General features: G+C 44.1%; 1 protein-coding gene across 1 annotated transcript; it reads right to left on the minus strand.

Moving 5' to 3' along the window:
• Positions 1-32,785: 32,785 nt before the first annotated feature.
• ARPC5 (actin related protein 2/3 complex subunit 5) lies at positions 32,786-56,836 on the minus strand. Its single transcript, XM_073593369.1, has 4 exons — positions 56,567-56,836; positions 50,705-50,776; positions 40,630-40,806; positions 32,786-35,617 (listed from the first exon to the last, which is right to left on the minus strand). Exons 1-4 carry the CDS (start codon positions 56,705-56,707, stop codon positions 35,555-35,557), a joined length of 453 nt encoding a protein of 150 aa, XP_073449470.1. The 5' UTR covers positions 56,708-56,836; the 3' UTR covers positions 32,786-35,554.
• Between the last annotated feature and the right edge of the window lie 10,445 nt (positions 56,837-67,281).

A 67,281-nucleotide genomic window follows, 5' to 3' on the forward strand; every position in this document is an offset into this window, starting at 1 on the left:
GACCCCCATATACTATCTAATAAATGTTTTAACCCCTTGATTGCCCCCTAGTTAACCCTTTCACCAGTGATCACCATATAACTGTTACGGGTGACGCTGGTTAGTTCGTTTATTTTTATAGTGTCAGGGCACCCACCGTTTATTACCAAATAAAGGTTTAGCCCCCTAATCGCCCGGCGGTGATATGCGTCGCCCCAGGCAGCGTCAGATTAGCGCCAGTAACACCCACGCACGCAGTATACGCCTCCCTTAGTGTTATAGTATCTGAACGGATCAATATCTGATCCGATCAGATCTATACTAGCGTCCCCAGCAGTTTAGGGTTCCCAAAAATGCAGTGTTAGCGGAATCAGCCCAGATACCTGCTAGCACCTGCGTTTTGCCCCTCCGCCCGGCCCAGCCCAGCCCACTCAAGTGCAGTATCGATCGATCACTGTCACTTACAAAACACTAAAAGCATAACGGCAGCGTTCGCAGAGTCAGGCTTGATCCCTGCGATCGCTAACAGTTTTTTTGTTAGTGTTTTGGTGAACTGGCAAGCACCAGCGCCAAGCAGCGTCAGATTAGCACCAGTACCGCTAACACCCACGCACGCACCGTACACCTCCCTTAGTGGTATAGTATCTGAACGGATCAATACCTGATCCGATCAGATCTTTACTAGCGTCCCCAGCAGTTTAGGGTTCCCAAAAACGCAGTGTTAGCTGAATCAGCCCAGATACCTGCTAGCACCTGCGTTTTGCCCCTCCACCCGGCCCAGCCCACCCAAGTGCAGTATCGATCGATCACTGTCACTTACAAAACACTAAACACATAACTGCAGCGTTCGCAGAGTCAGGCCTGATCCCTGCGATCGCTAACAGTTTTTTTGGTAGCGTTTTGGTGAACTGGCAAGCACCAGCGGCCTAGTACACCCCGGTCGTAGTCAAACCAGCACTGCAGTAACACTTGGTGACGTGGCGAGTCCCATAAGTGCAGTTCAAGCTGGTGAGGTGGCAAGCACAAGTAGTGTCCCGCTGCCACCAAGAAGACAAACACAGGCCCGTCGTGCCCATAATGCCCTTCCTGCTGCATTCGCCAATCCAAATTGGGAACCCACCACTTCTGCAGCGCCCGTACTTCCCCCATTCACATCCCCAACCAAATGCAGTCGGCTGCATGGGAGGAATTTTTTTTTCTTCCCGAGTACCCCTACCCAATGAACCCCCCCAAAAAAGATGTTGTGTCTGCAGCAAGCGCGGATATAGGCGTGACACCCACTATTATTGTCCCTCCTGTCCTAACAATCCTGGTCTTTGCATTGGTGAATGTTTTGAACGCTACCATTCACTAGTTGCGTATTAGCGTAGGGTACAGCATTGCACAGACTAGGCACACTTTCACAGGGTCTCCCAAGATGCCATCGCATTTTGAGAGACCCGAACCTGGAACCGGTTACAGTTATAAAAGTTACAGTTACAAAAAAAAGTGTAAAAAAAAAAAAACACAAAAAAAATATAAAATAAAAAAAAATAGTTGTCGTTTCATTGTTCTCTCTCTCTCTCTCTCTCTTGTTCTGCTCTTTTTTACTGTATTCTATTCTGCAATGTTTTATTGTTATTATGTTTTATCATGCTTGCTTTTCAGGTATGCAATTTTTTATACTTTACCGTTTACTTTGTTTTATTGTTAACCATTTTTTTGTCTTCAGGTACACCATTCACGACTTTGAGTGGTTATACCAGAATGATGCCTGCAGGTTTAGGTATCATCTTGGTATCATTCTTTTCAGCCAGCGGTCGGATTCATGTAAAAGCAATCCTAGCGGCTAATTAGCCTCTAGACTGCTTTTACAGTCTTCCGTGTTTTTCTCTGGCTCTCCTGTCTCAACAGGGAACCTGAGAATGCAGCCGGTGATTCAGCCAGCTGACCATAGAGCTGATCAGAGACCAGAGTGGCTCCAAACATCTCTATGGCCTAAGAAACCGGAAGCTACAAGCATTTCATGCCAGATGTAAACAGTGCCATTGGGAAATTGGGGAAGCATTTTATCACACCGATCTTGGTGTGGTCAGATGCTTTGAGGGCAGAGGAGATATCTAGGGTCTAATAGACCCCAATTTTATCAAAAAAGAGTACCTGTCACTACCTATTGCTATCATAGGGGATATTTACATTCCCTGGGATAACAATAAAAATGATTAAAGAAAATAAAAATGAAAGGAACAGTTTAAAAATAAGAGAGAAAAGCAAAAAAATAATGAAAAAAAAAAAAAAAAAAAAAAAGCACCCCTGTCCCCCCCGCTCTCGCGCGAACGCAAGCGTCGGTCTGGCGTCAAATGTAAACAGCAATTGCACCATGCTTGTGAGGTATCACCGCAAAGGTCAGATCGAGGGTAGTAATTTTAGCAGTAGACCTCCTCTGTAAATCTAAAGTGGTAACCTGTAAAGGCTTTAAAGGCTTTTAAAAATGTATTTATTTTGTTGCCACTGCACGTTTGTGCGCAATTTTAAAGCATGTCATGTTTGGTATCCATGTACTCGGCCTAAGATCATCTTTTTTATTTCATCAAACATTTGGGCAATATAGTGTGTTTTAGTGCATTTAAATTTAAAAAAGTGTGTTTTTTCCCCAAAAAATGCGTTTGAAAAATCGCTGCGCAAATACTGTGTGAAAAAAAAAAATGAAACACCCGCCATTTTAATCTGTAGGGCATTTGCTTTAAAAAAATATATAATGTTTGGGGGTTCAAAGTAATTTTCTTGCAAAAAAAAATAATTTTTTCATGTAACCAAAAAGTGTCAGAAAGGGCTTTGTCTTCAAGTGGTTAGAAGAGTGGGTGATGTGTGACATAAGCTTCTAAATGTTGTGCATAAAATGCCAGGACAGTTCAAAACCCCCCCAAATGACCCCATTTTGGAAAGTAGACACCCCAAGCTATTTGCTGAGAGGCATGTCGAGTCCATGGAATATTTTATATTGTGACACAAGCTGCGGGAAAAAGACACATTTTTTTTTTTTTTGCACAAAGTTGTCACTAAATGATATATTGCTCAAACATGCCATGGGAATATGTGAAATGACACCCCAAAATACATTCTGTTGCTTCTCCTGAGTACGGGGATACCACATGTGAGACTTTTTTGGGAGCCTAGCCGCGCACCAGACCCCGAAAAACAAGCACCGCTTTCAGGCTAAGGGCGTAAATTTTTGATTTCACTCTTCACTGCCTATCACAGTTTCGGAGGCCATGGAATGCCCAGGTGGTACAACCCCCCCCCCCCCCCCCCAAATGACCCTATTTTGGAAAGTAGACACCCCAAGCTATTTGCTGAGAGGTATAGTGAGTATTTTGCAGACCTCACTTTTTGTCACAAAGTTTTGAAAATTGAAAAAAGAAAAAAAAATGTTTTTTTCTTGTCTGTCTTAATTTTCAAAAACAAATGAGAGCTGCAAAATACTCACCATGCCTCTCAGCAAATAGCTTGGGGTGTCTACTTTCCAAAATGGGGTCATTTGGGGGGGGTTTGTGCCACCTGGGCATTCCATTGCCTCCGAAACTGTGATAGGCAGTGAAGAGTGAAATCAAAAATTTACACCCTTAGAAATCCTGAAGGCAGTGATTGGTTTTCAGGGCCCCGTATGCGGTTAGGCTCCCAAAAAGTCCCACACATGTGGTATCCCCATACTCAGGAGAAGCAGCTAAATGTATTTTGGGGTGCAATTCCACATATGCCCATGGCCTGTGTGAGCAATATATCATTTAGTGACAACTTTGTGCAAAAAGAAAAAAAAAAAAGTGTCACTTTCCCGCAACTTGTGTCAAAATATAAAATATTCCATGGACTCAACATGCCTCTCAGCAAATAGCTTGGGGTGTCTACTTTCCAAAATGGGGTCATTTGGGGGGTTGTGCCATCTTGGCATTTTATGGCCTTCAAAACTGTGATAGGTAGTGAGGAGTGAAATAAAAAATTTACGCCCTTAGAAATCCTGAAGGCGGTGATTGGTTTTCGGGGCCCCGTACGCGGCTAGGCTCCCAAAAAGTCCAACACATGTGGTATCCCTGTACTCAGGAGAAGCAGCCGAATGTATTTTGGGGTGCAATTCCACATATGCCCATGGCCTGTGTGAGCAATATATCATTTAGTGACAACTTTTTGTAATTTTTTTTTTTTTTGTCATTATTCAATCACTTGGGACAAAAAAAATTAACATTCAATGGGCTCAACATGCCTCTTAGCAATTTCCTTGGGGTGTCTACTTTCCAAAATGGGGTCATTTGGGGGGGGGGGGGGGTTGTACTGCCCTGCCATTTTAGCACCTCAAGAAATGACATAGGCAGTCATAAACTAAAAGCTGTGTAAATTACAGAAAATGTACACTAGTTTGTAGACGCTATAACTTTTGCGCAAACCAATAAATATACGCTTATTGACATTTTTTTTACCAAAGACATGTGGCCGAATAAATTTTGGCCTAAATGTATGACTAAAATTGAGTTTATTGGATTTTTTTTATAACAAGAAGTAGAAAATGTCATTGTTTTTCAAAATTTTCGGTCTTTTTCCGTTTATAGTGCAAAAAATAAAAACCGCAGAGGTGATCAGATAACATCAAAAGAAAGCTTTATTTGTTAGAAGAAAAGGAAGCAAATTTCATTTGGGTACAGCATTGCATGACCGCGCAATTAGCAGTTAAAGCGACGCAGTGCCAAATTGTAAAAAGTGCTCTGGTCAGGAAGGGGGTAAATCCTTCCGGGGCTGAAGTGGTTAAACAGTGCATTGAGGTCAGCTTATAAATTGGAGACATCCTGTAAGGACATTATTCCACTGCATAGCTTGGTGTCATCTGCAAAGACAGAAATGGTACTTTTAATCACAGACCCTATATCATTTATAAAGCTATTAAAAAGTAAGGGTCCCATTTCGAACAGATGGTTAAAAGGAATTGACTCCATGATGCGAGATTTGATCTGGAAGAAGAAGATAGCCAGGATTAGTTTAACCACTCTACAATATGGAAAGTATAGGGGGGGGCTGGCAGTACCTCACCTTAGAATGTACTTCCTAGCCTCACAGCTTCAGCAGCTGGCGGGGTTTTCAAATGCAGAGGCCGGGCGTGACGTCATAACATCATGCCCGGCCTCCGAACGATCATAGAGACTCCAGGGACCATCTGGCCCTTCGGAAATCTCTATGGTCAACAGCTGCCAGCAGTCAGTTCCTTGTCCGGTTCGCTGATGGCAGGGGCGAGTCAGTCAGGAGAAGCACCGGACACCCCCGCCACCTATAAGAACAATCAAGCAGCTGAACAGCCACTATGATTTTTCTTATGGTGCAGGGAATCAGCTCTAAAAGTATGCCAATCTACAATAATCTATAAAAAGTAAATTTTCTCACCTTGAGTAAGGTGGGAAGCACAGAGTCAGAGATGGCCCTATCTTTTAGGACCTGGGGTTCAGCAGTCATGGTGTTAAAGCCATCCACTAAGAAGCAAAGTGGAACACGGCCTTGTGACAGGAAGTTCGGCCTGTTTGAAAAAGGCCAAGGCTTGTCTGCCAGGAGTCTGTGTATATCTGTTAACCAAGTTATCTTGTGCCAATTTTGAGGGAATGAGGATCACTGGAATAATTTCTTCACCAGTCTGAACAGGGACCAAAGAATCACTAGGGCAGTCCTTGCAAGAGCCGGGGATGCCTGGGCCTGGAGACAAACCTGTCTCTTTTTTTGTTTAATTTGGAGGACATGATGTTCACATCTGGTTTTCCCTAGCAGGTGCATCAGGAGATCAACACTCCCAACAGTGTCTGTTCTAAAGGAACTTCAACCAGCCATTTCTCATTTGCAGTGCGGATGGCAGAAGAGGTGTTAAAGTGACACTAAAGCTTCAGATTTTTTGCTTTAAAAATAATAAACATGTAATACTACCTGCTCTGTGCAATGATATTGCACAGAGCAGCCCAGATCCTCCTCATCTCTGGTCCCCTGCCAGGGCTCCTGGCTCCTTCCCCTTTGCCGATAGCCCCCAGAGCAAGCTGCTTGTGTTCATGTGTTCACTTCCTAGCCGCCTCGGTGTGTCATTCATTCTGTGCATGAAGGTAAATAACTTAGCAGCCCTCCCTAATACCTACTTGAGCCCCATCTCAATCCAGTGATGTGCACGTGAGGAGCAGTTCTCCCATGTCTCTTCCTCCTTATTGTCTGAGACAGACGCAGGAGCCATTGGCTCCTGCTACTGTCAATCACAGCCAGTGAGCCGATGAGGATAGAGCGGGGGTAGGGCCGAGCTGTTCTCCATGTGTAAATGGACACACAGCAGTGGCTTAGGAGCGAGCCTGCTCAGGTGCCCCCATAGCAAGCTTCTTGCTATGGGGGCACTCGGCAAGAGGGAGGGGCCAAGACCGCCGGCGGGGGACCCGAGAAGAGGATGGGGGCTGCTCTGTGCAAAACCACTGCACAGAACAGGTAAGACACATAACAAACATGTAATGCCGCGTATGCACAAGCGGACTTTTCGACCGGACTGGTCCGATGGACCGAGTCTGGCAGATAATTCGACAGTGTGTGGGCTGCATCGGACCTGCAGCGGACTTTTTCGGTTGAAAATCTGACGGACTTTAGATTTGGAACAGGTTTCAAATCTTTACGGCGGAACTCTGCCGGACCCAGTTCCTATCGAAAAGTCCGTTCGTCTGTATGCTAGTCCGAGGGACGAAAACCGACGCTAGGGCAGCTATTGGCTACTGGCTATCAACTTCCTTATTTTAGTCCGGTCGTACGTCATCACGTACAAATCTGTCGGACTTTGGTGTGATCGTGTGTAGGCAAGTCTGTTTGTTCGGAAAGTCCGGCGGAAGTCCGCTGGATAGATCGTCGGACCAGTCCGGTCGAAAAGTCCGCTCCTGTGTACGCAGCATTATACTTACCTGCTCCGTGCAGTGGTTTTACACAGAGCAGCCCAGATCCTCCACATTGATACACACCTAATATTGAGTGAGACATTGGAGATCGGGATTGTAGATGTGATCTATTTCTAGCTTACTGAAGTTCTGTATACATATTCGATTATGTTATTGCAAGACTTCTAATCTTACATTGTATGATTTACAAATTAATGCCAATGAAATGGTTTATGAAGTGTGAATAAGATTTAGAAACAATAAGTGCCCCCCCCTTTTTTTTCTCTTCTCTCTTTTCCCCTCTTTTCTTTCTTCTTCTCCCCCTTAAATACAATAAAATCCTGGGGTGCACAGAATGCAGCTGGACCCATTTACATTAGACTTCCTCTCTATGTTCTTTTCCTTTCTATTCAAGGTTACCCCATACAAACTTGTTCCACCTTCAGTAGCTCCTTGCGAAAACAGGGGTTTTCTTCTGCTGTGTAGGGATTGCGCCCAAAAAGTCACTATAGTCAGGGCCGTCTGCTCATATCTGCATTATTTATACCATCTGTTGAATTATTTTGTATATACAGCTGCACACTGCGATGGCTGTTTAATGTACCTTTTTTATACATACCTCGCAGTGGCGCTCTGGTGTTCCAGATGTGAAAAACATTATGTAACCTGTCGCAATTTATGTGAAGTCTAGGTTTTATTGTGTCTGTTGTACGCCACAAAATTTTTTTTTTTTTTTTTTTTTAAACACAATATGTACAAAGTTTTTTTTATTAAGTGGGTCTCCAGGCAAAGGGATGAACTCACAGTAGGGATACATTTGTTAACCTATCAAAGAACTTGTAATTTTGCCCTGCCACCCTTATGATTTACACTTCCCTGCTGCATTAAACAGCAAGGAAGACCTCTCTACTACTTTCCTGATCACCTCCTTGCTAAATAGACATTGAATTAATAGGTTTATCTTTATCTAATGAGCATGTGAGGGGTGGAGAGGAGACACAAAAAGCTGCATTGCCAACTAAGGAAGTAAGTGTGTCACCTGTCTGAGTGTGCAGCATGCTAGAGGTGTATAAACTAATAAATTGTTGGTACACACTTACAAACCCTTAACAGGAGAAACAGTATTTAACGGTTTGCCATAAGATGTGCCTTATATATGTTCCATGCTTTCCCATGCAGGCAGTCCTATTCATGTCAATTGGGACGCAGCGGCTGCAGAACATAGCTGCTGCTCCCAATTTGACATCCTTGTTGGTGCAGGTCCCTGGACGCAAGTCTGTGTTCAGGAATCCCCACACAGCTATGTTATAATTATAAATAGGACTGCCTGTGAGGGAATACACGGAACACTTGTGCATCTTGGGCAGGGGAACACGGCCTTCGCACAGGCATATGCTTAAAGCAGAACTTCACCCACAAAGAGAAGTCCACTTTTTTGTAATTCTCCCCCCATCCTCAAATTTTTTTTTGGGGTGCGAGTACCTATTTCTTGCAAGTGCCTGCTCCCACTTCTGCTAAGATCACCTAGGCAATTCAAGTGGAAGTTTGCCCTCAGCCGCAACCTCCTAGAACACGTCACAGGTCCCAGGAGGCTGCGGGTCCATTCACAAAGTGCAGCATGACTTGCAAATGCGCTGTGGGATGATAGCTGTGAAGCCGCAGGGAGTCAAAGCTAGCTTCCCACATCTAAGATGGTGGCCCCAGGGACTCGAGAAGTGGCCTGGGTAAAGACAGAACTGGATCTCTAGACAAACGACTGTCCTTTTATTAAAAGTCAGCAGCTACAGTATTTGTAGCTACTGACTTTTAATTTATTATTACTGACTGAAGATCCTCTTTCCTTGTGAATGTGAATTAGGCATTATTGTGGCATATTCAGTTCTATTTAACCATTAACTAGTTACGGACCAGCTGCTGTGGTTGCACTGCGGGCAGGTTGGCTCCCCTGAGTGAATCACAGTCATTGTACATCGGGCGCATACATGGCGATCTGTGGGCGTGCGCGCCCATTTGCTAACGGTAGGGCCAACCAGTGGGTCCGGCGGATTCGATGTCCCCCAGCCACACATGATCGCTTTAGAGACAGGCAGAATGGGGATCTGTCAGTGTAAGCAAACAGATCCCCGTTCTGTCAGGGGAGTAGAGTGAGATCTGCTGTTCCTAGTGTTTAAGAACAGCAGTCTCTTTCCTCCTCCAGTCATACCAGCCCCCATACAGCTAGAAACACCTCCCTAGGGAACACTTAACCCCTTGATCGCCCCCTAGTGTCAACGCCTTCCCTGCCAGTGACATTTATACAGTAATTAGTGGCTATTTTTAGCTCAGATCGCTCTATAAATGTTAAATGGTCCCAAAAGTGCCCGATCGGTCTGCCGCAATGTCGCAGATCACCGCGCTATTACTAGTAAAAAAATAAATAATTTAACAAAAAATTTAATAAAAATGCCATAAATCTATCTCCTATTTTGTGGAGGCTATAACTTTTGCGCAAACCAATCAATATACGCTTATTGCGATCTTTTTTACCAGAAAAATGTAGCAGAATACATATAGCCTAAACTGATTAAGAAATTTGTTTTACATTTTTTTTTTGTTTATAGCGCAAAAAATAATAACTGAAGGTGATCAAATACCACCAAAAGAAAGCTCTATTTGTCGGAGAAAATAAGAAGAGTTATTACCTGTTAACTCACTTTCCAGGAATCTTCCAGGATGGCTTACAGAGAGATAAGCTCCTCCCACCTAGCACAGGAAACACATGATCCACATCATAAAAGACAGACCACAGGCAGTAGCCCCTCAGTGTTAATAAATAACCGAAGGCACAGATAAAACAATAAAAAACCTCCCATTAGTGCAACCAGTTTAGAATTACTATAAAATCAATAGATGATGCTGCGCTCTAAGTGAAACTCCATAAAAATATAAGTGCTGCGTGACTGATATAGAGTGCAAAAAAGAACTCAAATATTGCAATAAGTATGAAAACAAAAAAAAAAAAAAAAAACAGCGCAATCTACACAGTGTACAAGATGCTCATGAATAATTAATATCCACTGATATATTAAAAAGTACAAATAGTGCAAAGAAATAACATCTAAAATATACAATGAATGTCTTTCAATGTGCAAAAAAAGTGCCAAAAAATATATAAAACAGTGCTGTCATACACTGAAGAAAGTGCTAGTGTCAAAGGGACACTGGGTGCAAAAATGATGAGGTAGAATCCATAAACATAAATCTTCAAATGGTCACTGGTGAATAAAGTGCAAAAAACAAGGTGCTGGTTTTCAACTAACACAAGTGGTAATGTGCTAATGTGATAAATGGTGTTTTTTTCTTCGGTGTGGTTACACCTCAGAGTGAAGTGGCTACTTACCTTACTGCTGTAAGGTAACAGCATGAGACTAGCCAATGATAATCCGGGGTTACTGTAGTAAGTCACTCTCGGTATATCCTGTAGGTGGCGGTGTGATGTCCTGGTGAGTATTTATTACTGGGATAAATCTCCTTTGTATGGATCAAGTGGCAATGGAGATCCTCTCCGATGAGCACATCAAATCATATAAAGACAAAAAAGGGGGGATCCAATGGTGAAGTACAGTGGGGACAGAAAGTATTCAGACCCCCTTAAATTTTTTCACTCTTTGTTATATTGCAGCCATTTGCTAAAATCATTTAAGTTAATTTTTTTCCTCATTATTGTACACACAGCACTCCATATTGACAGAAAAACACTTTGACCTCATGATTCTCATTTGCTTTGACATGCACTGTGAGCTGTAAGGTCTTATATAGACAGGTGTGTAGCTTTCCTAATCAAGTCCATTCAGTATAATCAAACACAGCTGGACTCAAATGAAGGTGTAGAACCATCTCAAGGATGATCAGAAGAAATGGACAACACCTGAGTTAAATATATGAGTGTCACAGCAAAGGGTCTGAATACTTAGGACCATGTGATATTTCAGTTTTTCTTTAATAAATCTGCAAAAATGTCAACAATTCTGTGTTTTCTGTCAATATGGGGTGCTGTGTGTACATTGAGGAAAAAAATGAACTTAAATGCTTTTAGCAAATTGCTGCAAAATAACAAAGAGTGAAAAATTTAAGGGGGTTTGAATACTTTCGGCCCCCACTGTATGTAACACTAATCTTTATTTAGATCACAGCCAAGATGTGATACTCACATAAAAACACGTAAAAATGATTGAAACACAAACCGAGCAGCGAGCTTGCGGCCTGACGTCACTTCCGATGCCTGTGTATTCCGACGCATATCGTCATGGTCACGTGACTTCATCAGGGAATGATTACTGGCACTGGAAGTGTCTTTAAATAGGTTTAATATTGTATCCTAACAAGCGGTCATTTTTTTTTGTAGTCCTCTGGAAAAAAAAATAGCTTGGCAGCCATTTTCCAATGGATATTACTGAAAGGACCGCAACTGCGGCCATTTTCTTGTAGCCTGCAGTTAGTAGTTAATGGTACTAGTGCGATGAAATAAAATGACATAGCAAAAAAAGGGAATATATTAACTGGGATTAAAGCTGCTTAAAAGTCACTGATAAAACAGTTCAGATCGAATTTGATGTTCAAACCCCAGGGTGCAAAAGTGTCTAATATAACTGGCTAAGGGTCCTTACTTTATGGCTACCCAGCCATATGGTTCTATCCACCAAAATCTCAAATGGGTGGGGTCTTTCTTATGATGTGTGGCAAAATGTTTGGAAACACTGTGTTTATCGAATTCTTTCAAGATATTTTGTACATGTTCTTTAATGCGTAATTTCAGGGGTCTTTTTGTGTGTCCTATGTATTGCAGCCAACAGCTGCATTCCAAAGCATAAACCGCTTCCTCTGTGTTGCAACCGATAAAGTCATTAACCTCATAAGTATTGCCTGTACTGGTGGACGTGAACTGAAATTTTTTTTCAACCGGGCGTTTTGTTTTAGTACATGCAAAACAACGCCTACACGGAAAGAAGCCCTTTCCTGTAAAGAACGTGAAGCCCCTTGACGGCGGATCTGGAATACTTTTCACAATCTTGTCTCATATCGTTTTATAGACAAAATTAGGGTTGCGGGGTAAGAGCTCTTGCAGATGTTTATCCGTCAGCAATATGTGCCAATGCCGTTTGATAATTTTTTCAATCTTTTTGTATTGTACATTATAGTCCAAAATAATTGGTACGTTGTCTATCCTAGATCTTTTTTATTCTTATCTTCAATCAATTTGTTGCGGTCCATTTCTGCTACTTCTGATATTTTGTCTTTTATAAATTTATTATCGTAGCCTTTTTTGATGAATCTATATCCTATTTTATCTGCTTGAACTAAAAAAGCCAGTTGTGATGATGGCAGCTCTCTAATAGGAGGTAACTATTCTTGTCTACGTCTTTAAAATGTGTCTTTGAACCAAGTGCACCCTCTTGTACGATTTCCAAATCGAGAAATTTGATATTTCTATCATTATTGTTCAATTTTTCTAAGAAATATGCCAACTGTTTTTGTTCGCAGTTCCATAAAATGAAAATATCATCTATATAGCTTTTGTAGATGGCAAGGCCAGCTGGGGTATCTGTAAAAACAGTTTCATCTTCCCATTGGGCCATAAAGAGGCCTACTGCACTGGGTGCAAATTTGCTCCCATGGCAACTCCTGTTCTTTGATGGTAGTAATCACGATTATACCAGAAGTAACTATTCTTTAAGCAGAAATCAAGACATTTGACAAGATATTTCCTCTGGATACAGGGTAGTGTAGTATGTGTTCTAAGGCCCCATTTTGTAGCTTCACACGCTTCATGATGGAATATTATGGTGTAAAGTGAAGACACGTCCGCTGTAGCCATTATCCATGGACCTTCTTCTTTAGGTATTCCTTTTAAAATTTGTAACATTAGTTTCGTATCTCTAAGAGCCCTTTCACACTGGGGCGGTTTGCAGGCACTATTGCGCTAATAATATAATAGGCCCGGATTTACTCCCTTTGCCGCCCCAAGGCCGGGTCCTTCAATGCCGCCCCCCCCCACACACACAAACACATACACACACACCACCATTCTCGTCCTTTATCGATGACTGCTACAATAGATCAATTAAAAACATATCTCCACACACGAGAACACTGAAAATAACTGGCTTTAATTGTACAGACTGAAAATACTTCAGGGTAAGCGCGCGAGGGGTAAGGATTTTTCGCGGGCAATGGCTGGTGATAGTGCTTCAATCATCCCCGGCACCATGGTTGTTATGGTGTCAGGATGATTGAAACGCATTATTTCTATCATTACATTGTAATATAAAATGAAATAGTTCAACTCACCATAATGCAGAATCATTGGAAGCCCTGAGCGTGTCACCTGCCACCATCGCTTGTCACTTGCCACTATGCCTGCCACCAGATGGGGATGTCACTTGCCTCTATGCCTGCCACCAGATGAGGATGTCACTTGCCACGCTGCCTGCCACCAGATGGGGATGTCAGTTGCCACGCTGCCTGCCACCAGATGGGGATGTCACTTGCCACCATGCCTGCCACCAGATGGGGATGTCACTTGCCACTATGCCTGCCACCAGATGGGGATGTCACTTGCCTCTATGCCTCCCACCAAATGGAGATATCACTTGCCACTATGCCTGCCACCAGATGGAGATGTCACTTGCCACGCTGCCTGCCACCAGATGGGGAAGTCACCTGCCACCAGATGGGGATGTCACTTGCCACTATGCCTGCCACCAGATGGGGATGTCACTTGCCTCTATGCTGTTGTATTTTTTCCCCACAATTCTTTGCAAAATTGAGATTTTTTTTTTTTTTTTTTTTCCCCCACAAAATTGTCATTGTAATAGCTTATTTCTCTCACATGGCATGTGTATACCACAAATGACACCCCAAAATACATTCTGCTACTCCTCCTGAGTATTACGATACCACATGTGAGGGACTTTTTCACTGCCTGGCCACATACAGAGGCCCAACATGCATGGAGCACCATCAGGTGTTCTAGGAGCATAAATTACACATCACATTTCTCAACCACCTATTACACTTTTGAAGGCCCTGGAGCACCAGGACAATGGAAACACCCACAAAATGACCCCATTTTGGAAAGCTAACACCCCAACATATAATCTATGAGGCATAATGAGTCTTTTGAATGGTTTATTTTTTCCAGAAGTTTTTGGAAAATGTGGAAAAAAATGAAACCGCATTTTTTTTTTTTTTACACAAAGTTGTCCGTTTATAAGATATTTCCAACACATAGCATTTAGATAACAAAAATGACACCCCAAAATACATTCTGCTACTCCTCCTGAGTATTACGATACCACATGTGTGGGACTTTTTCACTGCCTGGCCACATACAGAGGCCCAACATGCATGAAGCACCATCAGGTGTTCTAGGAGCATAAATTACACATCACATTTCTCAACCACCTATTGCACTTTTGAAGGCCCTGGAGCACCAGGACAATGGAAACACCCACAAAATGACCCCATTTTGGAAAGCTAACACCCCAACGTATAATCTATGAGGCATAATGAGTCTTTTGAATGGTTTATTTTTTTCCAGAAGTTTTTGGAAAATATGGAAAAAAATGAAAACGCATTTTTTTTTACACAAAGTTGTCCGTTTATAAGATATTTCCAACACATAGCATTTAGATAGCAAAAATGACACCCCAAAATACATTCTGCTACTCCTCCTGAGTATTACGATACCACATGTGTGGGACTTTTTCACTGCCTGGCCACATACAGAGGCCAAACATGCAAGGAACACCGTCAGGTGTTCCAGGGACACATAGCATGCACATACCAAGAATTACACCCCAAAATACATTATGCTGAGCAAAGCGTAAACAAAAAAGATTACCTGTGGTTGTAGTAGCGCAGTTGTACACAGGAGGATAGCACTGGTCCAGGCAGCAGGCAGGGACTTGGTCAGCAGCGGCGAACACAATTGTCCAGGCAGCAGGCAGGGTTACTGTCCATATAAAGTCCAGGGTCAGTGCAGGCAGAGATATTGTCCGCAGTGCCAAAAATATTGGTCCTGGTAGTAGGCAGGTCCATGTGGTGTGGTCAGTGCAACAGGCAGAGGCGTGACGGCAGTAAGTCCTACAGGCAGAAGTAGGGCCTCGTTCAGGACAGAATGGGGACAGGGGTAGAGGCTTCTCCCACCCAAATCTCTTTGAAGCCTCCGAGTCTCCAGACCCTAATCTAGGATTGAGAAAACAAAATAAATTGTTTTCTTCATCCAGAAAAACAATTCTGGAGCCCCTCACATATGTGAGACCCCTGTGTTGAATCCCACTAGTCCAGTTGCAGGGTACAAGATCAGTCCAAGAGGCAGGCAAATATCATGGTCAAACAGTCCAAGGTCAGTTCCAGATCAGGCAGAGGTATGTACAGAATCGTTGGGCAGAAGCATGGTCGAATAACAGTCCAGGGTCAGTTCCAGATCAGGCAGAGGTATGTGCAGAATCGTTATGCAGAAGCGTGGTCAAATAACAAGCCAGGGTCAGTTACAGAGGAGGCAGTGGCATAAGGGGTGTGAGGGTAAATTGCAGGAACAGAGGCTTACGTTTACCATACTTCACTAATAATTTACTGAAGTATGGTAACGACGAAAACATTCACCTACGCAGAGGCCTGGTTCAGAAGGACATTGTGCACAATAATAAGATGTGTCTCTTCTGAATCCAACTCTGGTACACACCTTACATTTTTTTTGCCGTCGTTGGCCTGTTGGTTTGGGAGGGATCTTATCTGGAAAGTGGCATTCGGAGAGTCGACTTAGAACATCAGATCGGATATTTTCTGGGGGGCCGTTCGGGAATGTAAGGGCAGTGAAAACGTCCTCCTGGTAGCCAAGGAAGCGTTTGGGGTTTTGGGTGGAGTTACGATAAATGACATAAGAATTGTAGATGGCCAAATGAAAAAAATAAATTGCGACTTTCTTATACCAATGGTATGTCCGTCTTGTGGCAAGGTACGGTTCTAGCATCTGGTCATTCAAGTCGACTCCCCCCATAAACAAATTATAGTCAAAGATGCATTTAGGTTTCTGTATGGGGCCATTTCGTCTGGGGATTTCCATGAAGGTATCATCGTGGATTGAAGACAACATGTATACATCTCTTTTGTCTTTCCACTTCACTGCCAAAATCTCGTTGTTTCGTAGACTCGCCGTTTCTCCTTTTCTCAATTTTTTATTGACCAGACTTTGAGGAAAGCCCTTCCGGTTCTTTTTGATGGTACCACATGCAGGCGTCTTCATCCGATGCAGGTTGTGGAACAGGGGCAGAGATGTGTAGAAGTTATCTACGTACAGGTGGTAGCCTTTCTCCAGTAGGGGGTATGTGAGATCCCAAACAATTTTCCCGCTTGATCCCAAGTAGTCTGGGCAATTAGGGGGTTGCAGCTGGGTGTCCTTCCCTTCGTACACTTTGAAGGCATACAAGTAACCTGTGACTCGGTCACATAATTTGTATACCTTCACCCCATAGCGTGCCCTTTTACTGGGAATATATTGCTTCATCTTAAGCCTGCCACTAAACTTAAGAAGAGACTCATCCACACATATGTTTTTGTCTGGGGTAAACAGCAGGGGGAATAGTGCAGAAAAATCATTTAAAAGTGGCCGAATTTTGAAAAGTCTATCATAGTTTGGGTCATTTCGGGGAGGGCACTGGGTATTGTCGTTGAAATGAAGAAACCTCAATATCATGAGGTATCTGTTTCTGGGCATCACCTTGGAGTATATTGGCAGGTGTTGGAGGGGGTGGGTTGACCAATAGGACAGCAAAGTGTTTTTTTTCGTGAGTCCCATGTTAAATGTGAGCCCTAAAAAACCTTCAACTCCACCACCGTTAGGTCTCTCCATTCGTAGGGACGGGCATAGTAGGACGTTGGATTATTCGCAATGAATTGATGTGCATAAAGGTTGCACTGGGCCACAATACTTGACAGCATGTCCTCGGTAAAAAATAAATTAAAAAAATCTATTGGGGAAAAATTCTCCGTGTTCACCTGGACTCCTGGCTGGGCAGTGAAAGGGGGAATGTTGGCTTCTCCTGAATTAGGAGGAAGCCACAAGGGGTTCTGCAGGGCATAGGGAAGGCTGGCTTGGGTCCTTGGCCTTTCTTGCCGAGGCACTGCGGTGCTGATGGACGGGACTGCCGTGCTGGTGGACGGGACTGCCGTGCTGGTGGACGGGACTGCCGTGCTGGTAGATGCCACTGCCTCCCCACCAGAACGCCTTCGTTTGGCGGGCCGAATCTCTTCCTCCTCTGAGTCACTCAGTGTTTCACTACTGAGGACTGGCTCATAGTTTATGTCCGACTCGGAATCGGAAAGGGAATCTGAAAAAGAGAGCTCCCCGTTGCTCTCGTCGGCCTGGGACAGTATTTGGTATGCCTCCTCGGCGGAAAAGCTTCTTTTGGCCATGGTTGCTAAGCCTGCACTGATGAGGCGGCACTGATGAGCACAGATGGGCACTGAGGTGGCACAGAGGGGCACTGATGAGGTGGAACAGATGTGCACTGATGAGGTGGAACAGATGTGCACTAATGAGGTGGAACAGATGTGCAGATGTGCACTAATGAGGTGGCACAGGTGGGCACTGATGAGGCGGCACAGGTGGGCACTGATGAGGCGGCACAGGTGGGCACTGATGAGGCGGAACAGATGTGCACTGAGATTGCACAGATGTGCACTTATGAGGTGGCACAGCTGGGCACTGATGGGACGGCACAGATGGGGCGGCACAGATGGGGCGGCACAGATGGAGCGGCACAGATGGGCACTGATGAGGCGGCACAGATGTGCACTGAGGCAGCACAGATGTGCACTGATTGGCACAGGTGGGCACTGATGAGGTGGCACAGGTGGGCACTGATGAGGTGGCACAGGTGGTCACTGATTGTGCAGATGTGCAGCTGGACACTAATCACCGCTGGGCAGACAGGTGGACACCGATTGGCACAGGTGGGCACCGATTGGCACAGGTGGGCACCGATTGGCACTGTACTGATGCTGCACTGTATTGATGGGGCACTGTATTGATGGGGCACTGTGGGCACTGTAGGCACTGTAGGCACAGTAAATGTTAATCACAAACTCACAGAAGGCTGACAGATCTCTCTCTCCTCACACGCTGTCTCTGTGTGAGGAGAGAGAGCCGGCAATGAGAGATGATCTCAATTGTTTACATTTTAGATCATCTCTCATTGGAGGCAGCGATCGCGCTGTAAACGGCCGCTGTGATTGGCCGTTTACAGCGATCTGTGATTGGCTGTGTCCAAGGGACACGGCCAACACAGAATTTCCCCGTTGCGCGCTCGTGAGCGCGCACGGGGAGCGAGGAAAGGGGAGGCCGTCATATGACGGCCTCCCGGGAATTGACATCCGCGCTGAAGCCGTCATTCGGCTACGGCCGGATGTCAGGTGGTTAAAGATAATAAACAAAGATCTAGGGTAAACACCGTACCAATTATTTTGGACTATAATGTACAATACAAAAAGATTGAAAAAATTATCAAACGGCATTGGCACATATTGCTGACGGATAAAAATCTCCAAGAGCTCTTACCCCGCAACCCTAATTTTGTCTATAGACAAGATTGTGAAAAGTATTCCAGATCTGCCGTCAAGGGGCTTCACGTTCTTTACAGGAAATGGCTTCTTTCCGTGTAGGCGTTGTTTTGCATGTACTGAAACAAAACGCCTGGTTGAAAAAAAAATTTCAGTTCACGTCCACCAGTACAGGCAATACCTATGAGGTTAATGACTTAATCAGCTGCAACACAGAGGGAGCTGTTTATGCTTTGGAATGCAGCTGTGGGCTACACACAAAAAGACCCCTGAAAGTACGCATTAAAAAACATGTACAAAATATCTTGAAGGCCCCTTTCACACGAGGCGGACTCCATTTCTACGGAGCCCGCCTCGGTCCGCCGGGTCAGCGGGAGATCTGTCTGTTGATCTCCACTGAGCCAGCGGATGACAGGTCCCTCTCTGCTCACTGAGCGGGGAGGGGCTTGTCAGGCGCCGCTGCCGCCTATGGAGGGATCGGATGAAAACGGACAGCATGTCCATTTTCATCAGATCTCACCCGATCCGATAGCGACGGACCTGGACGTAGAGCCATCCGTCTGCTTTTAACAGATCGGACCGGGTCGGACGTCAGCGGACATGTCTCCGCTGACATCCGACGCTCCACAGACTAACATGCAGCGCCCGTTCAGGTCCGCCGTCAAAACTGACAGGCGGACCTGAACGGTCCAATCGTGTGAAAGGGGCCGAAAGGATTCGATAAACACAGTGTTTCCAAACATTTTGCCACACATTATAAGAAAGACCCCACCCATTTTTTTGGTGGATAGAAACATATAAAAAACATTGGCGGGATCGGAAAGATAATGTAACAGATTGTGATGTATGTGAAGGATACTGCCTTCCCGTTTTAGTAACCATGTTCTGCATTGCCTGTGTATCTGTCAAAAATTTATAAATAAAACGGTTATTGAAAAAAAAAAAATAAAAAAATAAAAACATTGGCAGGGTAGCCATAAAGTAAGGACCTTAAGCCAGTTGGAGTCCAAATGGATTTTTATATTAGACACTTTTGCACCCCGGGGTTTAAACATCAAATTCGATCTAAACTGTTTTATCAGTGACTTTTATATATTAATTTATATATTCCCTTTTTTTGCTATGTCATTTTATTTTGTCGCACTAGTACCACTTTAATTATATCTACAGTTGTTGGATAGGTCACTTGTAGCGTTTTCTCCTGACTTTGCTTGTAATTATATTGATTAGACATTAATCCTATTTAGTTGTATATATATTTTTATGCATATTGTTGTCTTATATACAGCTATTGACATCATTTCCAATGTCCCTCATATACATCTGTCCAATATTAGCTATATTCCCCTTTTTAAAAAATTTTTTTTTAGACATTTTTATAATTTCATTTTTAATGTGCGTCACTCGAGCAGCACGGAGCAGCCTTATTTTATTTTTTAATACATCACCCACCACATCGAGTTGAACTGTATGTCTTCTCACATTGTTTTACATATTGCAAGATCAGCCAGAAAACTGTGGCGCTTTGTTTACCAACTGTGGACTACAAGAAAATGTCCGCGGTTGTGGTCCGTTCGGTAACATCCATTGAAAAATGGCCGCAAAGCTATTTTTTCCATAGGACTAAAAGAAAATGGCCGCTCCTTAGGATACAATATTAAACCTATTTAAAGACACTTCCAGTGCCAGTAATCATCCCCTGATGAAGTCACGTGACGATACGCAGCTTAGGATTACATCATTAGTCTCATAAAAACAAGGGAGGGAACTGACGCCTCCTGGAAGATTCCTGGAAAGTGAGTTAATAGCTTTTTTTTTTTTCCCATTCATCTTCCAGGATGGCTTACAGAGAGGACAAAATAGAACTACCTGATCAAGGCGGGACCACTGCATTAAGCACCTTTCTCCTGACAGCCTGTTCCCGATTAGAGAACAGGCCCGGTCGGTAATGTTTCATGAAGGTTTGGAAGCTGGACCCAGATGCTGTTCTCCAGATCTGGGGAGGAGAAGGGCTGAGCTTTTCAGTCCAAGAAATGGCCCCTGCTCTGTCTGAATGAGCTTTGATGTTTTCCAGAGAAAACAACGATGATGCCTGGTAGGCTTCCATCATTGCATGTTTCAATCACCTTGATAGTAATATTTTGACGCCCACTTTTCTTAAATCTGGAATCCAGAACAGAACAAACTAGAGGTAGATCTCTAATCTATAGATCTCTTTAGCTCTCCTCCTACATAATCTTCATTCAATGAGATACCTATGGACATTTAGATAATAGGCCCTTGTATCTATCCAGTGGGATTTCTGCTCCAATAATATACATATATTCAAAATGCATATGCCCATGACTTTTCTCCCCTCTGAATGCTGGTACAACAGCTATGAGTGTTTAGAAAGGTTCATTTTTACCCAGTTCCTAACAACTTTATGAATGACAGGAGCTCTGCCCAAAGTTGGAAGTCTGACTTTATATGGCACATTGAGATGCTGGTGGTAAGTTATGCAGATCACTACTTCAGGAGACTGGGCCTGTAGTAGTAACAGAACATTTACATTGACTTGCTATAGCTGTTCTGTTAGGAAGGCGGAGTAAAAGAGATGTACTGATGTTTTTAACATATACAGGAGTGCTGAACTTAAACATACCCAGTCAGGTATAGGGGTCAGAGGCATAGCAAAATGGGATACCACATCTAGAGGCCATATTCCTGCCCATTAGTGCTGCCAGGAACGCATTACATGAAGGAGCTGTCTGCATCTAAAGCAAAATGGTCCCAGTCATACAAGTTTTATACTGCTGTACAAATCCTAAACCCTAGGAAAGATTATAGTGACCACACAACCCCAAATAAAGGGCTCAGTGATTTAAACCAGTGGTCATCAACCCTGTCCTCAGGGCCCACTAACAGTCCAGGTTTGCAAGATAACTGAAATACATCACAGGTGATATAATTTGCTGCTCAGTGATTGCAGTATTCTAGTCTGCATCTCCCCAAGGTAATACATAAAACCCGGCCAGTTAGTGGGCCCTGAGGACAGGATTGATGACCACTATAAAACGCTAAAGCTTTACAAATTCAGCTACGATGTTAAAGTGAATGTAAACCCAATTCATGAAATATGAGCTGGGCACATAACTGCAGTGTTTTCTTATCTCTCTTCAAAAGCACCAAGGCCAGTAGCTGTCTCCTGCTCCGTTCTTCTGTTAACTTCTGACAAGTTCTCATCAACTGAGACAAAAACAGCCTGAGTTTTGTGTTGGGGAGGATGCTATAAATAGATTAGCAGAGTGCTAAACTATTCAACAAACAGCTGAGCATAAGTCTACCTATGCGGAGAGGGGGTGTGTGTGCCTTTCCTCCAATCAGCTATCTTGGCTGTATGCCCAGACTACACTGAACAGTGCTGAACAGGAAGAGAAACTCTCCAACACAATCTGAACTTTCTAAAGAATATATAAAGCTGAAGACAGCAGATATGCAAGTAAAGCCCATGCAGGGAGATCTGCCCCATCTGAGGCCGTTCACCCCACTGGGCACCTGCGAGGGTCCACATCCACTCCAAGTCCTTCCTGAAGAAGGAAAACCAAAAATACAAGAATATAAGAGGGAACCTCCTCAGTTACTTTTCGAATTATTCTTAATTATTAGTCTCAGCAACCAGAGATTTTCTCTAAGCCATTTACACACCTGCAGTCTATGAACATTAATGCATTAAGACAACCTACTGGAGATTGTACGAGACAATGAAAAGGTCAGGTAAAAGCCTCCCAATTCATACAGCCACATATACAAATGAGGGCTAAAACTTCAAGCAGGTCATTAGAGCGATTAGGTTCAGTTTCTACTAGTGCGACACACCCGTTCCAATCCATGCAACTCAAAGTCACAGCAACCTAGAAAAGGTACCAGCACTACGCCGGTGCAACCTCTGATGCAATCCCGATCCAGAGCCTGTAAAGTTGGATCAAAACTGCACTCCAAATTCGCAATTCATACGCAATGTAGAGTCCATACATTAGATCACATATGAGGCATGAACCACAAAGGGTACCAAAAGAATATAACCCAAATAACACAAACATAAGCTCCAGTGTTGTGTATCTAAATACAGTACACAGAGTTATAACATACTTGGAGAAGTGAGAGGTCAGAGACGTAGTGTACTCGTCTAATAACCCACACAGCAATTCATACGCAATTTAATGCCAATGGCACAAAACCAACCATTTGTATAATCACGTCATAGATATAGCCTAGTCTCTGGCTGCCAATTATACATCTATTCAGTGGTGGAACCCAGGAAGCTCCAGGTAATAGACGTCTAGGTACATAACCTGGAATGCATAGCAGATACTGTTACCCCATATTAGGTACAGCTTCAGCTCCTAGACATAAACAAATATTTTATTTGGAATAGAAGTAAAAGTCCTCTCCTTAAACAACATATTTAAACAATGTTTCCTGGTGCATCATGGCAGCATACAGATGGGTTGTGACCCCGCCCCCCACAACCTGATAGGATTGGTTAACTATAAATCAAAGACAGACCCGGCTCACAGCATTCTCCTTTTTTTCCCTCACCTGATCAGGACTAAAATCGCTAGGTATCCCTTACAGTTTGTCACCATAGCCAGGTTCAGCCTCTCCTGGGTGGAAGTCCTCCTTCCTGTACAGTCTCTAAATGAGCCTATATGGTTGGAGCCCCATTCTGGTGGTGCAGGCTTCTCAAAGAAATCTTTAAACAAGCTTTGACGTAAGTGACAGTGTTTCCTTTTTCTTTCCATATGCTTTTTACTACTTTTCTCTGTGTTATGGGCGTTTGCCATTCCTAAGATGGCTGCAGCAGTGCAAGTACACTCTGAGCATGAGAGGCAGGAAGTGATGCGGCCTCTGTGTTTCCTGGCTAGAACTTTTCCAGGATGGTGATCTGAACATGCTCAGGCACGGATATCATCACTAATGGCAAATGTAAGTTCTAAATGGTTTTATGGCAACAAATGGTGGAGCTCTCTACTCATGCATGCTGGATGTTTATGTGGTCATTGTTTGCAGGTATGTTTTCCCTTTTTATGGCATTCACCTGTGTTTTTCCTATCTCCTTCTTAGTGTTGCTCTAGGATCATTGTTCTCTTTATGGCATTCAAAAATATCAGATAGTGCAGCGCTAAAATCCAAATAAAACATAAAGAAACATAAATTCAGTCCATAAAGGAGATTAATATCTTCAAGTGCGAGCGGACACCCGTAGGAAGAGAAGTGGTTCAGGCAGCCCTCCACCTAAGGATAAGATGGCCTCTCACCTGGGGGAGTGGACCCCCAAGCTTTGAAGATTGCCCAATAGAGACTTTTTTCCATGGTGTGCAGCAGGAAGGTGAGCAGGCTCCGGACCAGAGAGGAGCAACTAACAGAAGGCACACGTGGTGTGAAACGTTAGAACGATACAGCAGAAGTGTTTGGTTCCGGAGCCCGATGGTCCCATTGGAGTGTTTGTTACCTGTACTCTGACGGATGCTGCACCTTGTGTGACCACAATTTAAAGGCGATTTCTGACCCTCTGTAATTTAAAGGGTCCACTCCCCCAGGTGAGAGGCCATCTTATCCTTAGGTGGAGGGCTGCCTGAACCACTTCTCTTCCTACGGGTGTCCGCTCGCACTTGAAGATATTAATCTCCTTTATGGACTGAATTTATGTTTCTTTATGTTTTATTTGGATTTTAGCGCTGCACTATTTTATTGTTTTTAGGGATTTGTTTTTTGACCCTAGTGTTCAGCAGCTTAAGTACGTATCTGTACCATTTCGCGCTGCTTTATCATTTTTATCTTTATGGCATTCACCTGGGCTCTTCCTATCCCCTTTTCAATGCTTGCTCTGGGATCACTGTGTTGGGCTCAGTTTCCACTAGTGCGACTTGTCACTGCAAAAATCGCATGACAAGCCGTACCCCATGATTTCCAATGAGTACCGTTCATATGTGCATCCATAGACCTCAAGAATATACAGGCATTGCTTCAAGTCGCATCAAATTTGCTGCAAAATCATGCGACTTTCAGGTTGCAATAGTGGAGACTTAGCATTATGCTGTTTTTTCATTTCAGTCTGCTGTTTTGCTCTGTCTCTATGGGAAACGCTGTCCAGTCAGACCATCCATTGCCTTTAAGGTATAGGTATTAGATAAGTAGCAAAGATTGAGAAAAAGAGAGCCAATATCTATAGTCCTGTAAGGACTACAAGATGGAGGGAGCCTTCTGACGGTCAAGACAAGTCACCATCTAAGAACAGACATCCAGGCGATGTTGATTAAGATTATCATTGCTCCCCAATTACAAACAAACATTACAAATTACCAGCCCTAATAGTCGCTGCATTTGTTGTGGAAAGTCATTGCCTGCCAAGCTAGTATGTCAAATCTGCCTGAAAAAAAGTAATACACAGCCCTGCAGGGACCTCAAGGTGAAGAGAGCCTGCTAAAAGCCAAAACAGTCACCGTTCAAGCGCAGACATACAGGCAACATTGATCAATGTCATCATCTCGCCTCTCATTTTGTTTGCTCCCCGTTTACAAACACCACAGATTACCAGCACTAATGGTTGCTGCATTAGTGGTGGAAAGTCATTGCTTAACAAGCTACAGTGCATGAATTGCCTAGCACTTCCAACCAGAGCCAGTAGGTGGTATCCAAATAGAAAAGCTTGCCATGAGAAGAAAGCGTTAAAGGGGCCACAAGCTTTGAAGATTGCCCAATAGAGACTTTTTTGCAGGGGCAACTAAGGACGCAATTGCCTGGGTTGAAATGGAGGAAACTCTCCACAAGGTTAGAAAGTACTAATTTCCTTCACTGAACAACTGGAAGAGTTAATCCAGGAAGAATTGAATAGGTCAGAAAAAAATGCCCTTATAAAACAGGCTGCCAAAACTGTATACCCTGAAAAAGCTAAAGGTCAACCTGCTGCAGTCTCCTCCGATAATGGATGCATCATGAATATAGCTGGCAAAACATGTCACATTCAAGGAGGCTCTAGTCTGAAAATTAGATCTAGATCTGAAGTGCTTCTACATACTGTAGCATCTGCAGGTGCTGGCACACCAGCAAATAACCAGCCCATGTGCTGAGTGAGTCTAATAGGAGTGGATGCATAATTATCAACCAGCTGCTGCACCTGCAGGACTCTGAGGAAAGTGGCAGGGTCTGCATCCCTTTAGACAAGATACTCCCAATAGGGAATCACATGAAAACCAGTCGTACAAGCAGGACGTCAATTTTGTTTGGGAGCCACATCGCACAACTGCGCAATTATCAGTTAAAGCGACGCAGTGCCGAATCGCAAAAAGTGCTCTGGTCTTTGGCCAGCCAAATGGTCAGGGGCTTAAGTGGTTAAATAACCCCGTCTGGAAGAAGTAAAGAGACAAGTTGGTAACAACTTTGTAGGAGCTGAAATTGGCGGCATACTCTGTGGTGGATGTGTCAGACGTCAATTGATGTTTTTCAAGAACGGTTTTCCCCGCGGTCATGGCAAGGAGTGCAAGACACCAGAACACAGATCCAATCTATTTGAAAGTAGACAGGATACAGCCATCTCAAGGGTGACCATTAGCAGGTCAGGGCGAATATCATCTGACAAAAAAAAAAAAACTGAAAATTCCAGAAGGTCCAGCATACAGGTGGCGACTCCCAAGTAGATACCAGGAGGCAAAATCCTACGACCCGGGAAAAAGATTAGTAAACTAACTGGAGAAGTACCCAATCTTCATTATTGAAGCCTTAACGATCTAAGGCTCCTGTCTTAGGAGAACAGCAGAAGTCCTTTTTAAGGGTGCACTAATCCAGAGGGTGCCTGTGTGAAGCTTTATGCACACACCTGGATGGAAAACCTTCAGGATCAGTGGGCCATATCGGCTATATTGGCGTGACATTGGAAGTTTAAGGGAGGTCCTCCTTTCTGGTACAATAATTTTTATTGAAAAAGTATAACATCATGACAAACTCACCCATGCAGGGGCATAATTCAATGAGCATAACGATCATATAACATTGACAGCTGGGAAGTCCACCTTTCAACCTCTTCCAGTCAGCCAGGCTACCAGAGTTGATGGAAAAGTAAAAAATTCTGGTCCAGTTTGTAACTGGATTAAAAAATAAAAACCAGGTAATCTGTGCCCAGTGCTAAAGTTTAAAAAAAAAAAATTTGACAAGCAGCACAGGAATTTAGAGTCGTGCAAGATGGAAAACCTTCAAACAATTATATTATTCATAAATCTGGGAGACTGGATTCTCCTGTAGGTTTATCGGACACCTACTTCGCAATTCATCTTCAATTCCTCTACCAGTTTGAGTCCTTCTCCCTTCGGTCTGTACATCTCCCCCAGGGCATTCACAAAGGTCTTACTGTCTGCAATAGCGGCGGGAAAAATTCAGTAGAACTTCCACAAGGGAATTTCTGTCCTCTGATAGGGAAAGCCAAAGGTGCTTTGGGAGTGAAGTCTCTTCCAGCAGAACAGTGCCGGAGTATCCTTGGTTCTTCGTAACTGACCAATTGTTTTCAGATGGAACATTATCACATCAGACCCCAGCTAGAAAGGTTGGGGGACGCATTTCAAAGAGCAGGCTGCTCAAAGTCATGGGATGTTAAGCTTATGAACAATTGTATTGAATTTTCTTGAACCGAGTAGTGTTCAAAGCACTTCTGTTATTCACTCCTTTTAGCAAGATTTGTACTGTGCCTAGACAGCAGTGGAAGGGTAGAATTCTAGCCTGTCAGTGGAGCTTCCTGTATCAATAATTGCAAATACACCATTTTGGCTTAGGAGGCTCTAGTGTCTCTCTCTCTCTCCCTCTCCTACTCTTAAGCATTGAATCACCAGTGCCGCTTCAAGTGATGACGGATTCGCGCTCTCATGGACAGTTTTGCCATCCAGCTCCAAGAGACTACTTTTGATGACATGGAAGTTGAGAGGCAGTGGCTACCAAGTCAAGCATGCACAGTGCAGGTAACGCCTACCTTGTGTCAAACCAGAGAGGTCTTCATGAATAAGATTTACCAAAGAATATGGGAAAATGATGCAGATCTCACACAGCAAAAGCCTGGAGTCCTTTATTACTAGCCAAGATTCTTACAACTGGGGCTGAACAGGGGCCTAGGTTCAAATATGTTTAAAGCTCAAAGTTCAGCCTTGTCTGCACTTGCAAGGGTTTAAGGAGTCCTTAAAAGTTCTTAAGAGGCTTGCATGAAGTTATAGACCTCCCAGGAAACCATTGTTCCCTATGTGCAACTTGCTTATGTTTCTCATTTCTATCAAGGCCTTATTTCTATCCTACAGAATTGACTACTCTGCAAACCCCAAACCCTATTTCTGGTTGCTACAACCTCTGTAAAAAGGATGTCAGAACTGCAGGGTTTGTACTCAAGGAGCCTCACTTAATATTCTACCCGGACAGAATAGTCTTAAAACTCCAGACTGCTTTTATCCATGCGGTGTCTTTCTTGGTTGAGTGAGAGAACCACATCCCCCTGAATGTTGAGCTAACACTGGTGACCTGCTTGGCAGCTACCTTTTCATTCAGGAAAGCTGAAATATGTTCTTGGTTCCAGCGTGGCTTAGCCTCCCTGGCGGTATGATTATTTCGGATTTTAGGTGCTGGAAGCGGTACAATTATTTTGCATGGAAATTTGGCGTTTTATATTGTAGGTCTGTAATTCTTAACAATAACACACTTAAATCTGTCCAAACAAGAGTCTAGTAGATATCCCGGGTATGATAAAGTTTGAAACACAAAAACATAAATTATAATATAATAAATAAAAATAAATAATTAAAAAAATAAAAAAATAATAAAATAAATTTCCCCACGATTCACTATCGCTCAATTCTGCAAGTGTTCTAATTTACTATCGCAGTTTTCTAGCTGGTCTAAAACCATTTTTGACGTAAAGGGACACTTTTTGGTTGCTATGGACAATCTCCAGTTTCCAGCCAGAAAGAACAGTATATATAATATAGAACTGCATGCAGGGCATAGGACAAAGCACTGGGGACAAAAGGGATGTGAAATAATTTCATACAGTACTGTTATGTGCTATGTATGTGTTATGATTTTTACAGTTTTTTGAATTTCCCGCCAGGCTCCGCCCCCGTGCATCGCGACGCTCACAGGGAACGGAGCCTGGCACGGAGAGGCTTCGGGCAGAGGACGGAGCCCACGGACACTGCGGGGGACATCGCAGGATCCCGGGGACAAGGTAAGTAACGCCGCACCAGGATCCTGCAATGCGATCCCGAGTGTGGCTCGGGGTTACCGCTAATGGGACTGAATTTTAACCCCGAGCCACACTCGGGAAAACCGCCAGGGGGGTTAAGGCAGGCTCAGTCAGCATCAACACGTTCAGTCACCTCCTAGATTGTTAAGACAATTAAAAGAGCCTACTCTTCAAAGCCATCCTGTTTTGGAGGTCTTAAGAGCACATTTAAAGTAGGGCAGTGCCAGCTCTGTGGACAGCTCAGCGCTGAGTGTCTCCTGAGGTTATTTGCAAGTCAGCAATATGATACTCCCTGGACCCCTCTTATTTCACTTTAATAGGTGAACCCGGCTGGCGACAGTAAAATTTGAAAAATTCATAAAATTCATGGTGCATACTTGCGCTACTGATTACAAAATTTTTCTTGTACCCTCCCGTATGGCGAGTTAGTACCCATATGTATGCTGCCATGATGCACCAGGAAAACGGAAAATTGTATACTCACCTTTCCATAATTTTCCTTTCCTGGTGCATCTTCATGGCAGCATACAGATGCCCACCCAAATGGTGAGAGTTACAGAGAATGCTGAGCCAGGTCTGTCTTTGATTTATAGTTAACCAGTCCTATCAGGTTGTAGGGGCGGAGTCACAACCCATCTGTATGCTACCATGAAGATGCACCAGGAAAGGAAAATTACGGAAAGGTGAGTATACAATTTTCCCTTATGTTAACAGAGATTGCTGTACACTTAACTTGCTTTATACAGCCCACACTAAAGGTGGGAGACAGACAGCGCCTGCCAGCTTATAACATGTCCAAATCTAGTGATAAATGAAAGCTTCTCACACCTGAAGTGTGCAAATCAGAAGGCCAACACCTGCAGTTATTAACGAGCAATCATTGAACACAGGTTTGCCCATGCAATCCTTGCATGGAGGTTACACCCAGGAGCCTGTCAGTTGAATGTTGCACGGTCCATAATTTAGGTTTATAGTACAACCTAGGGGTGGGCTATTGCCCAAATCCCAGTACAAAAAGTCCTGATTAAACCACAGCAGACCCCACTAGCTGAGATTTATTTGCTGAAAGCAAAAGAGCGTGTAATTGATGGTAAACATGGAGTAGGAAGGAATTAACGGGTTGCTGCTTCTGCTGATCTCCAAGATTGCCAGCCCCAGCTCTGCAGCTTGTAGGTGTTAGGGTTTCTGCCTCCAAATTACCACAATAATGGTGGACAGGAACACACAGCACATTCACCCTGTGTTTGTAGGAGGTATGCAAACACCCACAGCAATCGGTACCCAAAGAGAGGACATCCTCCTAAGGGTAACCACCATGTGGCCATCTACCAAAATTAAAACCGGTGTCATGGTGGAACCAGCGTATATGGTGTAGCTTTGCAAATCGGATGAAGTGGATCCGGAAGAGGAGCTTTCATGAAAATCAAGAAAGAAAAAAAAAAAATGTCTTTTTTTTTTCCAATGCTCTTTAAGAACCCCTTAATCTGGACCCCATTTCAAAGAGCGTTGCAGCACTGGAGCTGGTATCCAGACAGTAGATAAATTGTACTTGCAGGTTTTTCATCTGTCCCTTAGGTGGTTCCCCTTTTGCTCCCATCCTCTTTCCTAGAGGGACAGGACACAAGGCAGAATGAGCCTTTTACAGAGAGACAAGGTGCAGACGATCACCTGATGACCAGCACCCATCCACCTAGGGAGACCCAAATAAAGCCCCACCACTAGTAGGGAAAAAGAGATACACACAGAGCCAGACTCCCCAGACCAGCCCTGTCATGTCATGTCATGTCATGTCTGTGGATAGCACATAGAATCAACTCAAAACTCCTGGTGTCCCCTTCACCAGGGAGCAAGAAAAGAAGAACCCTCATATTTGCCTTGCTTACCTTAGGGCCAGAGTCTGCAGGTGTCCCAGTCCTGCTTATAGTCTCCTCCCTGGTGACTTACCAGCACAGGACAAAATAGCTGTCACCATCTTCTCTGTAGCCCTGAAAGGTGGAGCAGGGAGGATCCCAATCTGGCGCTGTGGATCGGACACCTCCCCTGGAACAGTGCATGGAGAATGTAGCCCCGACCACCAGGTCGGCATTTGCTACCAACAACATGGCTGCTAATCTGCTTCCTTTGCTCTGCTTTCAAAAGATAGGAGTGCAGACCACTACGCTATTGAGCTGAGCACCAAGCATCAGGACACCATAAGTCTACACTGTCCCCCAGAAGTCTCACCCGAGTCAAAATCCCACACTGCCAGTGTACCCGAATCTACAGGCATGCTGCCAACCAGACTCCTGTGGAGATAGGAGGTCCCCTGGAGTAAAAATTCAAGATTCCCTTTCCAGGGCAGCGCAAGCTACCTGCCTCCCCAGGTTCACTGCCCCTGTTCTGGGATGCTGTAGCCGGGAGGCCCCTGACACCTAACACGAAGGCCAGAGAAAAATAAAATTTCTTCAGAGTTCCTGTCTGGCTGGAAGAAAACACAAATACTGAGGGGCTACTGCCCGTGGTCTGTCTTTTATGATGTGGATCATATGTTTTTCTGAGCTAGCTGGAAGGAGCTCATCTCTGTAAGCCGTCCTGGAAGATGACTGGGGGGGAAAGAAAAATACATAAATATATAAAATAATGCCATAAATCTATCCCCTATTTTGTAGACACGATAACTTTTGCACAAATCAATATATGCTTATTGCAATCTTTTACCAAAAACATGTAGTAGAATACACGGCCTAAACTGAGGTAAAAATTTGTTTTACCTTTTTTTTTTATATAGTTCAAAAAGTAAAAAAACTGCAGAGGTTCTCAAATATCATCAAAAGAAAGCTCTATTTGTGGGGGGGGGGGGGGAATACATAAATTGTTTGGGTACAGCTTTGCGTGACTGCACAAATGTCAGTTAAAGCGACGCAGTGCCGTAACGCAAAAAATGGCTTGGTCATTAAGGGGGCAAATCCTGCCAGTCCTTAGGTGGTTAATCAAAATAGGCATACCTAAAGCGATGCTGTCACCCCTACCATTACTTTCTCATCACAACTGCCTCTACTGTGGCTGGATAAAATACATAGGGGGAATTTACCAAAACTGGAGCAGGCACAATCTGGAGCAGATGTGCATGACAACCAACCAGCTTCCCTTTGTGGTGATTACGGGTATTTGGGAGAATGTGACCTCCGCCTATAAACAATGCTTGGGCCAATCAGCCAACTGCAAGGCTCAAGCACTGTTACCTGGGGGAGTGGAGGAGTCAGGTAACAACCCAGATGACGTGGATTATTTCAGTGCCTGCTACAGCTGAGGTAGGAATCATTAGAGAGAGTTGGTATGGGGAATATCACTTTGTGGGGGATTTATTGCACTTTTGTAAACAGACCATCACTTGAATGGTCAAGTTAACCACTGCTGGAGCCTGTTTTTTCCTCTTTTATGCACAGCGAAAGCAGAGACTCTGTGCAATTAAATGGAGCCAGTTGCAATATTTTAAGTCACAAAATAATTGCACCACTTTTTAGCAAATCTAAGTTTTCAGAAAAAAAAAAAAAAAAAAAAAAAAAGAAAAAGAAAAGAATTATACACCTAATTTTAGTGCACATAAAAACACAACTCAAATTTTGGGTGAATTGTGAATGTTCAACATATGTAAAGCTCTGCAATAAATAAAATATAAAAAAAAAAAAAAAAAAAAAAAAATTATGAGATTGCGCCCAGTAAATTTATAGCAAATATGTCAAGCCTCAAAATTGAAATGGCACAGAGAACAGTAGCCAACGTTCAATGGGCAACGCTTTAAATAATCCACAATACTTTCTTTACAGGGAAAATACATTTTGTGAAAAAAGATATACAATTTTGTATACGATCAATGAAAACACATGAACAAAAACATCCAAATCAATATTTAATTTGTAAAAAAAAAAAAAAAAGCAAAGTATCGTTACATCAGTGCAAAGGGCCCAACCATGAAAGTGTCAACATTACAGGCCCCTGCAGCAAATATGGGAATAAGGCTTCAACCTCTGTGGGTATGTGGTTGCAAGGTGCTTTCCGTCCAGTGATCACACTAACCTACCCATGACAGTACTGCAGCAAGTCCATTTGTAATTTCTGCTCTGCAGAATACAGGGGACCTGCATGACTTTATCTGCTACATGGATTACTTTCCCAGCAATTTCCCTAACCTTTACAACCGTAAGCCTGTTGGAGGCAGAGGCCCCAACGCCAACTCTGCACTTGGGAACTTTCAGATTGTCAAAAACACCAACGTGTGAGGTTTCTTGGTAGAACATTTAGCGGACTATTGCAGCTGCTTCTTAATTGCTTCAGGGACTGCCATCCTTCAGCATTCATGCTTATCCCTACGACTGTACAGCATCACAGTTGTGACCCAGCAGGTATTTGTTGGTAAAGCATCCTGGGAAAACAGCTAATGGAGAGTCCAAAAAAATACCCAGCCCCATAGCAGTATCTGATACATTAGTCTGGCTTATTAGTTGTTTTCATTCCTAATCAAATTTTAATACTAGAGAATGACATTAGCTTTAAATGCTTATTAACCAAATACTGCTAGGCCTTGGTTATATCAGCAAGACAAAAAGGAAAAAAAATAGGTTTTGTTGATATCAAAGTAAATCTGCAAAAATATTACTCATTTATAACATAATAAAATTTGGTTAGCAGCAGAGGTTACTTTCAGTTAAAAAAAAAAAAAAAAAAGTCAAAATGATCAGTAGGATTCAGACACAGGAAAATGTTATATACAAACCAAATATTTCCTGTAAAACTTGAGCTTGGCCACCCCCTCTTCCTATAGGTTCATGAGGTCACTCCTTTCTTTCAGCAACCAGTTCAACTAACATGGCTTCAGAATTGTGATGCTAAGTTCAGCTTTTACAGGAAAGGTGGAATTTTGCATATATCTTTCCTCCTTGGTCCAGCTATATTCACATTTCAGCCCAGCCTAGCACCGCAAAAGCATTTGTTAAGAAAATGTCTAAGCTCTCTTCTAATTGTATGTACGTACCAGATATCCATCCATCCCTCTGGCTACACAGTACAAATGGCAGCTTTCAGACATTCAGGTGTATGGTTCATCCTTAAGCCTAGTACACACTAGTAAGTTATTTTTTTCTTTTTTCATTTAGCCCTGCTGGGTTGAACGAAACAAAAAAAAAAAAGAAGATAGCTTAAGGAGGAGCTGCTGTACTAACTATCCAATGTTAGAGCAATCTCCCCTGCTGTTCTATTGTGTTTTGATAGGGGGGACTGCCCCCCCAGTCTGCGCCACTGGCAGAGAGCAATCGACAGGGCAGCTTCTGTCAGACCGACTAGTACACATGGGTCGAATGTGGGCCAGTTTCTATTCAAACGGACAATGCCGAACAACATTCGGCCCGTGTCTACTAGGCTTTAGGAACGAATCAAGCCCCAGAATGTATGCACATTAGAAAGACACAGTGGTGTGAACATTTTCTGAGCAAAAACCTTGTGTTGGCAGGCACGACGTACAGAGAATATCATAGAACAGCGAGGAAAGTAAGTATTTTAGTGGGCAGGCTGCACTCAAGGGGTTAAAGGGGAATTTATTAATAGACAAATGCACTAAAGCTACACCGGTCCTTTGAAACCCCAACTAATTCAATAATCAAAAGTGGCTGAAAAAAAAAAAAAAATGTATATATATTTTTTTTTTGTTGTACTTTGACAACCATTTAGCTTCATCTTTCTTTTTCTAATCAGACCTATAAAAAGTGAAAAAGGATAAGCTGAGTGGATGCTAGGGGCTTCTGTTTTGCTTTTTTCCACTGGAGCAGATAATGACCAAGGTCGCAGGTGGAGGAGCAGTACAAGCATATGTTGACACTTTTCTGCAATCTGAAATAGCCCACAGTCTCATAAAAGTTTAGAATTTGATCTATAGTCTACCAAAATCTATAAGTGCAAACCATTTCTTTAATTTTAAATTACACAGTACTGTTTCTTTAAAGAAGACATATGTCTCCTACACACAGAGGAGGTGGCCATTTTGCAAGCAGTGGATACATGCATATATCCAGTCCAACAATGTATTACAAATCAGCAACACCACACTGCTAGCCTGTTTGACCTGACCCACCAAACAGCTCCTTCACTGTGTGTATGACTGGTGAACATGAAGTAGACAGGACCTCATTTTGTTGGTTAAAGAAAGAAACCCAAGATGTCACAGCAGCAGAGTGATTAGGTTTACTGCATAATGTATCCCTTTATACACCTAGGACCTGAGGGAGTTGGATACAATCCAGGTGCTGCCAAATCAGCATTGGGTGACCCTAGCTATGTCTCTGGAAGATGTTCCATGATATAAAATCCTTAGATTGCAAAATGCCACCCCTGAGAAAACTAATCAAATAGTGTGGGAGAGGGGGGGTCAAGAGGTGTGGCGGCAGCAGGGAGGTAAAGGAAGAGGGTTTTCCGCTAGCTTTGGGAGCCAAGCTGTGGGGAATTAGCCCTGACGAGAATGAGGTTATAAGGCGCAATACAATTCACCAAGAAACAGATATCACTGCAACCTGTACAAATCAGAAGGGTGATGGTTGTTCAATAGAGCCCAGCTCATTGAGGGCGTGTACTGATAACTTAACACTCATATCAACAAAGCACTGCACTCACAGCACACTCTCACAGGTACTGCAGACTTCAAAAGTGTATCAAAAATAAAAACAGGGCAAGGGAGAAAGAAAAAATATGGGCAGTGATAGAGAGGGATGGTCGGCCACAGCAAGGCTGCTGCAGTTCAGGGTTTTGGTCTTGGCACCAGCTCTTCAATAGATCGTAACCAGCTGAACATTCAAACAGTCTTCCTGGCAGTCAGCACCCGGACTATAGAACCCACTCCACCAACTGCCAAAGCCTGCAAAGAAAATTAGAAAAATCAGACAAAAAAGGTTAAGAAAATCACTTTATATTATTTCATTAGAAATCAATAGATGCAAGACATAGTTATGTGAAAAAATGCAGGCACATCTTTATTCATACTATATCTACTGATAAAAAGATAAAACAAAAAATGTGCCTTTTGAATAATTTATTCCACAAAAATTCCATATATTTAATGTTTACTGTGGAAAAAGCAAGTACACCCTTGGCATCAAAAGCAGATCTGACCACCACTTCAGCCCCAGAAGATTTGGCTGCTGAATGACCAGACCATTTTTTGCGATTCGGCACTGCTTTAACTGACAATTGCGTGGTTGTGCAACGTTGTACCCAAACAAAATTGACGTCTTTTTTTTCCCACAAATAGAGCTTTCTTTTGGTGGCATTTGATCATTTCTGCGCTATACACAAAAGTGACAATTCTGAGTACAAAAAACCACCACACTATTTTGTACTTTTTGCTATAATATACCCATTTTTTATTTTTTTTTTTTTAAAAAAGCTAAATTTTTTCTCAGTTTAGGCCGATATGTATTCTTCTACATATTTTTGGTAATACAAATCGCAATAAGCACATATTTATTGGTTTTCGCCTACAAAAATAGGGGATAGATTTATAGCATTTTTATTATAATTTTTGTTTTCTTTTTTACTAGTAATGGCAGCGATCTGCGATTTTTAATCGGACAACATTATGGCGGACACATCGGACAATTGACACATTTTTGGGACCATTGGCATTTATACAGCGATCAGTGCTATAAAAATGCATTGATTACTGTAAAAATGTCACTGGCAGTAAAGGGTTAACACTAGGGGGCGGTCAAGGGGTTAACTGTGTTCCCTGCTACGTGTTCTAACTGAAGGGGGGATGGGACTTGCTAGGGGAAGAGATAGATCGGTGTTCATACTTTGTATGAACACACGATTATCAGTCTTCTCCCCACAGAGATCCCGGTTCTCGCCGTGTCACGAGCGACTGCTGGGCACTTGCATCGCCTCCGATGCACAATTAGAAATTATGTTGAGCCATGTTGCCGCAGTTCAACTGCGGCGGCTGGTCGGCAAGCGGTTAAAGTATGGCTAAAGGCAAAAATTTTATTTTTTAGTTTGGGATAGAGGGGAGAAGGAAGGATGAGCACTCCTATCAGGTTTTTATTGCTGTCTGTCCCTTTTAGGGAGAATCATCATCTCTATTTGTCCCGTTTACCATTATCATTGAAAGTGAAACAAAACCCCACATTTTGGGTTGTCCCAGAAAAGTAAATCTTCCAATGGTGACAAGTTCTGGTGACCTGGGGGTCCCCAAGAAATTCCGTAAATTTGCAGCAATTTCCTCTTGGCTATGGGACGGGAGGTGAAGGTCCACAATGGAACAAAAATAACTCTTCCGTGCTATATCCAATATGAACAAAAAAAATAAATAAAAAATGTCTATAGTTCTACTTTAAGCAGAAATAACTGTACAACTGCCCACCAGTCTCTGACATCTACTTCTCCATGCAAAATTCTTTCAGTTTTAAAGAAATTTGGGGGCTTCTAGAGTACTTCAGATTATTATGTTGAAAGCCTCATTTCTGCTTCAACTTTTGAAGAATTGGCACAAAATTCTCATTAAGCACTTTCTGATAGGATGCAGAATGTATGACTCAACGACTGCAAGCTGCCCAGGCTCTGAAGCAGCTAAGCAACCCCAAACCATAAAATATCCATCACCATGTTTCACAGTTATGAGGTTCCTCCCTTGAAATGGCATGTTCAGTTTGCAACAAACACATGCATTACCACCTTGCAGGAACTGTAAACGGGCTCCAAATAATTTGAGGTTTAGGTGAGCATATGATTGACCACCATTGTATTGAAATCAGTCTTGCTCTAATGATCTTTGGATAGCAAAAGCTGTTTCTTAACACACCTCCCATGCAGGTTAAATAGGTGCAATCTATTTCAGATTGTGGATGCAAGCACTTTGCAACTGTTTGCAAGGGTTTGCAACTGTTGCAAGGGTTACCTAAACAATTCGCCCCTGTGTTTAACTTGCCGAGCTGACCAGTCCTGGACAAATTAACAGTTGTTGGAAATCTAGGTCATTATTTGTGTTTCTGTGGAATGACTTATCTTAAAGCATTTGGTGATCTTCTTAAATCCTCCGCCAGACTCCTAGGCATATCCACAACTTACTTTATGAGGCCTTAGAGAGCTCTATTGTTCTGATGATCAATAGATTTCATGAGGATTCCCCCCTGCACCCACACATCAATAGCAAAGAAAACATACATACTTCCTATGGAGGTTCTAGTCATTGGCACCTAACCAGGAACACCAGATTCTCATTTCACAAATTTGAAGTGGTGTTGTAGGGTGTACTTACTCTTTCCATATGACACATCTGTACTTTGTTAAATTAGATCATGAAAATGAATACACCACATCAACTTCATGCATTATGTGTTTCAAGTATATCACCTTTATCAGCAGGCACTGTACAAATGAAAAATCTAATGTCACCCGTTAAGTTGAAAAAGTCATTTCCATGGGGCGTAATTACTTTTTCACATGACTGACTTTACTGCAAGTGAATATGGTTTAATAAGCCAGTCAAGCTTAAAGCCCAGCTGTATCTTCTTCAACAATTACACAGAACGACCAATTAAAATAATTCTGAAAGTCTTAATAAAAAAAAAAATACTAAAGTAATTAAAATAAGTGCCTATTACATATTCCATGACTAGGCAAGAGGCCAAGAGAGGGTCGTTGGTATCTGTGGAAGCAGCAGTCTCTCCGCATTGGTCCCCACACTTGTAGAGTCAGAACTAGACAATCAGCAAGGAGCCTGAGCTTTCCTATGTCTCTCATGGTACAGTAGCAAGATCTCTCCAAGGTCTGCACTTTTAAAAAAGTGATCTTGCTCTGTTAGATTAGGATTACTCCTAAAATAGCAAAAGGATTGAGGAAAATTTGTCATGAAAGAAAATATGGGGGTTGCCATTGCTAATCTCCATCACCAGAGGTCACCAATGCCATAACATGTTCCCTTTAACGAAAAGCTGATCGGACAGATTTATATTAGTTGCCATTGCAGATTATCTTTGTTTCTCAGTGTAGTAGGCTTGTTTTTGTTTCAGCACAAGTTTCGTCAGAATATTAAATTTGTTGGGAACTACAGCCTGGAGGACTCGCGTTTGAGTCCCCAGGAGATAGAGAAAGCTAGTGGGCAAATTAGTTCACCAAATTTTAGCTATAACCCCTCATTAAACATGGATTTAGACTTTTAGAATTCATCACTATGGAGATATTTATTCATAATGACTGCAAACTACCCATAAAACAGAAAGCCATCTGTTCAAATTAAGAACCATAATTGGTGCCAAATTGGCTGCACAAGCTCAGATGCAATTGGTTATTTTTTGCATAAGCCTTCAGATTCCTAAATGGACAAACAGGACTGGATTCCGAGAACTTTTGCCCATTGCTGGATAAACCAGCAAGAAAAAGATAAATACATCCATAGGATAACATAACTGGGCTTCATAATTTTGGATGATAGTCTATCGTTCAACCCCCCAAGATAAGCATGTTCAAGTGTCAACTACACATAAAAGGCACTCACTAAAAAGATGGCTTTTGGCAAATAGGATTACTTCCTAAAACTAAGAATATTTTCTAAAAAGTAAACCTGTCAGCAGCCAGAAGAAATGGCAGGTACACCCCCTTTTTTTTTTTTTTTTTTTTAAAAAAGGGTACAGCAAGGTGCCCTCATGAATTCCACACTGGCCTGATGTACCCTCTAAAGTTAAAATACTGTATAAGGCTGGGCACACCCCAAAACCCTCCTAACTTGAAATTGCCTAGGCATGGCAGCTCAAGCACTGAGTGATGTAATGTTGAAGGTGGAGAAGCTGTTTCTCTCTAATGGCGCTCACCCTCATTCCCCTCCACCCATCCGCAAAGACACAGAAAGCAAAATATGGGCGGTCATCTCTACAGGAGCTGGTCACTTTTCCCATGACAGACAACCCAGCATAGGTTTCAGGCTACATTTACACTTGAACATAACACATTCAGGTGAATTTAAAAGTTTTTTTGTATACATTTCAGGAGTTGTACAGAAGAGTGTTGGGTGCAACATGTTTTTTTTTCCAGGCACTCCCAGTAAAGTCTATTGGGTCCAAAACTCCCAAATTTGCCTGGAAGGAAGAAGTTCAAAGTACTTTTTGCACAACAGGCATCTGGACGTTATATTGGGACACAGCTGCTGTGTCCCAATAGACAATGAGGCTGCTGGGGGTTCTATCAATTTGTGCCCTCCGTCGAAAATTGCCCACGCATGCACAGAATGCAAGGGCACTCCAGCTTATTTGCTGGAGTGACGTCACCACATCCACATCGCATATCGTAGGAGGGTTTTTTCAATGTGAGATACCATTTCACGGGCACAATTGAAAGCTATGCAAAGAGTGGAGGAACACCGTAGATGTCAGATTGTGCCTCGCTGTAAACCCGCAGCGCAACAGTGAGGCACAATATGACAAATACGGTGTCCCTCTGCTGTTTGCATAGTATTAAATTATGCCAGTTAAATAATATCTCCCGTCGAAAAAAGGCTTCTACTATGTGCGCATGCGCTATAGATGTCACTCCAGCTGATCAGGAATTCAGCTGGAGTGCTGTTCTTCGTATGCGTGGGCACATATCGACAGACCACTGGCACAGGGATGCATGCAACACCTGTGTATCCCCATGTCGGTAAACCAAAGCCCTGCATGTAATCGCCCCGTGTGAACAAGGCCCAAAATGAAAAAAAAAAAAAAAAAAAAAAAAAAGAAGTCTATGCAAACAGCAATGCCAAGCCAAAAGTTCACATTAGCATGTTGCTTCTGTCAAATTTAGACTAGTCAGAACAAAGAAAGATTGTTGTTGATTGATACTGTCATAGCACACAGCATGCAGTTTTGTTTTTGCTGGAGTCCCAGTTTAGATTCTCACCTTTTCATGCCATTGCAGTAGGACTGCACTGCTGTTGTCAGATGGACTCTCAAAGCCCTTGTAGATGTATTTCATTAACAGGTCCACATCATTCTTCTCTAGTGACTGAACTGCTTTTTCTATCTCATTTGTTTTGAATGAGATCAACACTTTCAGCACAAGATTCTCTGCTCGATCCTGTCACAAGGAAAATCAACAGAAGTTAGAAAACATGTCACCTGAAGACTTCCGTTAGTATATATCCATATGTGGGTATTCAGTATTTGGGGGTTTAATCAAACTTCTACTGTCCAGCAAAGATCAAAAGCAGCATCTTGGGAGAAAAAAAAAAAATTATATCAAAGCTTACTTTTACATTACATTCCCCAAAACATTTGGTTTCTATTCTACCTTTCACCATTGGACTTCTTGTTTAGGACCTAGCTGCTGGCCTAAAGTGTGGACTACCAATCCACGGTAGTCCATCATGCAAAATGTACCCATCAATAGTTATAAACTGAAAGACCTGCAATACCAAATTTAACCACCAAGCAGAATTTCAGCTTAGGATCTGGTTGCAGAGAGCCCAACAGGAGAACGCTTTGAATTATCTTATGAAGGGTCAGAGCCCTAGAGAAGATCTGGAAAGAAGAATTGAAATTGTACCATGGCTTAGGCCCAAATTCAGCTTACCTTAGGCCTTGTGTGTGGATATTTAAAACTGAATGATCCAAAAGTGTAAGCTGAATTAGGGCCCAAGCCATGGTACAATTTCAATTCTTCTTTCCAGATCTTCTCTAGGGCTCTGACCCTTCATAAGATAATTCAAAGCGTTCTCCTGTTGGGCTCTCTGCAACCAGATCCTAAGCTGAAATTCTGCTTGGTGGTTAAATTTGCTTTCAGTTAATAACTATTGATGGGTACATTTTGCATGATGGACTACTACCGTGGATTGGTAGTGCACACTTTAGGCCAGCAGCTAGGTCCTAAACAAGACGTCCAATAGTGAAAGGTAAAATAGAAATCAAATGTTTTGGGGAATGTAATGTAAAAGTAAGCGTTTTTAGTATGCATTCTTCAAGCATCACTAAATAATATCCCATACACCTCGACTACTTAAGGAGGATCTGCAGTCTGCTCACATAATTTGTAATAAAAACATCTTTGCCATTCTGAAGCTTCCCTCCAACCACTAAAAATAAATATAGATTATATTATATATCTATATCCCTCCACTAAGTCTGGCTGCAACCATTTTAACTGTGGCCATCTGAAGCATGTTCACTTCCTGGATTAACACAGATACAGAGGCACACCTGCAGCTCTCATTGGTCCTCTTGACTCATCCCCCTCCCTTCCTGGCAAACTAAGGAGTGAGAGCTGTGCATGTCATAAGCCTAGGCCAATGACAAGAAAGAGGAAGTGGGCGGTATAAGGTATTTACTGGCAGAAAAAATAATGTTTTACTATCCAAAAGATAAAACAAAGGGCAGAAGATTTAATAGATGGAAAAATGACTAAAGATCCCCTTTAAAGTGTGAGTAAACTCCCTTTGTTGATTTTTACCTATAAGTAAGCCTATAATGAGGCTAACCTATAGGTATAGTAAATATCTCCTAAACATGCACCATTTTGGAGACATTTACTTTAGAAGCAGCATGTGACGTCATCAGCGCATGTGCACTGGGCTCTGGATGGTGCCATCCATTCAGAACTCTGTGCTTCGGCCGTGACCCCCGCGTGCATGCACAGGAGTGATGTAATCCCAGCTCAGCCATTCATACGGCCAAAACCCGTAAGGAAGATCAGGTGAAGATGAAAGCATGCCGCTGGAAGGCTTCGTTTTTAGGCAAGTCTGTCATAATGTGCTAGTATGGGATGCATAGTAGCACTTTATGACTTAAACTGCCCGAGGCCTGATTTTTTTTTTTTTTTTTTTTATGCTGAGGTTTACTACTGCTTTTATGGCCCTGTAATCATTTTTTTTAATGAAATTGTTTTACGGTGATTTTCTGCCTCCTTGTAATGTCCTCTACGAGCTCCCAAACCTCCTCTCCTTTCCCTCTCATTTCTATTTGAAACAAGCAGTATACCTTTCTTTTCGGTCATTTGCACACTACAGTACACATCCCATAGTCCCTAGTCCATCTTGGAAGCAAGCAAGAGAGGGTGGTTATGTTCCTACATACAGTGGGGACCATGGAGAATGAACATAACCATCCTCCAACAGCAAGTCGGATCACAGAGGGGGGGGGGGGGGGGGACACAAAAACACACACAACCCCACACTTTAAGACTTTAGTAGAATTTTCTTTTTTAAAATCAGAGTTTAGTGTCACTTGATGTCATAAAGCAATGCAATTTTAGAAAACTAGCAACCTATTTTGAAATACAAAACTTCATGTGGAGTCCCATACTTCTTATAGTATAGCATGGTGGATAAATAAAAAGAATGGCTTCTTTACATGGATAGCTCTCATCATTATCAGCATGTCATAGGTGAACTGGTCCGATGAGAAAAAGATGCAAAAGGAGCATGCGTAGTTACCAACTCTAGTGTCATGTAAGCGGAGCTATCAATTAGCAGCATAATGCAGTGGAGGAACAACATTTTTTCAGTCAGTCATGTCCTGGTCTGCCCTGCAAAGTAGCTGCTACATTCTTTTCTATTAAAATATGCCTGCCTGTACCCTGACTATTTCAATGCAGGTACCTACACATTCTTCTAGTAACATTCTTCCTTAGGCTGGGTGCCCAAAACCACTGGCTGCTGAAACTGGCATAACACTGGTAGCAGTTTGGGTTCAAATTATGGGGTGCTGGTCAGCATGTGGCACTGGGTTGAAGTGTCAAAACTTGGTTACAGCAGTCTGGAATTTGGGGCTCCCTGGGCTTGAGAAGAATTATCGAACAGTATGCACAGGCAGCATTTGGTGCTGGAGCCTGTCTGCACCATTTGGGCACTCATAGGAAAACTATAAGGCTGAACTCTGGGAATTGGACAAAGTCTATCCTTGCAGTGGAAGAGCAAGAGAATGTCACCAGCACACCATGGATCACCAGAGTGGGTCCAAAGCTTTAATCAGCAATCACATCGTCACAGCAGATTGCATGTTTCGGAGCCTCGCAGGACCCCTTCATCAGGCATGTATCCTTGCAGTGGGGCTCTCAAACCACAAAGGTTAAATGCTTGTTTAGTACAGGGGGTGCAAAAATAAGGTGATTACTTACCTTATCCCTTGATCCAGAAGGCTTTAGTGCAGTCCTCAAGCTCTGGGTTGTGTGCAGTCCCTCAGTGTCATCACGCACAGTGCAGGCCCATTAATCCTTGCACTTAACATGCAACCACAGCCAAAGCACACGAGAGGACACTAATTTGGACCCGTTGCACAGTTGGAGGGACCCTGCTAGACCCAGAACAGGGGGGAATGGGGGTTGGGGAGAATGAGTAATACACTGCACCACTAGAGCAAATAAGTATTTAACCCTTGTAGGAGGAAGGAACTGCAAGGGTAGATTTTGTCTAAATTCCCAGAGGTCAGCTTTAAACTGGAATATATCCTTTAAACAGACTACTACTGCTAGATAAGTTTTGCTCCTACAATGGTTGTCAGAGCATCCAGCTTCCCCCTCTGCTCCCCGCTCGTCTCCCAATGCCCCAAACCATATACGTGCGTGGAGACATGCAGCCAACACCTGGCACTCCACACCACCTTTGTGTGAGGCAGCTGGCCATCAGATCCCATGTGTGCAGGCAGCATGTGGATTCCCTCATACTGGCTGCAGACTTCCTTCCCCTGGCCGCCAGGATCTAGCTGGCATGGTGCGCTTCTCTTCCTGAACTGTGCCCTGCTGGGGAAAAATGGCCATGTGGGAAGGTGGCAGAGCCAGTTGCCCAGGTAATCATGCCCCAGCTCAGGTAGATCTACCTAGGCTGGGAAACAGCGTTTAATTCTTCTTCCAGTCCCCCTGGATGCTACATAGGTCTTTGAGGACCCCAGATGGGCCTCCAGGAGCTGCCCCTGCTACCCTTTATCCAGCTGTCTCTCCATCTATGCCCTCTGTTTTCCTTGGCTCCTGATCTATGGCCAGGGTGCTCAGCACGCTTTTCCCTCTCTGAACCCAGCAGGCGCCTGTCCCCCTGCCTCCACAGACCCTCCTGTATCAGTCATCTGTCACCCAGACTGCCTCACCAGCCACCTGGGACCATCAGGTGTCCCCAATGTGAGTCTCTGAACCCTCCTGTCTCTGTCCTTGCTGTGCCAAACTACCGCCCAAGGATTGTTTCCCCTTGCTGTGCCATACTTCCACCCCATGGACAGTTAACCCCTGCTGTGCTTTGTTGCCTTGTGGACGATTGCCCTTTTGCTGTGCCATATTTCCACTCCATGGACTGTTAATCCTTGCTATGCTTTTCTATTGCCCTGAGGATCACCCCCTCTTGCTATGCCCCATTTCCACTCAACAGACCGTTAACCTTGCTGTGTCATTCTACTGCCCCGAGGATCATCTGATCATCACGCCTTGCTGTGCCTTATTTCTGCTCCATGGACCATTAATCAGTGCTGTGCCATTCTATTGCCCTGAGGATCAACTTCCATTGCTGTGCCCTAGTTTCACGCTGTGAACTGTTAACCCTTGCAGTGCCATCCATGCTGTGCCATATTCTTAACCCATGGACAGGCTTTCTGTGCTGTGTGCCACTGCTGCACCTCAAGTTCCAAGGATTACCTAGGTGATCTGAGCAGAAGTTCTCCTCCCCCCTCGCTGCTTGCAGCCTTCTAGGACACAGAACAAGTCCCAGAACACTGTGGGACCATTGACAAAGCGCAGCGTGGCTCATGCATGCACAATGAGCATTCAACATTTTGTTCCTTTTCATTAGCATGGCCAAGTATTGCACTTCATACTTCCTATATTGTTACAGGCCAAAATGCCAACTCTGCGTATTTGCTTAATAATGTTCATTAAATGTTTCTATTTTATGCTTTCCTTCAAGAGGGGTTTCAGTCGGGTGTGTGAAACAAACTGTAGCTGCTGACTTAATAAACAGACACTTGCCTGTCCAGGGATCCAGCGCTGTCCTCAGCCAAGCCGGTTTCTTCACCAGTCTTTGGTTCCCGGCTCTGGCATGTTAACTGTGGGCAGCTGGCTGTGACGCCACAAGGAGTCACAGCCAGCTGCCCACAGTTAACATGCCAGAGCCGGGAACCAAAGACTGGTGAAGAAACCGGTTTGGCTGAGGACAGCGCTGGATCCCTGGACAGGCAAGTGTCTGTTTATTAAGTCAGCAGCTACAGTTTGTTTCACACACCCGACTGAAGTCCCTCTTTAAGGAAATAAAATAAAAACATTTAATGAACACTGTTCAGCAAATATGAATTTTGGTCTATAACAAAATAGGAGGAAGTATGAAATGCAATACTCATGAAAAGGAAGGAAATGTCCAGTAGTCTAACATGACTAAGCAGGATGCTCATTAGCCACAAACTAAACCGCTGTAAAAAAATGCTGCAGTCTGAAGGCAAGACAGCTAGTAGGTTTTTAAAGTGGTTGTAAACCCTTACAATCCACTTTTTGCTATGGGTAAGCCTATAATAAGGCCTACCTTTAGCTACTCCCGATATCTCCTGAACTGCACGGTTTAGGAGATCTCCCCTGTATCTGCATGTGCCGACTTAATCGGCACATGCGCACTGAAGCAATGGCACGTACGTGCCATTTGCTTCAGTGAGTGTGCCGTTACCGGCGGCTCCCGTGTGCATGGGCTGTGATTGGCCGGAGCCATGACACCCGGAAGTAACTCCGGGGAGAAATGTCGCCAGCCGGTGCTGTGTACGGGCACCGCAGCGGGGGCTTCGATCTTAGGTGAGTATTACATGAGCTAGTATGCTATGCATACTAGCTCATTATGCCTTTGTCCTGCAGGTCTTTTTTTCCCCATGTGAGTTTAAAGAATATGAAATATCACACAGCCAATCCCATACCCTCAATAATCATCCCCGTTCCTCCACTTCCTTCTTCCCCAACTGAACCTGGGTACAGAGCCCCAAGATGCTTCATTCCCTGCAACCACCGCATTTATGGATGACAACCAAGTCACTGTATTTTACTTCAATTATATCTTTAACGGATTCATTTCATGTGAGGCTTGTTGCAATTTTATTTGCATTTTTTTTCAAAGCCACATTTCTAAAGCTTTTTAATACATTGCACTAAATGTCAATGTAAATTGCGTTTTCCTTTCTGTCACTTGGGGAAAAAAAAACAAACAAAAAAAAAAAAACACACTAATAGAAAACACGTAGCATCCATGGATCTATAATGGAAGGTGCGTTTTTCACAAAATGCACAAAAGATCCAGCAACCAGGACTTTTCAAAAAAGTGTAGCACATTGTATAAATGCACAGCACTCAGATGTGAACAGTTACATGGCATTTAAAGGGGACTATTTTCCATGCGATTATGAACAGTCCCTAAAGTTCCGCTTCAGTGGCAATATCTCTTAACAGTAGATACAATTAACAACTATTTTTGATTAATTTTTAATGCTGCTAGTAAATAATTTGGAAGATAGATTTACTTGATTTAAACTTTGTTTCTTTCTGGTTTCTGGCCAAAATTACGTCATACATCTCATGAGTCTTCACGGCATTCTCGGCTTTCATCTGGAGGAGGGGGTTCTCTCAGCTAACCACACCCTCCTGCCTAAGCCAAAAGCAGAGGGATTCCAGGAAGTAAATGCTACACAAATCTGCCCTTACTCAATATGGCCATTATCAAAAATGCTGAAGGGGGGAGAGCGCGTTAACCCATCAGGCTTTGTTTTACCAGCCGTGTTCCATTTTGGAGATTTCACTTCACTTCCTGTCCCATAGCCAAAACAGGGAGAGGAAATCCCTGCAAATTAAGGGAATCCCTTGGGGACCCCCAGGTCACCAGAACTAGTTTCCCCATTGGAAGATTTCCCCTCAATTACTTTTCTGGGGACAACCCAAAATTTGGGATTTCCTTTTACTTTCAATGAAAAATGATAAACGGGACAAATAGAGAGTTGAATCGAGGGCACAGACAGCAATAAAAACCTGACAGCTGTTCTAATCCTTCTCCACTATCCAAAGCTAAAAAAACAAAAAAAGGTTTGCCTTTAGTTGAACTTTAAATCATTAAACATAAGTAAAGTAAACTGGTTGCTTTGATTTACTTTTTTTTTTTTTTAACAACCTTTTCCTCAGGGCCTGTCTAAAATTAATTTAGTGTGTGCCCAGCTTAACCACTTCAGGACCGCACATACTCCATGGCAGGGCTGCCCGGCTGCGCGAACCGACCTGTACGTCTATCCGTGCATTAGATACAGCGGGCACCGCTGCACCATGGAAGCTCGCCTGCAGGTCCCGGGGACCATGTCCCACAATTGTGGTAAAGAGGCAGAACGGGGTTCTGCCTATGTAAACAAGGCAGATCCTTGTTCTAACAGGGGAGAGGGAGATGTTCCTAGTGATCAGGAATATCGATCTGCCTCTACTCCCAGTCAGTCCGTTCCCCGTGACAGTTAGAAACACCTTCCTAGGGAACACACAGTGAGGGAACATATTTAACCCCTTGATCGCCCCCTAGTGTTAACACCTTCCCTGCCAGCTCCATTTATACAGTGATCAGTGCATTTGTCAGTTAAAGCGACGCAGTGCTGTATCGCAAAAAATGGCCTGGTTTCGGGGCTGAAGTGGTTAAAGGAGTTGTAAACCCTCAAGGTTTTTCACCTTAATGCATTCTATGCATTAAAGGTGAAAAGCCTTCTGCGCTGCAGCTGCCCCCCAGAGCCCCCCTTCTTTTCTTACCTGAACCCGATCATTCTAAGAATGAGCATGAGACCAGCAGCTCCAGCCGCTGTCTCGGGTCCTCATTGGATTGATAATGGCTCCTGCTGCTGTCAATCAAATCCATTGACATGGAAGCGGGGGACAGGGCCGAGTCCTGTCTGTGTCAATGGACGCAGCAGCAGGAGTTGGAATCGCACTCGCACAGCTGCCCCGATGGAAAGAGTCTCTCCGCGGAGGCACCCAATGAAGAGGAGGAGGAGGAGCCAGGCGTGCCACCCGGACACCCAAGAAAAGGAGGATCGGGGTCAGTGTGTGTAAAACCCTTGCACAGAGCAGGTAAGTAGGTATAACCTGGTTTTTTGTTTTTTTTTGTAAAATAACAAAACACAAAACGAATCTTTACAATCACTTTAAGTCTATGGATCTTAGATTGTTTAAGCAGGACAGGAGCACAAAACTGGAATTAGGCTGATCACAGATGGCTCAGATATCCAATTTCTGACCCATCACCCGAAATTCAGGCCATGGGTGGCCCTGCAAGCACAGCCTGGCTCGACAAAAGTCAATTTAAAAAAAAAAATGCTGAGACCGGTAGAAAATTTAACAGCAAAACAGTGAAGGCATCCTATCAGATAAAAATCACGGTTTAGCAATGTGACTTTGTTCAGATACCAGAGCTGCTGAATACAAAAGCTAACAGTGGAGATTCCTCCATCCATGCGGTTAATGTGCATAGGGGATATGTCCAATTTTCTCTCTTTAAGTCTGTGGACTGAACAAAGGAAAAAATCAAACTGTATGGCTAGCTTTAGTCATGTACCTTGCCTTTTGTATCTCACTGCAGCAGCCTGTGCATGCACACAGCACTGTCAGTGACGTGAACCTTTAGCAGCTGTGGTGTTCAGATGATGCGTTTTTGGTAGTTATAAAGAGAAACCTGCATTTAGAATGAAACCCCAAAGTAATTCTCCTTCCACTGCTGTGTAGAAGGTAACATCTGATGTAGTGCTTTAAGACTGAAAGGCCAAATCGCCAACTACTGTCACATGCCGGCAAATTACTATGGTTTAAAGTCTGACTATTTGTTATACACTACATTACCAAATGTTTCAGGACGCCTGCCTTTACACGCACATGAACTTTAATGGTGTCTTAGTCCGTAGGGTTCAATATTGAGTTGGCCCACCCTTTGCAGCTATAAGAGCTTCAACTCTTCTGGAAAGGCTGTCCACAAGGTTTAGGAGTGCATTTATAGGAATGTTCTTCCAGAAGCGCATTTGTGAGGTCAGGCACTGATGTGGACAAGAAGGCCTGGCTCACAGTCTCCGCTCTAATTCATCCTAAAGGTGTTCTATCGGGTTGAGGTCAGGACTTTGTGCAGGCCAGTCAAGTTCCTTCACCCGAATATTGCTCATCCATTTCTTTATGGACCTTGCTTTGTGCACTGGTGGGAAGTCATGTTGGAACAGGAAGGGGCCATCCCCAAACTGTTTCCACAAAGTTGGGAGCATGAAATTGTCCATAATGTCTTGGTATGCTGACACCTTAAGAATTCTCTTCACTGGAACTAAAGGGCCAAGCCCAACTCCACACCAAATGATTTAAAGGTGCACAAAGCAAGGTTTGTAAAGACATGGATGAGCGAGTTTGGGGTGGAGAAACTTGACTGGCCTGCACAGAGTCCTGACCTCAACCCGATAGAACACCTTTGGGATGAATTAGAGCGGAGACTTTGTGCCAGGCCTTCTCATTCAACATCAATGCCTGACTACACAAATGCACTTCCGGAAGAATGGTTAAACATTCCTATAGACACATTCCTAAACCTTGTGGACAGCCTTCCCAGAAGAGTTGAAGCTGTTATAGCTGCAAAGGATGGGCCAACTCCATATTGAACCCTACGGACTAAGACTGAGATGCCATTACAGTTCGTTGTGCATGTAAAGGCAGGCGTCCCAATAGTGTTCAGGCTACCTGTCTTAGTTTGTGAGTGTATTAATTTGGGACTTTATTAGTCAATCATTTAAAACACTGCTCCAATAAGACAATAGGGTTTATTTACTAAAACTGGAGAGTGCAAAATCTGGTGCAGCTCTGCACAGAAACTAATTAGCTTCCAGGTTTTATTACCAAACCTCAATTGAACAAGCTAAAGTTAATAACCCATTGGCTACCATGCACAGCTGCACCAGATTCTGTGTGCACCAGTTGTAGCAAACCTCCCCCAGTGTGACTTGCACGTACTTTGTGTTTACAATTGTGGAAGAGATCTTACCTTTGCAGTCTGATTCTTCGTATTAATAGGTGGATTCTTTAAAGCAGCATGTAGAGCTCCCACCATGTTTCCTGTGCACCGGAGTTAAGGAAATCAAAAGGACAAAAACATGGTAAAGAGAAGAGAATCATTGGGTGTGCTTTCTATAATACGTGACACTTTAATGTACTCTCCGTGCATGACAGATATTACTCATAATCCTATTTGGTCATCTGCCTTGAATTCTGAATTATTCATTATTACTCTAGATTTGGAACCTGGATTGACTGACCTCTAACATGAGCCTCAGTACCAGTACCGGTACCTGTTGTATTATTATTTGTAGACTGAACATTCACATGTGCGCTGTTGAGGGGGTCTGTGGGGGTGGGGTGGGGGGTTGATAGGAATCTGTAAGCCCCTTTAGCCCCCAAATCCCCCCCCCCCATGTGAATGAGCATGGGGTAAAAAAAGTGTCAAAATTAAACCAGCACACAGGTTTTTGACACAGTCCTTTATTTAAGTAGCTCCAACGTGTCTTCTCCCTTCGGTTCTTCTCACTCTGCTGATGTCGTCTTCCTCCAGTTCTTCTCCCGATGCTAGCTCCCGCTGTTGTGTTAGCTTCGGCGTGCACAATTACTTATATAGATATGGGGCGTGGCCATCTGGTGATGTCATCTGGAGACCCTGCTCCTTGTGACATTCCTCCCGGGGCATGATGGGGCTCTGATGTCACCAGATGGCCACAGCTCCATGGCTATACAAGTAATGGCACACACCAGAGCTAACAGAACAGTGGGAGCTAGCGTCAGGAGATGGACTGGAAGAAGAACCAGAGGAAGAAGACATCACTGGAGAAAGGAAAAAAAAAAAAAACACAACACGGAGGGAGAAGGCATATAGGATAAGCTATGAATAGAGGAAGTGGTGGCCTGCCAGCGACAACTGGAAAGTGAAGGTGAAACCTGCCAGTGACCCCTGGAAAGTGAAGGTGGAACCTTCACTTTCCAGGGGTCACTGGCGGGCGCTTTCTCTATTCATAGCTTACAGTCACATAAGTAGTTTCACTTCCAGGCCTTAGTCCTTCACCCCTGCACTTTTTTCTTTTCACCCACCCTTCCACGTCATGCACACCCTTTGAGACCTTTTTGATGTACCTCATTTTTTCACAGGAGTGCCTCTTGTTTTTCCATGCTTGCTGCCTGTGTGGGTTGTCCCCGCCGAGCTGTCCACCATGGATGCGAGTTGGAGGTGCCCGTGGATGGCTTGCGGCACCCGCCTACCATACCACCAGTACACATACCCGAGTAAGTAAGCATGTACTTGGTGTGGGGCTCTTTTCACCCCACCCCTGTTCATGCCCTTCATTATTTTAATTTTGACTATTCATACACAACTATTTCATTATAGATTCATCACGTGGTTTGCTGCTGATGAGTGGTTCAAAGGCCACGAAACGTGTAGAGCTACCAAATGCCGTGTATCAATACTTACCCAGATCTTCAAGCTACTATGCATTACCCACACAGGTCTAGTAAGGCCATAGGTCCTGTATGCATTACGTTGATAATGTTTCTATCTAACCTTGGACTTTTATTGCGGTTTTATTATGCGATACCAGTGCTATTTACCTGTTCATTGCTATTACCTTATCCACCATTGATACCAGCACCTTATGTATATATAACTAATAATCAATAAAAGTTCTATAATGTTCACCAATTTATTCCTTTGCTACCAAGTGCTTCATGTAACGTCCCACCCCCCCTAGCTCCCCTCCTTTTGAATTTGCATGGAAGTCAGACAAGAAGTCGTAGAACAGAGTCGGAGCAGAAGTCATCCAACTTCCATATCGAACAGTGTGAACCCGGCCTTCATGTCAGTCAGGAAGTTTACTGCAAGGTTTTTTTGGGCTCTTGCTGCATTACCACTGAAAGAAAAGCTTTTAGTATTAAAAAGTTGCCTTCTTTTACTTTTATATTGTTATATGATAATAAAATGTAAAGCATTACACAGAGATGTTTCTCCACCACTAACTCTGGATTGCTGGCAGGGGGTATAGTTCCTCATGTGGCTGCTGCCTCTGTAGTGGCAGCGTTGACTTGTATTTTAGTGCACCTGTAAAATGCCTGTCAACACAGAGGCACACAAAAAAAAAAAAAAAAAAAAAAAAAACAACACACACAACACAATTGTGTGTCCTGTTCACACTAAAACGTTGCGTTGCATTTTACAAGTGTGCTAAAATGCAAGTCAAAACATGCATAAAAATAGTTTAATTCTCAGCCGGTTCAACAGGAACTGGCAGAGATTTGAACTATGTATGGAAAGGCTGATTGTACCAAAGTTAAACGATCGATTAACTTGCGTACAAGCAGCATGTCAGGGTTTTCTGGGTGGCAGGAGACTATGTACAGAATATCAGCACCTATCAGCCTGAAAGGCGGCCGAAAAAAAAAAAAATCAATATCGGCCCTGAAACAAATTTTATCAGTCGACCCTACTGAATACCACTCAACAATGCCTGTCAAAGCTACAGGCCTCATACCTGTAAGTATGTGCCCTTACAGAAAACTACAGAGTACAAAGAGGTAGAACAGGAGATGAGGACTACTCTGGTCTCATTGTGCAAACTACCAAACAGAAGTATGAATGCATGTATACCAGAGCTATAGTCCTCACTGGCCTAGACGCCATTACAAATCAGTCAGCACACAGACACAAAGTATACACCAAGGTGATTGCAGCAAGTACAGTATGCAGCTATACACCGACTAACCTCTTAGGAAATCACAACTATGCTCTAATCTGCAGCCTGGACACTTCACATTTGGTTCTCATTCCAAAACAGATTACTTGAATGCCAGATTTTTAAGAACACAGCAGCTGAACCTACACACGCTCCACAATGAACACGGTCCTTTCCTGTCCTATTTTTAGAAAATGAGGCGTATAAGTGGTCATATCATTTCTGCCAGCAAACAGGGAAGGAGCCAACTTGAAAATGCTAAACATGGCTAAATTTCCATCTTCCCGAAGTCTGAAGCACCCACTTCCTGCATTCCTAAACAGCAAGCAAGACACAGCATGCCTTCTTCAGTCGCTGGAACACCCTGTACTCATCGATTAAAAAACACACAATCCGGTCTCATCAAGGTGTGTAGAAATAAGAGCTCAACACGTCATAGAGATCAAACATTCCACCTATTGTTCAATACTCTCCAGAATACAAGCACACACTACAAGTGTTGTATAAACTATACCAACACAAAGGTATATTGTGCACTCTATACTTGTAAACATTCATTACAAGTTTGAAATACCAAGGGTTTTTTTATTTTCTTAGGAACATGTAGAGAAGTAAAGAAAGCAGAAGTGTGCGACAGTCACACAATGCTTCCTCTTTACGCTGTGCACGCAACTTCCCTTCACAAGTGGTGCACAGATGATGTATGAAGGGCAGTAACCCTCAACAACCAAGTGTATGTTAAAGGCTAAGCCCACCTTAGAAAAAGCATGTATTTTTGCAGGAAAAAGATAAAATAAAATGTGCATTTGTTTATTTTGTTTGTTTGACACTGAATTAGGCCAGGCTCCGGCAGACACTTCCACTAGCTCCCCGCACATACAGAGGTACAGGCTTTCAGATGAAAAGCTGGAGAGGTCAGTGGATCAATCATGTGCTGAACACTGCACTCATGTTCCATTGAGAATGTCCTTTACTCCTTCATATACAAATCTAATACCTGGAACACAAAGCAAGTTTTTCTTTTTTTTTTTTTCAACCCAGCAGTCTAAACGAAAGAAACCCAAGGAGGTTGCTGCACTAACTGTGCAATGTTAGTACAGCAATCTCCCCGCTGTGCTATTGTGGTCTGCCCACTGCATCCAAGCCCCTCATCACAACGATCAGCACTCGCAGCCATTGGATACCGATCAGCTGCTGGGTTCCCCCCCCCCCCCGCGCTTGTTCCGACAGAAGTCGGTCACGAGATCGGCTTCTTTCAGACAAGCAGCTGTACACATATGGGTGGAAAGTCGGCCGGATTGGACTGATTTTGGACAATATTTGCGCCGTATGTACAGGCTTTAGGTCCAGTTCACCCCAGAAGATGGTGCGGGCAAACCTGCATTCTGTGCACATTACCCGCACTATGTTCAAAATGCACTGCAATTGTGATGTGCAGTGGGTGTCAATGCTAACGTAAAGACACTGCAAATGCATTTGCCTGCAACGGATCATATGGTACAGTAGCACCGCGCGATCCAGTTCTGGTGCGTTTTTCTAAAGCAGTGCATGCACTACTTAGGTGTAGTCTGCTACAATCTTAGCCTATTCAAATGAATATGGAAAAAAAAAAAAAAAAAAACACACATTCCTGTGCAATTCATGGTGTGAACCGGCCCTTAAGCCAGCCATTTATGGAACCAAATTTGGGGAATCAGTCAAACTTTAAACTGTGTATGGGCTTAGCTGGTTGTACACAAGTCAGTCTATTGACCGACTTGTGCACAACCAGCCCGTCAGGTTCTCCCCCCACCCAATGATCAGTGCTGCTGGCAATACTGATCAATGTACTCTGCTGGCCGGGAGGTATCAAGTGTGTGGATGTGGGAATTGGCTCATTTCATTCAACCCGCTTAATTCTATATGGCTTCCCCTTAGTCTGATGTTCTTCACTCATTCACACCTATAACACAGAACTGTGTGCTAACAGTGGAACCTCCAACAGTGCCCACCTACAGAGTGCTGCCAACACACACAAGGCACACTTCTATTGGGGAGGGAGATCTACTAAAACTGGCAAGAGAGAAATCTGGTGCAGCTGTGCTCTGCAGTTCTGGTAAATCAACCCCACTGTAATGACATCACATAGCACACCTATAGACCATCCATTTATCACACACACACACCTATAGACCATCCATTTCTCACACACACACACACACACCTATAGACCATCCATTTCTCACACACACACCTATAGACCATCCATTTCTCACACACACACACACACACACCTATAGACCATCCATTTCTCACACACACACACACACACACACCTATAGACCATCCATCACACAATATGCACACCTATAGACCATCCATTACACCCCCCCTATATAAACCATCCATTACACCCCCCCTATATAAACCATCCATTACACACACAATGCACACCTATAGACCATCCATTTCACACACACACACACCTATAGACCATCCATCACACACACCTATAGACCATCCATCACACACACCTATAGACCATCCATCACACACACCTATAGACCATCCATCACACAATATGCACACCTATAGACCATCCATTACACACACCCCCCCTATATAAACCATCCATTACACACACCCCTATATAAACCATCCATTACACACACAATGCACACCTATAAACCATCCATTACACACACAATGCACACCTATAAACCATCCATTACACACACAATGCACACCTATAGACCATCCATTTCTCACACACACACACCATCCATCACACACACCTATAGACCATCCATTACACCCCCCCCCCCCTATATAAACCATCCATTACACCCCCCCTATATAAACCATCCATTACACACACAATGCACACCTATAGACCATCCATTTCTCACACACACACCTATAGACCATCCATCACACACACCTATACACCGTCCATCACACACACACAATATGCACACCTATAGACCATTCATCACACATACAACCCTACAGACCATCCATCACACACACAATGCACACCTATAGACCGTCCATTACACCTATAGACCGTCCATGCTCCCTGTACATTCCTATGGGGCCTCCTGTCAGCTCTCAGCCCGCCCTCACCCAGGCACAGCTCATTACACAGAAGGATATCCCCGGATAGCTCCGTCCACCTCCCCCTCGTCCGGTCCTTGCTGCCCCTCTCCGGCTTCCTCTTCATCCACAAACTTGTTCTCATCATACTCGTCCACGTCCACCCTCCGGAAGCGGTCAGACACCGTGTTCTTCGACATCCTTTACCGGGAGCACCGTGAAGTAGGCAGGGAGCGGCCAGGCTCAGTGCGCATGCGCAGTGGCTTCCGCTCTGACTACCGGCTTCCTGTCCCTGGCTGAGTGTGATGTGTATGGGCTGACATCCGTCCACCGCCCCGCTCTGAGAGGGAGTGGGCGGGGCCTCATAAAGGGGATCTCCAGCCTCCTCTTATTATAATATTTAGTCAAATTAAACAGCAATTACACGGTCATGGCCGAGCTGATCTCATTTATTCCACATCAGAACATTCCTTACAGTGTATAATCAGAGAAAAGCTTTGTATAGAGTGTGGAGAGTTAGATGTATCCAGGGTCCATGAGAGATTTCTTCCCACTTCCTGTCCTAGTGACAATGGGTTTACCATTAAAAACCCTTTCATGACTAAGCCTATTTTTAAAATTTGGTGTTTACAAGTTAAAATCCGTATTTTTTGCTAGAAAATTACTTAGAGTTCCCAAACATTATATATATATTTTTTAGCAGAGAATCTAGAGAATAAAATGGCGATTGTTGCAATATTTTTTATCACACGGTATTGGTGCAGCAGTGTTTTAACCCTTTCATGACTAAGCCTATTTTTGAAATTTGGTGTTTACAAGTTAAAATCCATATTTTTTGCTAGAAAATTACTTAGAACCCCCAAACATTATATATATTTTTTTAGCAGAGAATCTAGAGAATAAAATGACGATTGTTGCAATATTTTTTATCACACGGTATTTGTGCAGCGGTGTTTTAAACGCAAATTTTTGGAAAAATGACACTTTCATGAATTTTAAAAAATCCAAACAGTAAAGTTACCCCAATTTTTTTGTATAATGTGAAAGATGATGTTACGCCGAGTAAATAGATACCAAACATGTCACCCTTTATAATTGCACGCACTCGTGGAATGGCGACGAACTACGGTACCTTTGAATTTCCATAGGCGACGCTTTAAAAAATTTTTACGGTTACCAGGTTTGAGCTACAGAGGAGGTCTAGGGCTAGAATTATTGCTCTCGCTCTGACGATCGCGGCGATACCTCACATGTGTGGTTTGAACACCGTTTACATATGCGGGCGCGACTTCCGTATGCGTTTTCTTCGCTGCGCGAGCTCACGGGGACAGGGGCACTTTAAAAAATTTTTTTTTTTTTTTTATTTTATTTATTTTTTTACTTTATAAATTGTGTTTTAAAAAAACATTTTTTTTTTTACTTTTATTGCTGTCACAAGGAATGTAAACATCCCTTGTGACAGTAATATGTGGTGACAGGTACTCTTTATGGAGGGATGGGGGGTCTAAAAGACCCCCCATCCCTCCTTTACACTTCAAAGTATTCAGATCGCCGAAAACGGCGATTCTGAATACTGTGTACTTTTTTTAAATTCGGCGCCATTGGCAGCCGAGTAAACGGGAAGTGACGTCATGACGTCGCTTCCGCCTTTACAACGAGAAGGCTGGAACGAAGCCGCCCACAGCTTCGTTCCAGCCCGCCCCCAGCCGCCGAAGGCACAGGATCAGACACCGGGCCTCCCGATCGCACGGGAGGCCCGGTAACAGCGGCAGGAGGCGGCGGGAGGGGGGGATGTCCCCTCCCGCTCCTCCGGTATAACAACCAAGCGGCTTTTAGCGGCATCGGTTGTTATACTCGGGTAGCCGATCGCCCGCTGTAAACAACGGTACTGGGATGATGCCTGCAGCTGCGGGCATCATCCCGGTATAACCTCGGAAAGCCGAGTACGCATATCTGCGAGAACTTTCGTACGACAGAATACAACATCAAAAGTGACGTAACACGTTGAATAGTTTTGTATGTATTCTTCTGAGCATGCGTAGTCTTGCTCTTATGATTTTTTTTCATACGAAAACCATACTAATGAAACGAAAATCGGACGTTGAGTTCACATCTGACAAAAATGTTATATTCTTGCACATCTAGCTTTTGTCTAATGAAAAAGCGAAATCGGTTGTTGAAAGCACCGTACTAACAATCCGAAGATCGGTAGACAGCTCGTCCTACAAATTTTTCCATCAGATTTTCATATTGTGTGTACTGGCCTTAAAACATGAATATACTTTGATCTAAAAACCATTCCATTGTAGCTCTGACTGTATGTTTAGGGTTGTTGTCCTGCTGGAAGGTGAACCGCCGCCCCAGTCTCAAGTCTTTTGCAGACTTTTGCAAACAGATTTTCTGCTAAGATTGCCCTGTATTAGGTTCCATCTATCTTCTCATCAACTCTGACATCTTCCCTGTCCCTGCTGAAGAAAAGCATCCCCACAACATGATGCTGCCACCACCATGTTTCACGGTGGGGATGGTGTGTTCAGGGTGATGTGCAGTGTTAGTTTTCTGCCACACATTTCATTTTTAAGGCCAAAAAGTTCAATTCTAGTCTCATCTGACGAAAGCACCTTCTTCCACATGTTTGCTGTGTCTCCCACATAACTTCTTGCAAACTGCAAACGGGACTTTGTATGGCTTTCTTTCAACAATGGCTTTCTTCTTGCCACTCTTCCATAAAGGCCAGATATGTGGAATACACAACTAATGCCCTGTACACACGATCGGAACTTCCGTCAGAAAAAACTTGGATGTTTTTTCCTACGGAATTCAGCTCAAGCTTGCCTTGCATACACACGGTCACACAAAAGTTCTCTGAACTTTCGACCGCCAAGAACGCGGTGACGTACAACACTAAGACGAGCCGAGAAAATAAAGTTCAATGCTTCCGAGCACGTGTTGAATTGTTTCCGGGCATGCGTTGTTTTTTGCACGTCGATATTGCATACCACTGGCACTCGCAGGTCACTTTTGTTGACGCCTATTAGAGCATATGGCTCTAATCAGGTGCTTCAAAAACACCCCCCACTGCTGTAATTCAGGCGCCTGGCGTCTGAAAAGGGGCCGGGCTCCTGAATAGAGGGTGGAAGCAGCGGCCATAGATTCATGCAATGCATGATTCTATCTATTGGTGATAGAGGGGGTGGCAGTAGAGAGGGGGCGCCACTGCAGTCTTGACTCATGGTCTTGGGCCTGCTGCACCTTGCAGTCTGTTGGAGGCATTGGGATTCCAGAGAAACAAGACACACATCTTTCTGTAACACTAGGGAGATTGCCCCCCCCCCCCCAGTATTTTGGGTTACCCCCCTCTTTTTTTTCACTCTACCATATTAATTTAACCTTTGCCTGACAGTTATTAGGGTAGCGCCACACATCCCAACTTTTTTATCCATTGGGATTCCAGAGATCGTCCAAGTCATGGAAAACACCAGGATGGACTATCACCTTGCAGAGGTATGTCTGGGCAGCCACACAGCTATAGTTGCATACATGCCAACAGTCCCAATTTACCCAGAACAATCCTGATTTTGGGACCCTCGTCCCGATCAGAGCTCATCCCTATTAAATTTTTGGGATTTTGGATAAATTGGATTTTGCCTTTGTTCTGGGAAAATCGGGAATGTTTTAGGCAAAAACGGCCGGCGAGCTACAAAAAGATGGCCGCCGTGAGGACTAATCCTCATGTGTTCAGTGGAGAGGGGAGGGGCAGCCAATCAGCTTCTCACTTCAGTGTATAAGTAGACAATTCTCTTGTACACTGAAGCCGATTGGTTGCATGGCTCGGAGGCCCCTCCCCTCTCCACTGAGCACATAAGAAAGCCGGGAACTGTGTAGCTGATAATGGGGACAGACGCATGAAGGAGGTCTCTGCTGCCAGGGACACAGATTTAAGGAGGCCGGCTCAACTGCTGGGGACATTGATGTGAGGAGGGCTCCGCTGCCAGGTACACAGATGTATGGAGGGCTCCACTGCTGGGGACACTGATGTATGGAGGGGTTCTGCTGCTGGGGACACTGATGTAAGGAGGGGCTCCACTGCTGGGGACACTGATGTAAGGATGGGCTCCGCTGGGGGCACCTGATGTAATGATGGGCTCAGCTGGGGGCACCTGATGTAAGGAGGGACTCTGCTGGGGGCACCTGATGTAAGGAGGGATTCCGCTGGGGGCACCTGATGTAAGGAGGGACTCCGCTGGGGGCACCTGATGTAAGGAGGGACTCTGCTGGGGCACCTGATGTAAGGAGGGACTCTGCTGGGGGCACCTGATGTAAGGACTAACTCCGCTGGGGGCACCTGATGGCATCTGGTGGCAGGCGACGTGGCAGGTGACACACTCAGGGCTCCCACTGATTCTGCATTATGGTGAGTTGAATGATTTCATTTTATATTACAATGTAATAATAGAAATAATGCGCTTTAATCATCCTGACACAATACCAACCATGGTGCTGGGATGATTGAAGCGCTAACTGTCAGGGCTGTGCTCAGCCCTTCCTTCTCTGAGGTGGCTGCTCAGCTTTCAGCTAATTGCCAGCTCCTATCTCTCCACAGTTACTCAGCGGTTGATGATATCCTGCACGTTAGTCCTGCCTACTTAAGCCGCCCAGTCCAGAGGAGCTCTGCCTTCGCCTTGATCACATCACAGAAACTCAGAAATCGATCCTGTTCAAGACTTGCTTTGCTGACATCCCTTCTGGATCCAGATCCTGCTTGCTGTTCCACTACATTGATCCCTGACTTCTGGCTTGGCTGACTATCCATTCCAGTTACTGAACTTTGGCTATGTTTTGACTATGTTTGTTCTTTTTACTTTTATTATTAAACAAGTGTGATTTAACTGTACTTCTGTCTCAGCCTGATTTCATGGTTTTTAACACTAACACCAGGTTTTTGGAGTACCTTTATCTGCTGATTGTTAAACTTTCTGTAATACACATATTTCTATTGTAGTGTAGGATCTGGGCCTGCTGTCCCTCCTTCCCTCACTCTCTCTCTCTCTTTCCATCTCCCTCTCTCCCTCCCTCCATCCCTCGTTCATCTCAGACGCTAACCACACCCCTTTGAGCCATGCCCCTTTAAGCCACGCCCAATATTTGCTGAAACCATGCCCATTCTTCGCCGTGCCACATGTTTCTTTTCCCACAATGCCACGCCTACAAATGAACGCCCTGCCCCCTAATTATAAGACTCAGCCTACAGGCAAAAAAGTGTCCCTATAAATTTTTTTACAATGTTGGCAACTATGTAGTTGGGATGAAGAATTGGACTCTGTTCATATTGGACTGTAATGTTTTAGTAAGTAAAGTAAGTAAAGTCTATTAAGTAAAGTTGCATCAACTGTCCTAAGCCTGGTCTGAAGTTATTAAAGAGGTGCATGTTGGTTCTGGCATATCAAAAGAACCAGGGTCTCTAAAGCACAGAGGGGTAGTTGCTAAGAGTAACCAAGCATGAGTTCAAAACACCAAGCAACCAGTCATTAGGTATAGGTGACAGGTCCTCCGCTAGTGAGGGGGTCAATGTCTGGCTTCCTTCCTAGGGGTCGGTTTCCAATAGCAATTGGAATGGAACCCGCGTTACAGAGATCCATGGCCTGATCACGAGGTACAGGAATGTTACTGGAAGTGAGGTACCACAGGTACATCTGGTATTTGTGGAGTGGGTGCAGGCTCAGCACATCCCTCCAAATGCAACATCTACCAAAGTTACAGTGTGTAGTAACATGGGACTGTACTTTGTCAGAGGAATTCTGCACTTTTACTGCACACAGTGGAGGCTCATTTCCAAGTTGGGGAACTGCCTTACTGTCACACTTTTCACATGACGGCAGTCCCCGCCTAGGTGTGGGCATTGATAAGCATACTCAGTGCGAAAGGTACCCCCATGTGCAAGGCAAAGATGGCCCTGCCCACATGTTTTTTCACTCAAAAGTCCCACACCAAGGGTTAAAAGCTCATTATGCTGAATTATGTTTAGGGCATTTCATGCTGGCTCTTCCCCTCTATGTTATGGCAGTCAGATGCTCTCTGACATCATCAAGGCAGTCGCAGGGCCCACAGCCCTGCATTGGAGGTGAGCATGCTGAAAAATAGTCCACTGCTGGAGCTTGGGGAGGGTCGTCTACCAGAGAAGTGGGGGATCAGGTTAGTAAAAATGATTTTCCTGTCCCCTAGACATACAGGAGCACATAATCCTTGCTAAAGATAGGATTTTTGATAGTGTAGGTAAATTCAGGTTTGGCTGGCAGCCAAGCCTGTGTGTTTTCCTGGATCAGGGTTTGAGTGACTCTGGTAGGCTGGATGACTCAGCAGCAGCATCTCTGGTGACTCCTCCCTGCTTGCTGGAAACTTGGAGAAGATTCCAGAAGTAGTTGGATGGGGTCTAGGAGGAGCTGGCTGGAGTATTCTGAAGGGCCCTGATCAATCCCCAACAGAAGGATTGGCAGGGGCAGGCCTCCTCAAATACTCAGGGTCAGCCCAGCTGTGGCAGTGGAGTTCGGACGGAAGATGGAGATGGAGATGGAGTGTTAGGCTGTCAGAGGCCTTTGAAAGCAGCCCCCCAGTCTGGGGGGGTGAACTCAGGCTTGGGGTCAGGTGCGAAAGGGACCCCTCTTCATGACACACAGAGGGATCCTGACCTGGAGGCACCGGAGCAAGGAGAAGACAGCAGGAGAACACTGTTGGGCAAATCTCCAGGGAGATAGACAGCCAGGAGGGCTGGTGAGTGTTGCAGTCAGAGGACTGAGAGGCATGCCTGAAGGGACTGGGTGCAAGCAGTCTGGGATGGATGCAGAGTCAGTCTGGGAAGACTGGAGAAGTAGCCAGGAAGGCTAGTGAAAGGGGCAGCTGCAGCCAGACGGGCTGGCAGTGCCTGAGGAGGTGGTACTGGGAGAAGTAGCCACAGGAGAGGACAGCTAGCACCAAAGACCTCTATTTTTGCTGCACTACTAAAGGGGCCCATGGTCCTTTCCTGCAAAGGGCATTTGCTATGGTCTGATTATGCTCTTCTCAGACCATCCTGTCAGTGCTAGCTGGTCCTGGGAGATATAGGGGTTGATTTACTAAAGGTAAATCCACTTTGCACTACAAGTGCACTTGAAAGTCCACTTGGAAGTGCAGTCACTTTAGATCTGAGGGGAACATCTGAAATCAGGGGGAAGCGCTGCTGATTTTATCATCTAATCATGTACAAGCAAAAATGCTGTTTTTTATGTTCCTTGCATGTCCCCCTCAGATCTACAGCGACTGCACTTCCACGTGCACTTGTAGTGCAAAGTGGATTTGCCTTTAGTAAATGACCCCCCCCCCCACAATTCTACAAGCAAGTCTGTGCTGGAGGTAGAAGAGGAGAAGCGTATACACTGGATGTATATAGTTGAGTCCCTGAAGAGTTTATTAAATAAAACAAAAAACAAAAACAAAGCTGTGAGTGGAAAATTCATGTGCCTGGCTATGCCGGGTGGGAGATTCCCATATTCACCAACGGAGGCAGCGCTACACTTGCACCAGAGCTTGGCTTTACCGCTACACAGAAACAGCTGTAACGGCAGAATGAATACTGATCTAATGTATTATAGTTTTTATTAAATTAAACTGTAGTTTCCAGTTATAAGTCAGAGCGCATTTAAACCATATAAATCATGCTAACACAATAACCTGAGCATTATCAGGACATCAATCAATTTTAATGTAATCAGAGAAGAGTCCTCATCTAGTGAGCTCTTAGAGCCCATTCACACTGGGGCGGTTTGCAGGTGTTCTTGCGCTAAAAATAGCGCCTGCAAACCGACCTAAAACTGCCTCTACTGTTTCTTCAGTGTGAAAGCCTGAGGGCTTTCACACCGAAGCGGTGAAGCGGTGCGCTGGCAAAAAAACTCCTGCAAACCGCATCTTTGGAGGGGTGAAGGAGCAGTGTATTCACCGCTCCTAAACCGCTCCTGCCCATTGAAATCAATGGGGCAGCGCAGCTATACCGCGGCAATACCACGGCTATAACATCGCTATGCGAGTGGTTTTAACCCTTTTTCGGCCGCCAGCGGGGGTTAAAACCCCACCGCTAGCGGCCGAATACCGCCGCAAAAACGACGGTAAAGCAGCGCTAAAAATAGCGCTGTTTTACCGCCGACGCCCCCACCGCCCCAGTGTGAAAGGGGCCTTACTGTCCTTATCATTCAGGAAAGGGCAGAAGGTAGAGGTTTAAAAGGTAATTCTCATACTGGAAAAATAATTACCTTGCAAATCATACTAAGGGAAAAGTCCACACAAAAAAAAAAAAGACATTATCCACTTCAGCCCAGAAAGATTTTACCCCCTTCCTGACCAGAGAACTTTTACAATTTGGCACTGCGTCGATTTAACTGACAATTGCGCGGTCATGCAATGCTGTACCCAAACGAAATATGCGTCCCTTTTTTCCCACAAATAGAGCTTTCTTTTAGTGGTATTTGATCACCTCTGCGGTCTTAATTGTTTGCGCTATAAAAGAAAAAAGAGCGACAATTTTGAAAAAAAAAACTATATTTTTTACTTTTTGGTATAATAAATATCCCCCAAATTAAAAAAAAAAAAAAAATGAATTTCTTCATCAGTTTAGGCCAATACATATTCTTCTACATATTTTTGGTAAAAAAAAAAAAAAAAATCGCAAAAAGCATATATTGATTGGTATGTGCAAAATTTATAGAGTCTACAAACTATGGGAAAGATTTATGGCATTTTTATTATTTTCCTTTTTTTTTTACTAGTAATGGCGGTGATCTGCGATTTTTAGCGGTACTGCAACATTGCAACGGAGAGATCGGATACTTGACACATTTTTAGGACCATTGACATATATACAGCGATCAGTGCTATAAATATGCACTGATTACTGTGTAAATGTCACTGGTAGGGAAGGGGTTAACACTAGGGGGCGATCAAGGGTTTAAATGTTAAGTGTTCCCTCAGTGTGTTCTAACTGTATGGGGATAGGACTGACTGGGGGAGGAGATATATCGTTGTTCCAACTTAGTAGGAACAAACGATATGTCTCCTCTCCCCTGACAGAACAGGATTTGTGTGCTTACACACACAAATCCCCAAGCTGGATCTCGTGCACGTGATCCCTCCTGGCCGGCGGCGATCGCGCCCGCTGGCCATGCGAATTGGGTTCCCCCTGCCGTGCAGCGGGTCCGTGCGCGCACTCTGGCGGATTCTAAAGAGAGAGCCGTAACCGTATGGGGTTTCGCCCAGGAGAGCCATTGTGCCGCAGTATATCTGCGTGAGCCGGTCGGGAACCGGTTATACACGGTTATATATATTACCAAAAGTATTGGGACACATGCCTTCACACGCACATGAACTTTAATGGCATCCCAGTCTTAGTCCATAGGGTTCAATATTTAGTTGACCCACCCACTTTTCTCCCCTATCCTTTTTTCCCCTTCTTGGTCTTTTTTCCCCCCTTCCTTTATTAACAGGACCCGCCAGATTACTACTGCCTGCTCCGGACCCCGCCGCCGGGGTTTAGGCTGACTGGCAACTTTTGGCCCAGGGGGCAAGTACAACCCAGAGGCCCATATTGCAGCGACTCGCCCCCCCCCTCTTGCTCTCCCTCTTCCCTGCCTCCTCCCAACCTCCAGCCCAGGCTGAAGCTTCGCTCCAGGTACTCTCTGCTCAGCAGGTGGGTGGGGCTGGACAGCCAGCGCCTGCTGCACCAACTTTGGGTTCCCAAGCAGGGTGGCTAGGTCAGAGCTGGCTGGGGGAGGAGAGCTTCCGGTGGGGCATGGAGCCAGCTTCTGCTGGACACCATCCATGGTGGGGGCGGCCTGTGCTCTGTCCACTGCCTCATCCCTCACTCAGTAGAACACGGATGGAGACTTCTTACTCCTCTTCACCTGGAAGCCTTTAGGCATGTCTGCGGCAGAATAAGTGCAATTGCGATTGCCCCCCAGCCCTTTAAGCCCCTGACCTTATTTGACCATATAACCATATTAGGTCAATGATGTCACAAGTATCCATGTCTTTGTGGGGGAAGTTTACTGAAACTGGAGAGGCTTTATTGTCAAAGCTTAATTAAACAAGCTGAAGTTAGAAGCTGATTGGCTACCATGGACAGCTGCACCAGATTCTGAGTGCTCTAGATTTAGTAAGTCTCCCCCAAAGGCCCCTTTCACACGGGTGCCTCCATTTTGTGGGATCTGCTTGCTCAGCGGGGGAATTGCTTCGATCCCTGCTAAGCAGGCGGATGACAGCTCCGTCTCCGCTCTGCTCAGTAAGCGGAGACGGACCTGTCATCTGCCTGCTAAGCAGAGATCAGTAAAGCAATTCCCCCGCTGAGCAAGCAGATCCCACAAAACGGAGGCACCTGTGTGAAAGGGGTTTTGGGGGAGACTTACTAAAACTAGAGCACTCAGAATCTGGTCCTGCTCTCCTCTATGGAGACATTAGATGAAAACAGAACACCTGTCCGTTTTCATCCGATCATATCCGATCCGAGAGACGGATGGAAAATAGGACCTCCATCTGTCTGGATTTTGCAGGCAGGATTGGATCGCAGTGCTGTATTTAGGCCTAGGCCGACAAGGCCCAGGCCTAGGGCGGCACTTTGTGGGGGGCGGCGAAAAAGCGCCCCCCCCCACCCGCGTTCCCGAGTCCCGCGGCCTTTTCCCGCACAGATGCAGGCTCCGGCGGTCTGTGGTGTGATGGCGTGCTTGGCGGGGGGGGGCGACTCGCGCCCCCATTAGTG

Source organism: Aquarana catesbeiana, linkage group LG07 (assembly GCF_042186555.1).
Source record: "Aquarana catesbeiana isolate 2022-GZ linkage group LG07, ASM4218655v1, whole genome shotgun sequence".
Classification (NCBI taxonomy): domain Eukaryota; kingdom Metazoa; phylum Chordata; class Amphibia; order Anura; family Ranidae; genus Aquarana; species Aquarana catesbeiana.

What these genes read in the sequence shown, in the direction of transcription:
- ARPC5 (XM_073593369.1), bottom strand. Translation starts at nt 56,707, where the DNA reads ATGTCGAAGAACACGGTGTCTGACCGCTTCCGGAGGGTGGACGTGGAC. An exon ending in CGAAGAATCAGACTGCAAAG is followed by an intron (nt 40,807 to 50,704) that starts GTAAGATCTCTT and finishes TCCTTGTGACAG; the next exon opens with GATCGAGCAGAGAATCTTGT. An exon ending in TACTGCAATGGCATGAAAAG is followed by an intron (nt 35,618 to 40,629) that starts GTGAGAATCTAA and finishes TTTTCTTTGCAG; the next exon opens with GCTTTGGCAGTTGGTGGAGT.